The sequence below is a fragment of the Phodopus roborovskii genome, unplaced genomic scaffold (genome assembly GCF_943737965.1).
Source record: "Phodopus roborovskii unplaced genomic scaffold, PHOROB, whole genome shotgun sequence".
Taxonomy (NCBI): domain Eukaryota; kingdom Metazoa; phylum Chordata; class Mammalia; order Rodentia; family Cricetidae; genus Phodopus; species Phodopus roborovskii.
In genome coordinates, this window is record NW_026126563.1 from 20030203 (window position 1) to 20102291 (window position 72089).

The window sequence follows — 72089 nt, forward strand, 5'->3', positions numbered from 1 at the left end:
TCAAGAAATAAGAGAACTAGAAAACAGTGGTTAAAATATTAAATTATCCTTTTGCCAAATAATTGTAAAAGCTGATGTTTCTGATAATTTGAGAACCCTGATAGAATTACAATTTTAAAAGAATGCTGAGCAGAGTAATCTAACAATGTACTCGTTTCCTGTTGATCGAGCAGTCGTTCTCTTATTGTGCAATTCCAAGCGATTCTCATTGTTTTCTACAAAAGTTTATTTGTTATGAGGACATTAGTGACAATCCACAACTCAATCTTCAGAAAACAATAGATAAATCACGTTGTTGATCCCTGTCCCAAGTTAGAAATACCAGGCTGCTATGCCATCATGAGCGGTTCTTAAAAGCAGAATCCAGTCCAATAGATGAAATAGAATATCTTTGAATTAAGTGTAAATGTAACCAAACAAAAAATTTACAACAATAGCAAAAAATAAACATTCTAAACTCCTCATGGAGGTAAAAAATGAGTTGGATAAATACATGGGTGGAAGCTAGGGACAAGAGGAAAGTGTGCTAACAAAAGAAAGATAAATTCATATGTTATACTATGTTTCAAGAGGAGTATTTTATGAAAAATTGTTTTACAGGGAAATTGAATAGTATATTGCCTTTTATTATATGTCTTTTTGTTAGTAGTATAGACTTGTTTCTATCCTATAACCAGGAATAATAATGAAATAAACTATTAATAAGCTAAGTGAGTAGAGAAGATGTCAACACTGATCCAATGGGAGGAGCTAGAAGTCTCAGTGGTACATATAAACAGGATATCATAACTGGTAGAACACATATGTAGCTGTTATTTTGTCATACATAGTCATATAGTTGAAGATATTCAAAAGCATATTCCAAATGATAAAGAGACCAAATTTCCTCAAGGTGGGCCAGATTCAATTTGTCATAATCTATTAACAAAAGATTAAAAATACTAGGTAGCCTGTAGAAGCAAATGAGAATTCAAGCTTCAAATTAGGTAGGTCAACAAAATCAGTAAATTGTAATGTTGTATGCGAAGTGTGCAAAGAATATTTCAAGCCACAAGTAGTAAATATTAATGTGAAACTATTGGACATAAACTATTTTTTTTTTGATGGTCAGTGGTGGTCGATGCCTTTAATCCCAGCTCTCTGGAGGCAGAGAGGTGAATCTCTGTGAGTTCAAGGCCATCCTACTCTACAGCACAAGTTGCAGGAAATCTCCAAAGCTGCAGAAAAACCCTGCCTGAAAAAACAATAACAAAATATATTTACTGGGAAATGCACTTTAATAGAAGGTAAAAAACCTTGGTGACACATGTCTGAAATGCTAACCAACTGCCCAGAGGAAGCGACTAAATTCTATGCCCAGAAGGAAATTGTTCAGTGGATAGATTCTATAACCACTGCCTATCTGAGACTCTGTTATTCCTTAGGGTTTCTTGGGGGCTATCCCAACCCCATAATGAGTAAAAAAAAAATCTTACTAAAATTCTAATCAGGTAAATGGATAAGTAATCCTAAAACATTAAAAGCAACACAAAATGAAGAAACTGATGAATAGAATTTATAGAAGAACCTAGTAATATATTTTGGAATTATTTTATTTACTTACTTCTAATATTTAAAATATTAACTTTAAAAAACTATTAGTTCAACTACAGCTTATGTTATAAAATTAACCTTAACTAGTAATATTTATAATCAGTTTCCACATGCTCAAGGAAAATTGTTCTTTGAAGTTTAGCAACAAATGTAAATATTTTAATCTACAAGTATGTGTGACGAACAATGGGGCTTCAGAGTGTTTGATGGAGCTGCTGACAGATGGAAGAATGAAGCAGCTGTCACTGTGCCTAGAGGACATTTAGTGGCATAATAGAGAAAGATGAGAGTAGAAACATTAACTGTTACCAAGCCCTCTTCCTTTCCTTTCTGTTGGTTGTCACCATTATCCAGTTTGCAATCATGAGGACACTCTCCCTAGAGCTTTTCGTTAGAAACCTTTGGATTCCTCCCCTTTGTTCAAACTTCAGAACATCTGCCTGATCCATCACTGACCTGCTTTCTGTTTCACAGAGCACTTGGAATTATGAAGAACTTCTAGAAGCTTCTCTCCACCAGAACACTCCAGGGCACTTGAGCCAGGTGTATGATCTCTTCTTCAGTCCTTGTCAGCACTGCCCCTTCATGACTGAAGTCAGGCTCTCCTTTTGTGTCATTGTCCTACTTCCAACTACTCAAGGTCATTGCTAGAAAAATTCTGCCTCTCCCTCCCACCTCATTCACTAAATCACCTGTATCTTCCCAATCACATGTAAAGAAAAACAAGGAAAGCCCCACCTGGCTATACCCCATTTCTTCTGGTAGTTACTACATCCCAAGAATAAAGGGGTATTCTTAAAAGTTGGGTAGAACTGACATATTTTTTAGCTTTTTTTAGTCTCTGAATTGCAAGAAGCTGTTTCACCCATCACTGAAACACATCTTTCTTTCTCTTGACTTCTGTTTTTCCTTCTCCCTATCATTAATTAATGCCTTTTCTTATACAACCTCTCAATATTGCTGTACCATAGGACTTAGTGCTGGTCCTACATCATGGTTCTCAATATTCTCACTCCGATGCTGATTTCATCCAGTCTCCAACTTTAAGTCTTGGCAGGATGCTGAGACCAGCATCTCTAAATGTCTGTTACAGATCTCTCAGGAATCTAGTTTCTAACCCCATACTTAACTCTGGTACCTCAAGGTCTTGTAAAATCCATCTTTCTGCTTTCAATAAAGATCAACATCCCCTTTCCACTAGTTAAGCAACTTTTGGGTTCCTTCTTTATTTTATTCTAGATCCAATTAGTAAATTCTACCAAAGATAGCTGGGAAACATACCTGGACTTAACCTTATTCTCCTCATCTCTATCAACACTATTCAGCTTCAAGCTGCCATCATCTCTCAAGATTATGCCAAAACCCTCTTAACTGGCTTTCTTGTTGCCAATGTCCCTAACTTTAATTTGTTTTCAACCAGAAACCTTGTTATCTTTGTCATTAAATAATATAGGGCTGAATCTAACAGCACAGTTCTATAATCCCAACCCTCAAGAAACTGAGGCAGTAAGATATGGATTTTCAGGTTAACATGGGCTACATACGGAGTATCTTTCTCAATAAATCACTAAGAATTAAATAAATGTAAATAGGTTAGATTGTTAATTTATTGTACTGTTTTTCTAAAATTCTTTCAAACTTTAAAAAAAAAAAACAAAAATGCCACAGAGGTTTCTCATCTCAGTAAAACCAAATGTCAAATATCTCCAACAGTCTTCTAGATTTGAAAGGCCAAGTATTGCATGGCTATTCCAATGTGTTCAAAGAAGACATGAAAGTCCTCTCAAGAGTTTTTCCACAGCCTGTTGCTGTTTTCTGGAAGCTGAAATGTATCTTTCCAACCATATAGGCTCTACTCAACCATGTCCACCCAAAAGAAAATATGCCACCTCTTGGTCATTGAACTTTCTTTTTCTTTCTCACTATGTTTTTCTTTCTGTGATAGTTTATTGAATATAACTCAAATTGTTCCCATTTGTGTTAATTATATTTCACTAGAAAGCAAGCCTTGGTACTGGGGCTATAGCTCAGTTGGTAGATTGCTTGCCTAGCATGCAAAAGTCCCAAGTTTGATACATGGCATCTCATAAATGGAGCACAGTGGTGTATGTCTGTAACCCCAGCACTTAGATAGGTGGAGTCCGAAAGATCAGAAGTTCAAGGTTATCCTCAGGCTCATGTAAAGTCTGATGCCAGTCTGGGAAACTAGAGATTCTGTCAATGATGATGACTGTTAACATATTTGTATGATTTTCCCAACAGCATCCTAGCACCTAGAGTCAGGATAGGAAAACCTATGTGAGTGGGAAGAAATAGACAAGAGACAAAATGCTTGGCTTGTCCTTGAGCATAAAAACACAAAGTTGAATATTCACACAGAATGAAATATATCACACCATTATAGACACTTCCATAGCTACATAAAAAGTAGCCCTGGTCCTAAATGGAGTTCTAACCCTTGAGATAGATCACACAGATACTAAATAGTAGCAAAAAGGCATATTTCCTGTGTCCTTTATGACTAAGTTAGAGACAGGATTTGCCTGAAACTCCCATAAACTACTCATGTTCAAAATATCTACTCTAAAGCCACCATCACTCCAAAATAAAACTGAGCTCTGCTGTTTTCCTCAGTGATGTTATTGGCTTTGTCATACTCCCACTTGATCAAGAGACTAGAGACACAGGACTCAGCCTCTCTTCTCCCTGGACCTCCTGCCAAGCTTCCTGATCATGGCTTATGTGACCACCTCACCTCATCTTCTACTCACCATCTCCCACCAATTCTGTTAACATCAGTTTCCTAGCTGCTCTTTGGGGCACTTTTGCTTCTTGGTTGTTTGTTTCTTCTATTGTTTTTGCCTTGTCTTGGCTCTGGTCTTTATTTCTGCATCAACACAATGCTATCTCCTGCCATACTTGAGCCATGTCTCACTTTACCATGAAGAAAAAGTCCTTGACTCTTCTCTCTTCTGTCTGTGTGATGTTTGGGGGGGTGTGTCTTTTTTTTCTTTTCTTTTTGGTCCAGAGAAAAAGTCTTTGACCTTTCTTGTCCACTTATATCATTATAATCAACTGAAGAACTGTCATGATTAGATTTGTAAATCTACCTTCTGTCTCTAATTTTCCAGTCCTTTTATAGCCAGGAAATTGTAGCATCCTAGATGCTTTCTCAGCAGTCACTTTAGAGACAGAAGTGATAGTGGAAGTCACATTGGTCATCTTGTGTTTCTGAAATTATTTGTATAAAAGTAGTAAACAGAAATGATTTCAAGAACATTGATTAAATTGCCTCCATATGAGCCCAACACTTGCCTTGCTTTACACTGCAGAAAAGTTAACTTTACTTTGTTTAAGCCACTGCCCACCTGTCATTACAGACTAATACAGGTCCTAGCCATTCTACTGCGATAAATAGGATGTTTTATATAATCTAGAACAATAGAATTCCAATGCAGTTCATTGGGGGCCATAAAAAAGCCTAGGCCATACAGCAAAACCATAAAATTGTCTTGTCATAGACTGGAAACTGCCACCATCTCTGTCAAGCTCACCTTTGCTGACGCTAAGGATGAAGTCTATTCAGGGAAGCACAGGAAATGTTTTGGGATTGTAATGGAAACAGACAGACTTTTGATGAATTGAACAGTGAAATCGTGCCTCGGGCTATGAAATTGTCAGACTGCAGGCAGTGATAGCCCTGCAGACATAATAGAGTGTGCTTCAGCCAGTGTTCACTGGTAGAAGCTGCTCTCACTTAGAGGTTTGGCTTAATGAAACAATTAAATATCCAATACCACAAATATAAACAATTAAAAAAAAACCCAGGCCTAGGGTAGAGCTCTGGGGAAGAGCTGTGGTCAGCATGCATGATATAGATAGATTCCATCCCCAGCATAACAAAAAGTAAAAACTAAAGCAAAACCTTGCTGAGTCCTGTTGTAAAGGACTACCATACAGAAAGGAAAACACAAGTCCTTGAATTCTGACAGCATGATAATTTCAATGACAATATTATTCTTAAAGTTGAAGGGACAAAGTGATGAGGTTCACTTTGCTTTGCGGTTGGTTGGAAGAACCCTAAAATATCATCAGGCTTCATTAGTTTGCAGTCTGAATGAAAAGAAAACGAGTTATTGGCCAATATAGTGCTCACTCCTCCAACCTTTCCACCAGAGAGGCTGAGGAAGGTCATGGTCATCTGCAGTTATACACAAGCTCTGGGCCAACCTGGGCTGCATGAGACCCTGACAAAAAGACAAGAAAAATGTGGGGGAGGAGGAGGGGGTCTAGAAATTTAACTTTGTTGAATCAAAATATAGGTAAAAAAAGTATTTGGGACCAATCTTTGTTATTTGCAATGCTTAGAATCAGCTACATTGTAACAACAACAACAAAAAAAAAAAAAACAAAAAACAAAAAACAAAACAAAACAAAACAAAACAAAAACCCTAAGATTTTTATGTCTGTGATATGCAGTTCATTAATGTATTTAACAGGGTGGCCAAGGTGCCACCAAGCTGCCAAGGGAGCCTTTATTCTTTCTTTCTTTCTTTCTATCTATCTATCTATCTATCTATCTACCTACCTACCTACCTATTTACCTATCTATCCATCATCTATGTGTCATCTATCATCTAGCTATCATGTATCTATCATCTATATATATCATCTACCATCATCTACCTATCCATCATCTATCATCTCTATTTATCTCTATGATCTATTTATCCATCCTTCCATTCATCTATCTTCCTTCTGTTATTTATTTATTTACAAATAGGTTCTCCTTCTGCAGCACAGACTCATCCCTAACTGGAGACCCTCCTGCCTCCAGACTGCTGGGATTACAAGCACACACCACTGTTCTTTGCTTTAGTCTTTCCCAGTACCTCCGCCACTCCTGACATGGAGTCTTTGCTCTCATGCCCACTGAATGTCTTCCTGCCCAGGCATTTGTAGCACATATTAAGTATAGTAAAGGGGGGGGGGGAAAGGCTTCCTTTGGGAGAATTAATTCATTTTAGACTCCTACCCAGAAGCCTCATGTATACATACTATTTTCACTTCTCATTGGTCAGAACTTTAGACAATATCACATTTGTTTTAGGAGGTTGGTAAATAGCGGTGTTTTAGTTAGGCACGTATCCACTCAATAAAATTAGACTTAGAAATGGATATTAGGAAATAGATGCTCGATATCCTACAATCTCTGCCACCAGTGCCATGAACAGCAGCAGACATTCGCCACCAGGGACAAGTGGCTTCTTAATGCTCAACTTTGAATACAGTATACCAAAACACAAAAATTACAGTTGACATTTAATGTTAATAATTGCATTACACTTTAACAATTCTTATTTATGTTAAATAATACACATTTATGTTACGTACACACTTTAAACAGTATTAATTTTATTAACATTACACCAGACTACTGCTTTTTCATATGTTTTGTCTCACGTGTGCATATCAAAGCAGCGTGTGTGGAGGTCATAGGACAACTTGCAGGTGTCAGTCTTCTACCACGTGGGGCCCAGGCAGTGAATTTAGTTCGGAGGCTTAAAAACAAGCTCCTCAACCCAGTGTGTTCTCACTGCTCCTAAAATTTTTAAATTAACTATTAAAAACTTGTCTGTATGTGTATGTGTAAGTAATGTGTGAGTGAGTGTGTGCGTAGAAAGGTATGTGTGAATCTATGTGTGAGTCTGTATATGAGTGTGTGTGTGTGTGTGTGTGTGAGTGTATAGGAATGTGTGAGTGCGTGAGAATATAGTAAGTATGAGTGTGTATATGTGTGTGTATATATAACTCCATATGTCTCAGTGTGTGTGTGTGTGTGTGTGTGTGTGTGTGTGTGTCTATGTACACAAGTGGAGGTCAAACAACAACCTCAGGCCCTACCTTCTACCTTGTATAAGACAGGTCTTATGTTGTTTTATGTGAATTCTCCTTTCTCTGCCTTTCATCTATGCTGCAGGAATGTAGGAGTCCCACTTTTACATGGTGCCTGGAGATTTGACCTCAGGTTTTCAAGCTGGTACTTTTACCAACTGAGTCATCTTCCTAGACCTTGTTTGCGTTGGTAATTTTACACGTGGTTTCTCTGACCTAAAAAAAAAAAATCAATAATAATAAAAGTAACCTTGACAAAATGTGATTATACTTGACACAAAGGACTTGTTTTGACATTGTCCTAGTCACACCTGTGATATTTCTGTATCAGCCACATCCAATAAAATAAAACTTATGCCAATGTCAAACTGAACAAAAAAAAAAAAAAAAAAAAAACAAAGAAAGAAAGAAAGAAACTACAGTAATGACCTACTCATCAAAGAAATTCTGGGGCTGTTCAACTTTGTGATTATCTAAAATTGTATAAATTGTTGTGATAGGCTTTCTCAAAACTTACAGAATTTTGTTAAAGGTGATTTCCTTAATTTTGAGTGAGAAAAATGAATTTATTAAGTGGCAATTAAGAAGTCCCTTATTAAAATTTGAATACATTGTATGTTCTGTGTCTCTTACAGTATATGGTCTTGTTGAGGTATAGAGTCTTCAAAAAGTCAGTTGTCAACACCCAGGGGAAGGGCTGATACTTCTCAAGTGCTGAGAGATGGTTTTGAATGTGTGTCATCCACTCAGGAAGGGTAACTGTCTTGAGCCTGCTGCTCTCAGGACCTGACCTGTTCATTCCAATGGGTTAATGGCTTCGCCCACTTGCTAGTGGCGTCTCTTTCCTCTCACCTCATCGTATGCATGGAGCTTATCAAAGTTTCGTGTGTATGCGCATTTCCTGGTACTCTTCCTAAAATGCAGATTCCAATTCAGTGAGGCTGAATTGGGGTGTGAGATGCCCCTGCCCTGGCAGATGCTCATGTTTCTGGGACCACAGAGGAGTCAAAGAGCCAGATAGCAGAAGGACAAGGTGGACTATATCAGAAACCCGAGGGCCGGGTCCCAGCGCTCAGACTCCAATGTAGAAGCTTCAGGCCAGGACTCAAGAATTTGAGTACTAAGAGTTTTGCAGGTAAAGCTGCCAGGACTGGTCTCCCAGATGAGCCATGAGAGCAATGACAGCACATGAGGCAGTTCCACCCCTGGTGAAGGGGAGCAGCCATGTGTGGAATGTCTCATGGACTTCCCTTCCAAGGGAAACTCAGAGCTAGGTAAACATTCTCTAAGCCCTCTTACTATGTCTATTATGAAAGGCAAAGTCAAAGAAAGAAAACTCTTTCTGCTCTGTTTTCTTTTGCATTGGAGCCTTGGGGATCAAATCCAGCTGCCCACACACGGGGAAACAGCAACTTATCTCCGAATCACACCCCTCTAATCTTTCCAATGTTGAATTGCAATTTCTCTTACTTTTCCCGAACTTCAACAGGGGGAGATGACTATGTGAATTTCGGGTATGAAATCTAGGTAAAACCTTTCATAGCTCAACTGTAGCCTTGAAATTTATTTTTGAATCCATAGTGTCATGTTATATGGTTTAAAGTTCCTAAATATCAGAAATTAAATCCCACAGTACCAGATAGTCATTGTTGCACATTGACCACTAAAGACAAATTTAAAATATTATGTATCAAATTCTCAGGCCCAATGTTGACCAAAGGAAGGGCATGTCTGCTTTTGCTACCCCACCCCTAAGCCAATGAATGACTTGGAACACTGTAGATTGTTTATCAAAAGGTGCCGTATTCCCATTCATTAATAACTTTAGTAATGCAGACTTTAAACAATTTATCTTTACACAACATATATTATGAATGCACCAGAAACCCAAGGGCCATGCCAAGGGGTTTGCATACTGATCCTCAGACATTCATTTACATATATATTTAAAAATGGCTATTGCTATTGGTTAAAGGGATCTGAGGTAATATAGCACAGCTTTTATCTTTTATACAGATAACACCTATTCCAGAAGGTGTTTACTTTATGTATTTGCTTATTTGATTGGGCTCTACACACTGTGTGAATCTATCCATTCTTAGAAAGCTTTCTCCTTTTATACTCTTGCCATTCATCCCCATGTAGAAAGAAAAAGGCAGTGTCTGGTGGAGTACAGTGCTGCCATAGACTTACTAGAGTAGCAGATAACAGGCTAGGTCAATGCCCTGAAAGGGACTGTTCCTTGGCTGTGATCTCATTTTAGGATTTTCCACATGCCACTTTTAACTGACAAACTACAAAAGGAAAAAGAAAATTCCTCACATCTAAAACACCTGTTTCAATCTTTTTTCAGGTGACATTTCTACAAGTAAATGTATACACGGGTTTCAAATTTGATGTAATACATTTTAAAGATGGAGAATTAAAATTCAGCATATTAGGGAGAGTTTGGAGGTAGCTTGTTGAAAGGAACTGCGTCGCTTGCTCTCTCCAAAACCTCCCACAGGATTTTTCTTTTCTCATGAAAAATTTGAAGCCTAAATCAAAAACAGAAAAACTGGATTGTATGGCCCCCATAAATATTGAGATACAGAAAACATTTAATAACTATCCATTTATTACTACAATTAACTCAAATTTTGTATGAAATACAGTACTTTATTAGCAAACTAAATTTGCAGTCTGGTAGGGTTTCATAGATTTCATTCATCATACAATTAATATTTAAATTCTGATGCAAAAAAGAGAATTACTTGGAGTTGCCTAAATAAATCCAACAATAAATACAATTCCTCTGAGATAAATTTTAATAATGCCTTGAAAACATTTAAAATAGCTGAAACTGCTTAATACATATTAATTTCCCACATTTTCTAATAACTCTTCTGATACCTGGGGGGAGCCTTCTCCTGATAAATGAGAGATCCACCATGGTTATCAATTATGATGCTTAATTTAGACATAAATTTTCTCATCTATAATTCAGTAAGTATAAGAGGAAGATGAAGACAAACAATGCTTATAAGTTATTGTTAAGCTAATAATTGTAACTTCTCATAGACTATCCTATAACTACTTTGAAGAATGTAATTTACTGTGGCATTTGGTACATTTCCAAATCAGTACTATTAGATCCTAAAATATCAAAATCTATATTGTCATAGTGACATTTGCTTCCAAATTACATCACCACCTCAAATTATCTTATGACTGTAAAACTCATAGGAAATTTACAAAATCAAATCTGGCTTATTAAATCCATATTTCATTTTATTCCTGTATCCAATTTCACAATTAAAAAAACCTTTGCTAACTGAGACAAGAGGACTAATTACAAAACCTAAGTGAAATTGAAATCTATTTTGCCAACAGGCAGAAAATAATGGATAAGAAAGTCAGTTTAGTTTAAATGTAAAGTTTCCATTAGATGTAACTTGACACATATCTATAGTTTCCCACAAATGACTAATAAAATACTATTTGAATATATAGTTCTTTATAGATCAACAAAACAATATTTCATTGAAATGTTGCATCTTCATTTTTCTACTCATGTTAAAATATTTATGAATTCACAATTCCATGATATTTGGTGGATGTTGCTGCAATGGATTAAAATTTTTATTGCATATGTACCCCAAATTATTTCTGGTCCTTCAGCTTTCCTTTGAGTAATTATCAAGGTAGATTAAGTTCCAGTACGGACATTAAGTCAATGTTAACACATGGAAAGTGATGAACCCTGGGCCAGTTACAGCTTGATGTCTTTAAGGATGGTTGAAGGAAGCTTGAAGATAAAGACCAGTTGAAAGCCTTTGAAATAGTGAATCAGTATCAAGTTAAGAAGCGAATATTCTTCCCAAATACATATATATGTATGTAATGCCACATTAAGTTGGACAAACAAAAATATATCTGTAAGCCTAAGTAAGCCAGGCTATGGAGATCAGGATTCCAGTATTTTCATGGAATCCTTAATCAATCTCTGCAGCTCAAAGTGTTGTGAGCCTAATGTTGTGGCCTGTGTCATTCCAAAGAAGATCCAGGAGCCCGACACACAGCCAAATGGGCAGAGATCCAAGGACTAAGCTTTGAAGGCTCCTGGGTGAAGTTGACATTCCTCAGATGAGTGAAAAGTGTATCAAGAATCAAGCTTGTTTAGACACACGAAACGCTACACCTAGAAACACTTAAAAATCTATCTGAAGCTACTCAGGGATAGGGAAAACAATATCTTGGCATGAAAGAAAGTATTTTAGAAGCAGAATTCTCCCCACAACTCTTAAGAAAATATTAAATTTGTATATACACAATGAAGATTCACGTTTTTAGCTTCCACAATACCCAACAGCACCGTGGAGTCTTGCATAGTGTGCAAAAGAGCTTACGTTTCAAACATCACCAGTTTCAGTGGCAGTCACCGTCCAGTCCTGAGAGGGCAATGTATACATGCTCAGACAGAAAAGGAACACTGACAACTTCCTTTCTAGACAACATGGAAGTTCTGGAGACAAGGAGAATTTGGAGAGCTGGGGTTGGTAAAGCACCCTTATCTACAAATGATGTCACCTTCAATAAGTCACTACTACAAGCTGCTATCCGTTTGCATCCAGTGATGCCTCTGTATTCATTTGCATATGTCAATCTATTAATCAGACATTTATTTCTTCACACACGTCTTTGCTAATGTCCTAAATTTTGGTTCCAAGTGATCTAAAAACTCCAGCCCCTCTTCCTCCTGCCGGTCACTGCAACAGCCTACAGAGCCAGCCATGGAGCCTTTGCCTTCATAGTTATACGAACGAACATAGTCTTCACAATGCTTGTGTTCCTCATCTTGTCCACACAGATACACCTTCTGTGTGGAGAAAGAGCACAATTTATTATGGCTTTTAAGAGACACCTAAACAGACTAGCATAAAAATGATTCTTGGATTTACCTTTTACTGTTTAATTTTTAATCAGAGTGTGTCCTCTAATGGATTCCTACATATAAAAAATGCACATGATTGGTCTAGATTATATTCATTTTAAAGTAGAGCAAATAAGTAAATGGTCACAGTGAACACATTTATAAGAACTAAGGCTATGCAAATATCACAGAAATAACTAACATCTTCCCACTTGAATGAAGGAGTATTTAGTTGAAATTTACCTCAATGGCTTCTTCATATATATGGAGAAAACCAATGTAGGCTGTGGTTTTTGCTTGCATTTATACTGTTAAGTAGTTGTAAGAATCTAGTACACAAATGTTATATATAACATGTGTAACATATACGCCAATATGTAGCTATAATTATTTAACCCACTAATTTGGCTCACATTAGCCTGAGTAATCTGAAACAAACAAGGGAAACATTCCAAATCTTGAGGTAGAACCTAAGATCAAAGTTCATTAACCTATCTGGTTGATTTAGGTAGGCATGTATAGAATTCCAGTACATGGGCACAATGCTGGCAATTTATGATCTGTTTATTACACTATAGCCAGTTTTTCGCAGATGATCTTTCTAATAATATTTAGTAAAGAAGACATCAGTCTTTCAATATCCCAAAGACGTTAACATAAACTAGTCCTAAAGTCTTTTAAATCATGTTTTTTAAATTGAACTTTGAAAGAGTACTTTTCTCTGTGTTTTCTCCTGACATCAGTGTCTATGCTGGCACAAGAGATGGGAAGGTGTGTTTCAGGTGTATGAGGGGTACTTCGGGATAGTTTATTAATGATGTTGGGATTTCATGTAGTGGGCACCTGAAGCCTTAGGGACTTACCTCACCAAGCCGGGGTTGAGTGAAACTCTGCCAGTCTGTGTATGTGTATCGGCCAATGTCTGCTGCTCCCAGCATTCCTCCCTTGCTGGACTCCAAGGTGTGGTGGCCACCTCCTTTGTTAGACTCCAAAGTGTAGCCTCCTTTGACCATCTCAAAACTTTGTTGTGTTTTGATTCCTTGGCCACCAAGCGTCCCAACAGATGTGCTTGTCTCACAGATGTTGGATGTCTGTGTGGGGAGTCTAATATTTGCCTCCTAAAGATGGAGTTAGAAAATGTATCAGTGGTGCTGAAACCAACTCTTTCCTACCATAGATAAGTCACATACTGTGTTTGTAATTCACATGTAAAATCAGGATAATGCTAGGAACCATATCATGGGCATCCTGGATCAAACTCTGCCCCCCAAGAATTCAGAGATTGAGGTCATCATTCCAGGGTCACTGCAGATATAATCACATAAAGCTTCAAGGAAGCCATACCAGATTGGGTGAGCCTCTAATCTAATATGACCAGGGAGCTTACAAAAAGGGAAATTTAGATTATAAGACACACAGGAGATAATACTATGAAAATCACTTCATGTGACTACAAGGCAAGGGACAAACAGTGAATAGAGCTTAGGGCATCCCTGCACAGAGCCTTCAGAGGGCACATGGTCATGTCAATATCTTATCTCTGACATCTAGCTTTTATTGTCTGAGTCACTCAGTTTGTTACAGCACTTCTTTGAAGACCATATAAATGGACATTGAAAGAAAATATTCAGGGCACGTCCCTTTCTGGTGAAGTAGGGGTTAATAAGTATCACATTTTGCTATTATTATGGAGTAAGCAATTATGTTCACTGGATCACTATGGACTTCAGTGGGATTTTAATTCTAATTTACCGTCACTTCCTCTCCTGGTCCTTCAGTGTTTGATACAATTAGATTTTGCTGGGCTACATCGTCTGGGAAGCATTTCTTCACTGCTCTCTTAGTAGTTGTAGTCACACAGAAACATGTAAACAGAATACCTAAAAAGAAAAAAAAAAGTAAAACAATACTGTTTTGTATTCTGGTAGATATTAAAATAATTTGACAAAAAAAAAAAAAAAAGAAAATAAGAAATAATTTGAAAAGAGGATTTTTTTAACCTATCTGGACAATTTTTCAGAAATTTTCACTGTCTCATAAGTAACTTCTGAAGAAGTAAACATGGTCTCTGAAACTTACCTAAAAAGTGTTAAATCTACTACTTATTATTGCTGTTTCATGTATGATTCAGAATTCCACTTATAGATGAGGTACAAGATTTTTAAAGAGTACATGTGCCAACAATTACACATGTGCAGACAGTCACACATGTTTTCAGTATGTAGAACAGGTGTACATCTGTCTAGACTACCATAGCTGGGAAAGCTGTCCCCAGCAATCCATGTGTTAATATCTTGGTCCCTACCTCAGAGTGCTGTTGAGAGACAGTGGGATCTTCAAATGATGGGCCTTAATGAGAGGAAATTGCATATTTGGGGACATGCCTTAAACCCTAGCCTCTTCTTGCTTTCTTTTTGGTTTCCAGCTTTGCTTTGTCGTGTGCTACTTGGTCCCAGGCACAACACAACAGAGCCTGTGTGTCATGACCAAGACCTCTGAAACTGAAGTAAAGCAAACCTCTTCTCTCTGTAAGTTGTTTCCCCCAGGATTTTGTTACAATGTTGCAAAATTAACACTTAAGAACTATATAGTACTTGAATCAATACACTTTGAATAATAATACTTACACAGTAACAATGCCGAGCCAAGGACCATGGAGAGAATGGCCCATTTCCCAAGGACTACATTTGGTTTAGCATCCCTTTCCTCCTTAGAACTCATTCTACATTCGGATTGAACTGAACAGTCACATACTCTCACTGATAGCATATGTTTTGCAGAGAAACCGTGTCTGTCTTGTATTTGGATTGGCACAGAATAATAGTTATAATTGAGATTGTGTCGTTGACGAAGAATGGCACGTTTACCTAAAGGAAAAGGGATAGAGTATAAATTAAGGTGGCATTCCAACAGCAACATTGTTCCTATTGGTGTGCCTTCAAGGAATTAATTTGCAATCAAAACTATAATGGTTCATTTTTCTTTCTTAAAACACTGATTTTGATGTCTCAGAAAGTTAATAATAGGGTTGACATTATTTTACATTAAAAACAGACTGATGTCCAGGCTGGGAATGGAGGCAGAAACAGAGACAGATGTTTTGTGAGGTCAACATGGTCTACATAGTTAGTTCCAGGAGAACAAGGGCTATAGAGAGAGAGTGTGTCTCAACAGACTGGTCTATATTTAAGATGTTATTCAGATTATTTTAAAATTGACTTTTATATTTTCTTAAAAGATATTCAGAGCAAAAGTCTAATTGTACCATACATAAGGTAGATGATGAGTGATACATCAATAGATACATACATAGGTAGATAATTGATAATTGCAAGGTGTTAGATAGATAATTGATTAACAAATAGATGATATATATAGATAAATCATGGTATATGGTAGACATATAATATATGGTAGACAGATGATAGATGTTAAAGTATTATTATTTTTCCAAGATCAGTAACTTCCTTCTATGCATGTGTATTTATTATGATTAACCAAGGTGGAAGCAAAGGCCTTCAGCAATCCTGAGCCAGGATTGCTTTCAAGATTTAGAATAAACACTTACCATCCTGTGGTTCTAGAGTCCAAAGTTTGCTGGCAGAATTATCCAAAAGGAACTGAAAGGGGGGCCCATTGTCAGGCCCATCCAGGTCAACTGGTTCCAGAATAGCATAGTCTTTATCCTGCTGACAAATGGTTAGGTCTTTGTCAATCTGTGGTGCGTGGTCATTAAAATCTTCCAGAAGAACTACCAGTGTTCCTGTGCAGGACCGGCCAACTAGGATAAATAACACATAAGTCACTCCCATAGCAAAGCAAGTTGAGAATCGCTTAAGCCTATATTTAAAAAACATTTATCAGTTAATGGTTTTCTTCCTATAAGAGTCTCAGTTTGAAGCATGCTGATAAAAACAGAATGGGAGATGCTTGACACTACTTGGAAGTTTGTTGGTCAAAACCAGAATTTCAAGACGCCAAAGGCTGATTTTCCAGTTCCTGGAAATGGCAGAGCATCATGAAAAGGTGGCGCCATACATTTATCTAGTTCAACAGCTTACTTTAAATTATCTTAGGTAAATTATAAGTGTCCATGAGAGGGAAATATCAGTCACAGAGCTAATAAGTATGTAGGCCAACTAATATAAAATTCTTAGCATTTCTAGAAAAAAAATCAGAAAAGTTGGTAGTTCTCATTACTATGTTTTCCATGTCTGCAAGCTCATTCTATTACAAGTCAATCCCTGAATGAACAGAGTTCTTTAATATTAGAAAGAGTCCATGTTGTTTCTTCTCAAGTTGTGGTATGCCCATTAACGCTCAACATTGTGTGTATTACTTTTGAAATCAAATCAAATTTGATACCACTTTGATATGACAGCCACTCAATAAGTGGCTTTTTTTCTTAAAAAAAGAAAAAAGTAGGTATTTTATAAAGTGTAACCTCAACTGTTCCAAGTACCAAGTATACCTCAAAATTATAAAGTCCTCAGTAGTGAATTTCACAACTTAGATCTGGAGATTTATGGACTTCTCAATCCATAGAGGAATAGCAAATATAGATATTGGCATTATTTGGGACTCACTGGGAAAGAGTACTTGTTACTCTTTCAGAGGACCACAGTTTAAATCGTAGCATACATGTCAGGTGAAGTGGACAAGCAGGTCATTCTTTAGTGACAGGGTTCTAAGGGGGAGGACCAGAAGTTAAAGGAACCCTGGAATTAGGAGTTACTACACAAGCTATTTCATGCCAAGCAAGTTTATTAAGAAGCACGGCATCATATAAAGAGATTTTAGGGGGAGAAACAGGACACATTTAGCAGAAAGCTCATAAATCCATGCTCCATAAAGTGAACACAGAATATCTCACGAGTGTCAGAGAGCAAGCACAGAGACCTTGGAACTGATAACACAATCTTTAAGGGGAAAAGCCAAGTTCTCAGGAATTCAACTCATTTGATCTCTGAGCCCCAGCTCTAGCCTCCATCAGGCCAAGTCTGCCCCTAGGCAAGGACACAGAATGAGATTCCCTTTGTCTTTTTATCAGGGTCTCTGAGAAAGTCTTGGATCAGCTTGGCTATCAGTAATTGAGCCTCTCATAAGTGCCTGCAACTCTAGCTCCGGGGAATTCAATGCTCTCTTCCAGCTTTATAAACTCAGTGCATGCATATGCACACACACATACATAAACTTTCAAAATCTCTATTAAACATATATGTACAAAATTCTCATCTCGATGCTTCATTAGGGAAAAGTTTATCAATGGGAACAATTGAGCTAACAACCAATCTATTTAAAAAAGGAATACAAATGAGAAAGAGTAAAGACACACTTTCAGAGTAACCACACAGCATGTATGACAATTGGAATATTAACTCCATTGTATACAAAAGCTTAACATGCAGTATTAAGAATCACACAGTGACAATGGGAACAATTGAGAAACTGTCATTGCTATTCATTTGGATAACTTAAGGGACATGAGTTTGGGGTCAGGCTTCAGGGGAATACTGGTGTTCTCCTGTCCTAGGAGTAAAGTGTATAAAACAGTGTGGCCTAGACTGACTGCAGAGAAATCAGCTGACAGACAAGAATGCACTACATGAGAAATACAATGAATGAACTGGATTCCAGAAAGTCATTAGGACTTCCTAAATGATCAACTGGGAAATACCTTTGAGAATCAAAACAAAATGTTCCTAGTGTATTACTCATGAATACATACACAGAGACTAAAACTTAAAGAAACAGTGTTCTTTATATTGCCATATGATTTTCTCATTAAAATTTGTAGCATCCTCATCTTTTCTAGAGCCCATCTTGGTTATGTATAACTCTGGGTCATTGTTTGCCTAAGCTTTGCTCTTTCATACTAATCCCATCATGCCTACATCTTTCAGTACTACAAAACAAAGTTACTTATATTTTGCTCTCTGTAAATTCCTCCTCTCTAAATTAGAATTTCATTTTTCTTTCATTAAGTGCCAGTATTTCTATAATCTTTCCCTCTCTATGCTTCAAAATGAGAGTCTCTGAACTCTCTCCATGTGTAAAGACATCTAAACATTCTCTACTGCTAAACTTTTCATACCAGAGACTTTCTTCTGAGAATATAAAGTACTATAACTTTCATTATTAGTAAGACCAAATCCTCATCTCATGATCCCTAGTTTCCTTGATCTTGTGCTTAGAACTGAATACTTAACCAACATCTAAAAGTAAATGAATAGCGAGTCCTCTTTCTCATCATAATTATATATGTAAGCTATTTTAGATTTCATTTTTACTTATAGGAATAGCAAAAATTTCAAAGAAAGAATAACAAAGCACCTAGAATTTAAAAGTATATGCTAATGTTTCTCAGCTAATGCTCCCTCCCTGCCCCCGCACCCCACACTATTATTCAGTAGGGTTTTTGAGCTCATAGTGAAATAACTACATAAAAAGAATGTATGTTTGAAGTGTGGAACAAAAAGACAGAGGATATGCAGGTAGGTTAATCGGTAATGACATTCACATTTAGAGATAGTTCAGATTCTGAAACCTGGGTGTTTTTAGCTGGGAGGAGGATTCTTTAATCCTGCTGGTCCACTACCTGAAGAGGATGTGGTTTTCTTATCCAAAGGCAGCAGGACTGAGACATGAGAAAAGCCTTGCATAGGGAAAGTATACATGAGTCAGCTTGCCCCTGTGATAAACAGTAAGCAGCTGGCATCTTAATTACTTAACCTTTTGTCTCTCTTTCAGTAGATGCAACTCTTGCTTTAAAACTATAGCAAAATGGCAGGGGAGAGGGCTCAGTGGTAAAGAGCATGTATTGCTCTTTCAGAGGACGTGAGTTTAAGTCCTAATATTCTTATGCCTCACAAACACCTGTTTCTCCAGTTCTTTGGGAAGCCATCACCTATAGCTTGCATTCACATGTGCATATCTACACACACACACACACACACACACACAATTTAATATAAAAAATTGTAAAAAAAAAAAAAAAAAAACACTGTAGCCAAAATTGGGGCAAAATACCTGGGGAATCATTGTATATTATTAAACAAATTCAAGATTGGTGTAGAAATAGCCTATGTTCTGTCTGGCAGTATGTTTTACACACTCAGCTTGTGTATCAAAACACAGCAGAGACTTCGGTTAATCAGAGAGGCAAAAGAATTAGCTCTGTCTGAAAAGCCTAAGATCATTTCCCTTTATCTCTATGAAGATTTGTCTTACATAGGGGCATACATAATCAAAGTGTTATTTCTGTTTAATTTCATTTCACTTATGTCTATGATATAGATTTATATAATACATTGTATAATAGTACATGTATCCACTAGCAAACACTACTAGCACATTTTACATGCATATATTTATTTAAACTATCTAGCATGGTTCCAGTCAGGGTTCATTTCAAGAGTTGACAGTATCTGACGGAGACTGTCCATAGAGTAGGTTCTAGAACTAATCTTTTGCTATTGCTATTTAATTGAAAATAGTTTTTTCACACAATGTATTCTGATTACTGTTTCCCCTCCCCCAGATCCACCCCACTATTCCACTCTCCCAAATCCATAACATTTCTTTCTCTCTCGTTAGAAAAACAAACAGGCATATAAAAATAATTATAAGAAAATACTGCAAACCAAAATAGGAAAAAAATAAATAGAAAAAAAAAGAGCCAAAGGAAAAGCAGAAGAAACATATATAGACTCAGAACACATACATTTGCACACAAAAATCCTATAAAAATACAAAACCAAAAACCAGGTATATAATATATAAGCAAAAGACCTGTAAGATAAATGTCCTGGATAGTTTTCTGTCAACTTGACACAAGCTAGACTCAACAAAGAGGAAGCCTCAATTGAGAAAATGCTGTAAGATCCCACTGTAGGCAAGCCTGTAAGGTATTTTCTTAATTAGTGATTAATGGGGAGGATCTAGCCCATTATGAGTGGTGTCATCCCTGGGCTGGTAGTCCTGGATTCTACAAGAAAGCAGGCTGAGAAAGCCATGAGGAGCAATCCAGTAAGCATCATCCCTCACGGCCTCTGCATCAGCTCGTGCCTCCAGATTCCTGGAGGCACCATGGTTTTGATAGTGGTGTTTCATTAACCCTAACAACAACAACAAAAGCCCAGACAAAGCATTATGAGATTAAAAAGAAAAATCATCGAAAATACCAGAGTTTATTTCGTATTGGCTACCTACTGCTGAGCATGGGGCCTGTCCTTAAGTGTGGTTTGTACACACTGTGAGACTGTTAAAGAAAACTATTTATTTCCTTTTTGAGTGGTTATAGAACTACTCTCTACAATCATAAACTCCAGCAAAGGTCTGAGCCAACATTAGACTATTTCTTTAAGAGATGTTTAGAATAAGCCTACCATGAACTGGACTGTTTTAGGTGGGTTGAGCCATTTCAGCACGTTCATGGCATCATAATCCAAATGAAAGAGGAAGTAATCCAGAGATCCCTCAGCAGAAATGAGTAATCAATACTCAGAATAAGACTTTGGTCATTTACTCTCAGGTAGCTTTGCTTGAGGAGTGGACAGAGAACTAAATGGGTGATCTGAGTAAAATGAGCAATCATACCAAACACATTATTTCTGCATTGTACACTATCAGTACCTTAGTGTAAACAATGACTGAACTGAAATTTGACTTAGACACAGACAGCTCTTACCTCCATGCTTTCATAGACATACATGCTATATTCACATTTTACTTTTTTTTTAGAAAATGTCACTCACTTGCATCCATTGCCACTACTGAAATATTGTACTGGTTGTTTTTCACGAACTTTGACTCTCTGTCTAATACTTTCAGGGTTTTCAAGTCTCCAGTGCTTTCATTAATTTCAAACCAGTTATCTTCATCTCCCACCTTCTGGTACCTGGATTTTACAAAGCAAACATCAAATGAGCAAAGAGGGGACATGCTGACCATCCCTAAACATGAAATAAGTTGATGCCCCAGTAAAAGTACAGGAGCTTTCAGGAAAGCACACCACCTTATGCCTTCAGAACTGCTTGTTTCTGGGTCCATGGCTTTGTAGCCCAGGAGCTGTTGGCCAGCAGGCAGTCCATCTTTGCTCTGAATGATTTTGACAGGTGGCTGGCACTCGGGGCCCTCGTCACTGTCTTTAATTTTCACAGTGACAGTTGTGGTGCACATTGTGGGTGTTTGTCCATTGGCAGCTTTAGAGAACTGGGCTTCATTGAGGACACCAATTTGCAGAATGACCTGGCGATTGGCTTCATAGTTCAATGGCTGCATATAAATATACATTGATCAGTCAACATATTGTTATGCAAAACACTATCGATTCCACGTTTTAATAGAAATGGAATGCCATTCTTAGTTTTAAAATGTTATCCAAAGTCAGTGTTAACAAAAAGGTCAATTATTCTCTTCTTAAAATGGTTGAAATCAACTTTTGTTAAGATTCAATCACTTTCCTTTCTAATTTTGTTTTGGAAGATCCTGCCTTCATTTTTTTTTTTTTTTTTTTATTGTAACTTTGAACACTAATAGGATTGCAGCATACTTGTTTCTAATCCAAGTAAGACTTGTGAAACAAGTTTCATTTCAAGAAAAAAAAAGTGAAGGAAAGAAATACAGAAGACCAGCAAAAGAGAAGAAGAATATACAGTATAAATATATGAAATCTTATCAAAAATAACTTCTTGAGAAAGCTGTTAGATACCTCTGGGAAATTAAAGAGGAAGGACATGCAAGAGGGAAACATAGTGATTCAGAGAGTAGCCAGGGAGTGTGCACACTCAATGCCGTCCACTGAGGCAAGTGTCAGATTCAACATTTCTCTGCCATAGTTACCCTCATCTACAGAGAAATGAAGTTTGTGTCTGCTATGAGTTTCTTCCAAGAAGGAGTAAAATAATAGGCAAGAGTCTGTGTCAACCAGTGGGAAGCATTTCAGCCCCTTACTGCTGTATTGTGGTTATACACATACAGAAAGTATTGATTTTTAATTTATTTATTACACATCGCTTTCATGTATATAATATCCTTTTCCCAAAGTCTCCATCGTCTCCTCTTATCCCTTTCCCCACCACAAAATCCCTTCTTCTTTCCAAGTCTTCCTCCTGGCTTTTTTAATCTGTGGATGGAGGGGCTACTCTGCTGAAGGGTGGCTCCCCTCTCCGTGTGTCCTTTAGCTGCCCATGGCTCCTCTGAGAAGGGCTCCCAGAAGGCGGTACTTTTTATACTAATGCTGAAACACGGGCTTGAACGGCTTAAGGACTATCTCTGTGATTATTACATACCTTGACAACACACAAGACTCCTTCATTTGTATTCGGATCGGTTGTGATTTTGAAGTACCCATTTTCATTTCCTTGGAGAATTGTGTATACCGCCTTTGAGTGAGGAGTGTTGGGCAAATCTTGATCTTGTACCTTCATTCTTAGAATCTCAACGTCAATTCTGTTTTCTTCTACTTCTGTCATATACTGAGGGAGGGGGTTTAAAATGCCTTTCTCATTATACATAGAAGCTTTAACAGAGTGGATTTTATATTTAAAACTATAAAGAATGTAATATGGAGGTAATAGACATTCATAATTTGGAAAAGAATTTATGTTTCATGTCTGGCTAACGTCTTCCTTTTTAATTCTCTTTTCAAATCTCTTCTGTTCACCAAAGGTGACTCATGTCTTAACTGCCAAAGTTCTGTGAGGTGATTTTCCATCTCTCTGACCAGAAGACTGATCTCTTCTCTAACTCTATATGACATTTACATTTTGTCCCCCTCTCTAGATATATCAAACACCAGTTAAATTACACTGACTTATTAATAACAATACTTAGGTAGTGAGAATGTGTATGATGGGTTTTTTTCCTTCCCAATATTGTGGATTGAACCTGGTGTCTCAAGTGTGCAAGGCAAGGCTCTACACCTGAGCTATGACTGCAGCTCAGAATTACCAGAGTTCACAATAATCTAGTTTGTACTTACTTAGATTCACAAGCAAACATTTTAAGAGAAAATCTTTCTCTGTCTTTTTTTTTTTTTTTTGGTAGAATTTAAATCATAGGCATTACTCTTTGAAATTTAAAAAAAAAATAAGCCTAAATTATTAAAAGACTAAAAAAATAAATCATAATATGCAGGAGATGTAAAATGAATTCAATGAAAACTGAAAAGGATTGGATCTAGATTTAAAACCTACTTAACCTGGTTTATGGTCTATATGAATGAGATCTTTGACAGTGAACTGCTCATCATTGTATTCGACTTCTTATTCTCTGGCTAAAACTCTGGAGTAGACCATGAAAAAATGCAAAGTTGCTCATTAAAAATCAGAAAACAATCACTCCTTGGAAATCTCATCCTATATTACGTCTCACATAATTCACTAGCTAAGGCACAATCCAAGAGGAGCTGGGGTGGGACTTCCCTCTGACCCCAGCGGAGGGTAGAAGGCCAATTCCTATCCTTCTTCAGAACGTGTAATACACAGAACACTAGAAAGAAAGCCTCTTCTTCAGCTTATAAAAGAATTTAATTCTAAGGATCCCCAAACTGGAGCAAACATAATAACCAAGAAAACCCTGAACACATGCCACATCAGAGGGGAGGAATTCTTCAGTAGCCAAGAGCAACGCCACTTCCTACATTCCAAAACTGCAACACCTCAACTAGTCTTCTAACAGAACCCATGTTTTTCTCACTATTTAGTTTTTAAATGATTACTATTTAAACCAAAATGTCTATCCTCAAAGGGATGCCAAATTCTAGATCTTTTTTTTTTAATATGAAGGAATCTGGACAAACACACAGGTATACTCACAGAAGTTTGCGTGAAATATGGTGAGTTGTCGTTCTCATCCTCCAGTGAAATTGTGATTGTCCCTGTAGTGAATAGACCGAAGGGCTGGCCACCCATGTCTCGAACTTCCATCACTAGCTTGTAAGTGTCACATTTCTGTGAAAAAAGAAAGGAAGAAGGAGGGAGAGAGGAGGGAGGGAAGGAAGGGAAGGAAGGAGGGAGGAAGAGAAAGGGAGTTTATTGGGAAACATATCTATTTCCCCTTACCGTTATTGTAATAGTCTTTGTGCTGTGATTGTATTATAAATATGCTTTAAACCTTTTATATGTCTCTGTTCACATAATTGCATGTCCATCCCTGAATACTATCTAATAAAAACACTGTATATACAAATACCAAACAAGAAATTGAGCAAATAGTACAGCTAATTTCAATTGTCACTTTGCCTAGATTTAGAATCACCTGGAGACACACCCTTGAGTATGCCTGAAAGGATGTGTCCCGATGTGTGGCTGAGGAAGAAGATGCCATCCTGTATGCTAAGGGACGCACCGCGCTGTACCTAAGATCCCAGACTAATGTCAGGGGAAAAGGACATAGATGGCTGCAGCAGCCTGTGGTTCCTGACTAGGAATGTGACCGGCGACCTCACACCATGTCTTCATGCTGTGGTCAACTGTACTCTCAAAGCTGAGCACAAACCAAACCATCCTTCCTCGAGTTTCTCCTGCCAGCTATTTTCTCACAAAAGAAAAGGAACCACCTATCCAGAAGCCAATTTAACTTTTAACAATTTAACTTTTCCATTCATAATTGACAAAACTTAAGCAAAACCCAGATACTCTTTAGCTGATAAATGAGTAAATAGACAGGCATGTTCAGACAACGTAAGGGTAGTGTGTACTATAAAGTGATGAGCTATTGAGCCATGAAAAGACACAGGAGAAATGCAGATTACTAGAAGGCAGCCAGGTCTGAAAAGCTTCATGTTGTATGGCTTAGACTGTGACATTCTGAAAAAAGGTGAAACTATGAAGAATCCATCTCCCAATCCTTCCCCCACCTCTATATATGTATGCATAGACATAGATATAAATGATATGTGTTTACATATATCAGTGATTCCAGGAGTTACAGAGAGAGAAACATCAATAGACAATAGACCTGTAGGAATGAACCTGTGTAGCATTGGGATAGAAGCAAATGGAAATCCACTGTCTTGCTGCTCTGTTTACCAGTGACTCTAAAACTGCTTTAATAAAACATTTTGTTCATTTTTTAAATGGCATACATTATAATGAAATTACTTCTCAAAATCAGAAATGAAATAAATTAGAGCAATGTTATCAGGACCTCAGATCAGCACAAGGAGAGCAAGTCAGACCTGTCTTCACCTCGTACTATCTCAGCATCTCTGCAGAGGCAAAAGTCTCCAGAGAATGCCTGGGCATAGCCTGGGAAGAAGGCTTAGGTACTAAGCACATTGGATGCACTGTAATCATCCTCCCAGTAATTACCAGCTTAAACATAGTGACTGCTGAATTAATGCACTGGCCCATTACCTCTCTGTCCAGTAAAGGGGAGGTGGTAGTGATCACACCCGTGTCTGGATGTATGGAGAAGTGCCTCGGGTGATCTGGGATTTGTTGAAGGATTTTGTATTTCAGACGAGTGTGTAGGGTTCCTGGCTCATCGTTGTCTATGGCAGTCACTTGTCCCACTGAAGTTCCTGTTTAGAAAAAGCCAGTATTGTCAAATTTTTAAATCATAATATAATTGAACTATAAACAAAAAATATAGGCACCATTGCAATATATTGTCAACATACACACACACCACACCAGTGATGTTTACATATAATCTGAATATTATACAAACGTTCTTGTAAAATCCCCCAAACACCTCTTATTGGAACTTTAGGTAAGTGAGTATTGTGAAAATCATGGCTTGTATTTTACACACAAGAAAATAAGATCTTTGGTAACAATGTCTCTCAAATTCTTTCTCCAGTCAACAATTGGCAGTTAACATAGTTCATGGACTATTTTTTAAATAGCAGCTTCTCTCATGTAGCACAACTTAGTATAATGTCTTTTAAAGCAAAGACTGTACATGTTAATGTGCTGAATTATTCTTAGATGCATGCAGTTGTTGATAAAGGAAAGAATTAAATGCAATGCAGTGATCTGTTGTTTAGAGGATAGTCACAGACTGGACATTACACTTTTACAGTCACTTCTGAGAAGGAAGTATCATATCTGCACATGACCCAGCAGCAGAATGCAGAGGGCTGTAACTAACAACACTTCTTAAGTGTTTTAAACATCGGGCCATTTTCAGAGGCCTAGGGCACAATCTTGGCTTCATATAGTCTCTCTGAATTCTCACCCAGATCCCTTCTTCTAGAAAGCTACCAGCTGTATAATAACCCAGCAATTCTCTCTATTATATAATATTTCTATTATATCAAACTGCCAAACACTGACAACTGACAACTGAACTTAGGGAGAACTGAGTCTGACAACTGAACTTAGGGAGAACTGAGTCAAATAAAGACTACCAGGATTGTGGTCACAATATCAAAAAGGGAAAGGTATGAACTTACTTCAAATATAAGATTAAATTTAAGAAAATTTGCTCAGACCAATGTAACCCTTAATATGAAAACCAACAGAAGATAAGTATAATCCAATGTACCAAAAAAAAATGTGTTTATTGACACAGTGTCTCTCTATGTAGCCAAGGCTGGCCTTATGAAGTCCTGATTGGTCTTGAGTATACAGATATCACTGACCTCTACTTTCTGGCAAAAAAAAAATTTACCTTGCAATATTTTGAAGTACAAGTATCTTTTTATTATACCATTGTAAAATCCCAAGCCCCCAAGATGGAATGGAGGGTAAAGGGGCTTGTTGCTGAGCCTGGCAATCAGTTCAAGACCCACTGTGTAAAGAGGGAACACATCCTTGACAGCCTCATGCACACACAACACACGGACACATGTACATGCACACATTCAGACACACATATACACACATGCACACACACATACGTACATATGCACATGTTAATGCACACATACGTGTACACACATAAGTACACACACAATAAATTATAAATGGTATTTTTTTAATAAAAACTTACCAATTCGGCAATTTTCAGGCACACTAAAAACTGTCAGTTTGGTTTCAAAATATGGGGCATTGTCATTGTCATCTTCAACCTTGAACAGCAAGGGGAGAGGGTAGTCTGGGGCGTAGCCATCAGCAGTGGTTGCATATCCATACACCTGGGAGGAAGACAACACTATCAGCTGGTTCTTCCATGACAAAACATATGCAAAAGGAAGCCCAGGAGTAAGGCAAAGGGTGTTCTTTGATGATTATGGACTAACCTTCTGAAACTGTAAGCAAGCCCCAAATTAAGTGAGTTTTTATAAGTTGCCTTGATTATGCTGTATCTTCACATCACTACCATAACTAAGAAACCATCATCCCAACCATAACTATCATGGCATATCATCATTATCACCATCACCACGATCACCACTGTCATCATTATCATCACCAACATCGTCATAACCACCACTACCATCATCACATTACCATATTTAGAACATTCAAATATTATACTATTCAGCCTTCCAACAATTGCTCTCTTCTTCCCATAAGTTAGATATATATATATATATATATATATATATATATATATAATCAAAAGGCTGGTTTTAAAATGTAAGACTAGATGAAAGCATAAAATTATCTACTAGATTACCAATGTCTTTACCCATGAAACTGGAGAGCCTACAACACTTAAGACAGTAACACGGATAAATCATTTATTTAAAATATAAAACACTTTTCCTCTTTTCCTCTTTTATAAAGAAAAAGTATTCCTTATGCTTGAGCCTCCTGGATTAATTCTTCTACCTTATCACAAAGGCAGCATCTCCCTACCTGCGGCCACTCTGTCATTGCTTATGATGACTTCTGCCTGTTTACTCTTCTGTTGGAGATCATGTTTCTTACATGTTGGAAGCACTTGTAGCTTTAAATGATAGCATTTCATCCATGATACTGGACTGCATATAAGGATGCTTTTACACCCACTTGTTTGGAATCAGTGATGTTGTGTCACATGCTATATTGGTTTTAGTTTTCACTAGTAATGAGTTTAGAATCCCCCAAACAAATCCCATTTGAAATTGTTTCAAACAAAATGGTTGAAACTAGAAGAGCATCTAACACTGAAGCTTGGCCCAATCTGTCAGCGAATCTGCTGATGCTTATATAACACAGCAACTAAATATAGATACTTTCATAATTAGTCCTAATAGAAACACTTAAAAAACTGAAGTAATGGTTTTTTGTACTAACTAGAAGCTGTTATTCTATAATAAAAGCAATATAATGCATTGAAGCATTAGAATGATAATAATATTAGTCATAGTTAACTTAATTAAGGGTACAGTGGATGTGTTATTTTTATAGCCATTGCCTTTTCAATTTTTCTGGAGGAATATGTCTCCTACAGCCCTTCTGTGTTTTCCTTTATTGAAATGTCTGCCATCTTTGAGAACATTCAAACAGCCTCACCCAGGATTTGGAGTTGAAGTCTAGCCTTACAGTGAGAGTAACCAGTGTATACTGAGGAAGAAATTGGGAGAACGGAAAGCCTGAACAGGCCATCAGCCCCATGCACAAAAAGATGATGGACAGAGCTGTATATCTAGGAACAAGATCAGCATCACTCCACAGGATACTTCTAGGTGAAAAGGGAAGAGCCAGAGTTCTGTTGATTTTTTTTCAAAGGTTTAAACCTCCAACAACCACAAAGAGAAATCTTTGTTACTGTCTTTGTGGAATAATTTGGAATAGTAAAGAAATTTCCCTTCTTATAAGAAAAATTACATAGAAAGCTCTCCTTGTATTTGATAAACTGTCAAAATGCTCTGTCACAAATACCTATAAGATTAGGTAAAGTTAATGACAAAAACAAAACAAAACAGAAAACTCCCTATACTGCAATAATGGAGTGACCTGCCTGGAAAATCTTCAGAAGTCAAGATAAACAACACAGCATGGGCAGAAGACAGAACATGAGCATAGTGAGAATAAATATTGAGTTAGTCCCAAAGCTGTCACTCTCAGCTACTGGGTAAATGAAATGACTTTAAACACAGCAATTTATTTTTAAAATATCACATTTCTATAAGTTAAATAAAAGCAGACAATCAAGAAATTTCATCAAAACCCCCAGTACAAAATTCTGGAGTATGTATAGTATATGTCTGTAAAGAATTCTGCTTGTGTGTAATATTGTCAGTGTTGTATCACCCATTACAACACTCCGTGGCAGGCAGGATAACTATTAGCAGCCTAACCCTAAAATGACAGATTACTGGAGGTTTTGGTTCACCAAGATACAAAGAACAGTGATAGATACTTAAGCTGTCCAAGCCATACAATGTATCTTTTTTAAATGACTTCTTGGAAAAGAATTCAAGAGCCAGAAGTGGTTGATGACCCCAAGGAAACAGTGTCTTCTAGACACAATAGGGATAAAGCACATCTAATCTCAGAGACACTCTGACAGCAAGCCCAGAGACTGCACAGGTTCAAGCCAGAGAAAATCCCGGCACTGGGAAGGGGAAGTGGACACAAATACTAGCTCTAATGGAGAAGCTATTTGCAGATGATACCTCCAAGAAGGGAAAATACATCCCCCCACCCACACACACACACCGCAAGGGAGCATCATTTTGGTGTATAAACCACACTCCCAGGAAGATCCCATGCCCTAAAGCAGTTAGCCAACACAAAACACAGGACATTTTTTGTGTGTGTGTGTGTGGGGGGGGGCTGTTTTGTTTGCTTGTTTTTGTTTATTTTGATACTTTTGTCTTGCTGGGGGTTTTGTTCATCTTGTTTGCTTGTTTGTTTTGATCTTTATTATGTTTAGCTTAGTGTGTTTTGTTTGATTTTGTTTTTCAGAGGAAGATTAAGTTGGATGGGGAGGGAGGTAGATAGGGCCTGAGAGGGTTAGGGAGTATAAAGAATATGCTGTGTAATTTTTAAATACAAAAGAAAACAGAGAGAGAAAAGGACAAATATGTTTATGCAGACTTTTATAGTAAGCTAAAATAATTAAAATGTTATTTTAAAATATTGATATGTAATTTTAGAGCATACCAATTTAAACTTTTCCTTTGACAAAGAAATTTTCTAATCCATCCTGCTTCTAGTGATTTTATGGCTTGCATAGTGTTTACATCTTCTAGTGATATTTCACTTAGTAAATTTGATTTTTAAAAACTATATTTGACAAGTGCCATTTCTTAATGCCAATTTAGACCTGAACATAAGAGAAACAGGGTAGCTCTCCAGGTGAAATCGGTCAAAAGCCAAACTTCGAATATTGACTCCAAATTATTTTATTCATCTCCCCCCAAAAAATGTAAAACTAGCAAAGCATACAACAAGAAAGGAACTCTGGCCGCATAGTAAGAAGAAAGGAAAAACAAAAAGTTGAAAACTAGCTCCTACAGAGAGTGTTCAGTGAAGTAAACCCCACACCACACCGGCACAAGGGTCTTCTTATGTCTCAGGCACAGTGCCTTGTGGGTAACTGCTCTGCTTCTGGGGAAGATGCTGCCAAGGGAGCAAGTGGTTCCACTGTCTCTAGCAAGGGTGACTTGTGTGTGGATGGAAAGGTAAAGGTGGTTTTGGTGGGGCTGGGTGTGGGATACACACCTAGCTTTACATAGGTAAGACCCCATGTGTAATCACCAGAGTCAACAAAAGCAGGGCTGCAAATGAAAACCGTGCTGGGTTAGACATAGGTCTGCAACAGAGCTCTCGCTGGCCTCCTATGCCCAGTGCTTGCAATCCACTCCCAACACTAGTAAAACTAAAGGTGACGAGATGACAATGATGCTTGGCTTCTCTCTGCTATAGCGGCAATCAACACTCTTATGAAACGACTTATGGGCCTGGAGAGATGGCACAGTGGTTAAGAGCACTGGCTGCTCTTCCAGAGGACACAGGTTCAATTCCCGACATGGCAGCTCTCAATTGTCTGTAACTCCAGTTCTAGGGGACCTGACACCCTCACACAGACATATACAGGTAAAACATCATTGTGGATTAAATAAATAAATTTTTTTTTAAAAAAAAGAAATAGTTTTATATTATTAGAAGCAAAATATTTTGAATCGAGAGAACTGGAAGAGGCATAGGATTAGAAAGAAAGTGTCACAACCTCCAAAATTTAAGTTCAAGGACAAGTTACTGGGGAAAAGGATTTCTATTTTTGTTTCCACAGAAAATGAAAAGATGTGGATTCCTTCCAGACTAATGTGGTTTGAGCACGCCAGACCACCGCCTGAAACAGAGTACCAGGTGATCCTACATTCAAAACAGCTGGACAAAGCAGCCTTGCAGACTACAGCCAGGATTTCTGAATCTTTTTCGAATCCCCCATGATAGCACCCCGTACCAGCAGGAAGTAGTTTGGAAAGAACAACGCCCAAATTCCCAAATACTGTCTATAAATGTTTGTTTTCATTTAAATGGACTTGGTTATATAAAATAAATAAATAAAAAAAGAAAGTGTCACAACAGCCATCCTTTGCCTTCAATTATGAAATATCTGGGGTGGAAATTATGTGGTTTTAAAACACGTGCTACCCCAGTGAACTCTTTGGTGATATTCCAGGACAAACACCAGCCTCCTCTTCGTCAGTTCTTTACCAAGCACCTCTCCCCTTGACTCCTCCTTCTACTTTCCTATTTCACATTCTAAGTGTCAAGTAACGTTCAGGTCAGACTTGGGTGTGGTTGATTTATCTTTCCTTCCTTCTTCCTCCCCACAACTCTCCTTTCCCTTCCCCCATCCTATTTTTCTCTTCTCTTGCTATTTCAGTAGACTTCCACTCAATAGCCCAGGCTGGCCTGAGATTCACAATCTTCTTGTTGGTCTCCCCTCCGCCATGATGGGATGGCAGGTCCTGTCTAATGTGCCTGACTCCAAATAGGTCATTCTGTTGTAAATGCATCTTCTTGGGAGCCCTCTACAGGTGGCTTTCTGTGGCCACCAACTCCCACTCAGGTCTCAGAAGGCTGCTAAGAATTCTCTGAACTTCCTTCATAGACATTTCTCTTGAATAAATTCCACCAGCAAATAATTTGGTTATTGACCACTCTTACTTACAGTTAGGAATTGTCAGAACTTAACTAATACCCTTCAACATCATCCTCCTAAGCCAGTGGGGATGCCTCTTGTATGTCAGTTAATGATGAGAATGGCAAACAGATGTGTGGATTTGTCTTTAGGTAGAAGAATACGATGGATTGATAAATAAGTTCTAGATGCCTAGGAAGACAAAATGCTATTCAAGGGTTAAATTTCTGAGGAATGGGGGGAGGAAGGAGTAGCACCTCACTGAGCAAGGCCTAAAGTGGTTAAACCTTACCAACTTATACATACATTCAGAATCCCTTGGGTGATGGAGCCCAGCTCAAAACAATTAGCTCAGATTTCCTGGGCATTCACCCAAGTACCAGTTTTACTTATCTGTTTTTTTTTTTTTAAGCTCTCATGTGTTTTATAACATAAAAGCATAGGTGACAATAATTGCAGTATTTTATTACAGGGAACTTTGAACCTGAGGAAAATCTGTCTTGCTTCTCTAGAGCTTATAGATAAACATCTATGCTTGAAATTGTCCTTGTATTTTGACACATCCTCCCATCCTCTACCCATTTGCTTCCCTTATTATACCTCTCATTTTTTCAGCCTAGCACCAATGGAACTTTGAAGTTCATATTGAATACTAATAATAGTCTACATATTAAATAAATTATTAGACACTTAGTATTTTTTAAAAAATAATATTTAAATTATTTATACATGAATAATAAACACCTAGTGTTAAATAAATATTTCAGCAATCTTACCAAAAATTGGTCATACTGCTCACGGTCAATGCTTCGGGTACAATAGATGTCCCCAGTGTCTTTCTCTATGTAGAACAAATTGAAAGGCTCTTTGTCCACTCCTGGTCCACTGATGGAGTAAAAGATGGTATAATTCTGAGCAGCATCAGATTGAATCTACAAAAAGAAGCAACAATTTGGAGAAAGAACAGATACATCTTGATCAATATCTTAATCTAGCCTCTTGAGAATGTGTATTTTTAATCACTTTCTCTCTTTGCTTTCTTCCTTTGCCCAACATCTCCCCTTTGTTTCAAACTCTTACCTCAATTCTTCTGTGCCTGAAGCCACAGACTCTGGCCCTTACTTGATCCCCAGCGGTTTACTATCCATGGAGTTCTTGAGCCCGTGGAGCAGTGTGCCTTCACTGCTCTGTTCTGTTCCTACACACAGTGCAGGAAACCTTCCTGTGCTTTCAAATCCTTTAGCACTGAAAACTGTATGATCACAGGTATAGTAATACAACTTTCTGCATAATTAATTCTACAGATTGTCCCACAGCTGCCCTCTGCTTTTATTCCAGCTGTGTGGCAGCAAGGCAGTTCACTCACTAAACCAAAAAGTGGCCAATTTTTAGGGGATGAGTATTCATTTAAGCCAAGGTTGAGTGATGCAAAATTTGTAGACATCTGCAGATGAGGGCTTGGAAAACTAGCATAGGGTTGGAGAGATGACTCAAGGGTGCAGATGTTTGCCACTAAGGCTAACCACCTGAGTTCAAACCTTCCACATGGTAGAAGGAGAGAACCAACTGCTTCAAGGCATCTGATACACATGTGTTTCTATGGTGCATGCATGCCCCCTATCCCAAATAAATAAATGCAATATTTAAAAAACGCTTTTAAAAAAAAAAAAAAACAAGTATTTGGATGAAAAAAAAAACTCTATGAAGTCATTATATGTTCCTTGTTGTGATGAATAGATGATGCCAATACTATTGAAAACTTAAATTCATCATTCAATATATTATACACTATTTACTTATGTACTTTACCGGGAATTGGGGATATAACTTAGGACCCCGTGCATGCTTGGAAAACATACTACCACTGAGCTGCATCTCCAACCATTGAAGTTTCACCTTAGTTGTGTAGCTTGTCTTTTTGTGAGATCCCTTACAGTGGGATCAGGGCCTGTCTCTGATACTCTTGCTGGGTTTTAGAGCCCTACTCCTCATACTGGGTTGCCTTGCCCAGTCTTAATACAAGGGGAGGTGCTTAGTACTACTGCAACTTGGTATGTCTTGTTTGGTTGGCATCCGTGGGAGACTTGCCCTCTCCTCAACAGAAATGGAGGAGTGGCTGGAGGGGAACAGAAAGGAGTTCAGAAGGGGGAAGACTGGGAGGAGAGGAGGGAGGGGAAACTGCAGTTGGGATGTGAAATAAACAAACAAAATATTCAACACATACAACATTTTAATAAACATGAGATATACCTGCTGAACATGTAGTGGAAATGGGCCTAATGAGTTCTCCATCAGGGAACATGGAATAGGAGCCCATCTTCTCTTGCTGCGAATGTGCACCGAGTCTTCGGTATGTCTCTTCCTAAAAACCTACATTTGATGAGCAATGAAATACAGCTTTACTTTGCATTATTAAAACTGTGGTTTGTCCATGTACTGCAAGATGGAGAAAATAAGTAGGGATGATACATGACAATATCAGATAATCTCTAAAGAATTTGTATTGTGTTTTTCCAGCAAACACACACACACACACACACTGACTTCATACCACATCATACTCCCTAGTTCTATCTGTTTTCTAATGTAATTATTTAGCAATCAGAATTTGGTTGTTGGTTATTGATATAAACACCTCTGAGAAGCTATAGACTTCCTCTGGTTCTCGCATTTCATGAAGAATGGTACAGGTGAAATCCATGGAAACTCTGTCTATTAGTATTTACGTACCTCCACAAAAAAAAAAAAAAAAATGTGAGAAGCATTTATTCTAGCAGCTTTCCATGCAATTTGGATAAAAAGAGCAATGATAAGCATGAAGCATATTTTAAATTCAAAAACGAGTGGTCTTTGCAAACAAAAGAAGTTTGGTTCAGAAATATGTTCATAAATTAAATCAGTAGTTTTATGAGACTGAGTCATTACGCTGAGTTTAGTTAACATAGATGTGGTGTAACAATCTTCTTCTGCCTTAAATACAAGAGGCACATACCCTTCTTGGCTGGGCCACACAATCACTCTAAAGATAGGGTCCCTATAGAGTTTTCTACTATGTGAACAGGTCCCATTGATGAGTGCCACGAGCCCCCTTGGAAGGATGCCACAGGGTGGAGTGGCACTTCTTGGCCTACTTCATTGTTCTCTGAGACCTGCCCCAGGCTTGTTCTTGTTCTTCAGGTTTGCTGCTCTTCCTGCCACACCTCACATTTTACCGGAAATCATTGATATCCCCACTCTGCTCACTGGCCATGGTCTTCTTCATCAATACTAACTGTGTAAATAGTGAATATGCCACTCTCTTTACCAGTCTGGTCCTTGGTTATGAGAACGTTGAGTGCAAAAGACGAAGGAATTACTCAAGGATGACTTTAGACTTGCAGAAGCAGTGGGGGCCCTATAAGGACCTCCTGCCCTAACCTCTTTACCTTTGCTTCTCTTGCTGACAGTACAATTTCTATTTGTTTTTGCTTCGTCCTCTGACTGTCTGAGAGGAAGATGGAGAACCTCTTCTGTTCAGAAGACAAAAGCAGGTCACCGGTTGTCAAAATTGTGCCATCTTCTAGAATTCTGAAGGCTGGGTCACTGGACAGGATCAGGCTGGGAGATTTGAGGCACTCCTCCAGATTCACTGCAGTGAAGACATTACACAGCAATGTCAGGTCGAACCAGAAGGGAGCAAGTCTTACCGGAATGACAGCTGCCAGTTACCATGGCAGGAGCAGAAGGGTGGGGCACGGAACACCTGCTCTTCTAAAACACAGGGGCTGTGAAAATTAAACTAGTGGAATTTTGGTACTTCTCCCTTTCTCTCTCCTTCCCTTCCTCCCTCCCTTCCTTCCCTTCCTCCTCCCCTCCCTCCCTTCCTTCCCTCCCTTCCTTCCTTTTTGACAATACTGAAGATACAACACAGCACCTCATCCAGAAAAGTCAAGCCTCTACCAAACTGAACTACATTCCTGCCTCTCCCATGACTTTAATCATGAGTTGATTTAAGAAATAAAGCATGCTGCAGCTTTATTGGCTTTGGTATACTTCTACTTTCCCTATCTCGCACAGGTCTGTCCTTGACTTGCAGTGGTTGAGCTTCATGACAGTGTGAAAGTGATGCACATGTGCTACCAACTGACTTTGATCCTAGGGCCTTAATACTGACCTCTTCTCAAGGAAGGATATGTGGTAAAACCCTCCCTCATGATGCTGGCCAGGGTTGGGAGCCACTCCCAGTGATCTTCAAATGAGGAGAGAGTAAGGGACTATGGTTTGAAACTGTACAGTGGACCCTGTTGCTAAGATACAATGCTTGGTGGATTAGGTATGCTGGATGCATTTTCCCCCTACATTTAACTCACAATGGATTTAAGAGAATGTGGTGACTCCATCATAAACCAAGAGCTATCTGAAGGTATACAAGTATGTATGTATTTATGTTTATAGATCAAATACATAAACATGTATATACATGCATATGTATAAATGATATAATGTACTATAACATAGAAATTTATTTATACTATATAATTTATGTAGGTATACATAAATTACACATATACCATATATAAATTATACATATATGCTATAAATAAATTTCTGTTTCATAGCACATTGTAGACTTATATAGTTTTAAACAGCATTTATTGTATGATGGTGTCAATAGATTTTGAGATTAAGTTAAATTTTCTTTGGCAATAAGATAAAAGTTATGTTGCAACAGGTGAGAAACCTAGTCTGTTCTTGTGCAATGTTTCTCATTAATAATGCAAATAATCTTTACATAAACCCTTTTTGAGGTTTGATAAACTCATTGCTTAATGCATATTGATGGCTGTGGTAGTAAAAATCCACTAAAATTGTATTTGACTTTCACAAGATATCCTGTGAAAGAGACCATATACATTCCCAATAAATACTTATTCATTACTACCAGCCATAAGTGCAGAGTTTATAAGGAGCATTTCAAGTTTGAGATTTGTTTCATGATTCAGCAGCCAAGAGAGCTGACACTAAGATTCTGGCAGGTGAAAGGCTGACATGATTTAAGATTAGCTTCAGGTTTGGATGCTTGGCTTTGTCTGAAGTAAAGAGAAGTTTCTTCATTCTCTGATGTCTTCTAATTTTTCCAGCAAGAAAGATACACAACCAGATTTGATGGTTTGACTACCTTCATCCACCGTGACTGAAAAGGAGCTACTTTCCAGTCTATGGTAAGCTTTAATGCTGAGTAGCAATTACATAACTTTCATCCCAAAGTTTCAAAGAGCAGCCAAACACTAATTGCAGTAAGTTACAACTATCCAATCCCCAGGACAGATCCTCACCTTTGCCTACAGGTGTTTCGGCCTTAAGATGAGAGGGAACTTGAAGAGAAACTTTTTGACAGGCATCACAAAACAATACCAAAACCTCAAGAAAAACAAACAAACAAACAAATAACAAATTCAAATATCACATTTGGTCACTTTTTTTGTTTTTACATTGCAATTTTGTCTGGTTGATAAAATTACTATCAAGTTTAGAAACAAATAAAAATTTTAGGACACAACATTATTATCTAATTGCAACACAATGTGTTATGATCCATTGAACTTATAGAGTTTTTGTCTCCAAGGCTGTCCACAAATCTCACAGATCTTTACACTGAAAAAGTACTGAATTCTAGAATTCTATAAGCATTGATGTACTATCTTTCCAACCTTTATTTTTCTTTATTATTACTACTTGAGCTTATTGTTGATGAAGTGAAAAATATTTGGAGCATTTTTTGAGGCTCATAAAAATAATACTCAGAAGCAACCCACTGTCATTAAATCACTTTTCAGACTGTCTTGGAAAAGAAAATAAAAGCTTTCAAAAACTATCTTCAAATCACTTAGCTAAATGTTTTAAGCTAACAGAATTCTCTGAATTTTAATTATATTCAAGGCACAGCTATTGTTATAAAAATCTAGGGACACTAAAGTTATGAGCTTGAAGAATTCTATAAATTCAAAATATTTTTATTTCTTTGTGACACTTTATTTGTTCTCTTTTCCGCTTATTAAAATAATTCCATGCTGATTTTAAAATGAAAAGAAAAAATATCACTGCTGTATTTCCCAGAATCTCACAGATCAATTTGTGATCAGTTTTTCTCAAAGACCAAGTTCTAAAGTTACAGACGTGATATTTGTGTAAGGATGAACAAAATGGTTAATGTTCATTATAAGGATGCTGTAGCCTTCTAGTTTAACTTAAGTCTACTAGATGTACCATAGCGGCTTAACACAGGTTGTAAATTTGTTAGGCATATAATGTGTCAAGCTGCCATCTAATAGGTCACATCTGCATACAGCTGTAATTTAAATAACCACTTATGAAAACAAGAGACATTCTTATTCATTTGGCTTTTTAGAAGTATCATCATCCCTAATACTAAGAATTGCACTAGACTGTGCCTCAGGTCTGGGGATAAAGTTTAGGTAGATAATTGTCTACATGTATAGTATGGGAAGAGCCCATCATAATTAGAAATACATGCATATAATATACATTTATATATGCATATACCTATGTATGTATATATATATATATGTGTGTATACTTATATTTTATAGGATATATCTACATTTTCAAACCTATCCTCATTTTAGTTCCTCCCTCTCTTAAGACCCCCACCTCAGGAATATACCTTCTATAGACAGAAACAAAGGAAGTTTCCAGAACATCTAAAGTAGTTCCTCTGCCTCCAAGTTAAATTGGGGTCTAAATGACTTGGAAGGAGTTGTGACCTTTCCAGTCAGTATAGGATTCAAGGATGAAAAAGCAAAGGATGAATCAAGGGATATAGGGCTAGGTAGGGACCAGAACAAAAAGCAAGAAGAAGCTGGGTTTAACCATGTTTTACTTAACCAATGCTGACTCTGGCAGTTTCTGTGTGCTCTTTATAGATAGTCACAGGATGAGAGGTAGACTGTCAACCCTGCACTAAAAATTATTCATATGGAAAATATTTGTGAAAACCTCAAATTCTGAAAGTATAATTTACAGCTAAAGTATATTTGATAAAATAAAACATTAAATTAAAAACCAGGAGTCATAATGCAGAATTTCTGGAGGGAGATTTGAGAAACTTTCCCCATCAAAGGCAAATATAGCATCCTATAAACAATTAAAAGTGGCTACAACCCAAGTGGAAGGCATCATCATAGCAATTCCATTGACTGTCCCCTTCCTCTTGTTGAGTTGAACTGCGGCCTCACATGGATCCTTCTACCCATTTCTAAAGGCTTCATGAGTGAACTAAGAACATCTTGAGTAATTCAGACCTATACCCAGAATCCTTTTCTCTTTTTGCTGCTCTGTGGAATAGCATGTCAAATGCATGTGTTTTGTAGATACCTAGTATCTAAAGTAAATCTCAGAAACTTCTGGGCCAAATTCCAAAACCTTACTTCACCACTCCCTAGAAGAAAACACCACAGGGAAAAAAAAAAAACTAAATGAGGGATTCCCTTGAAAGACACTTCTACCCAGGCACTGGAGCTTGGAGATGAAGCTCATCTTCCCATCCTGGAAGAGCCCCTCAGCTCTTCTCTAATCTGTTCTCTCACCAGCTTCTCTTTTCCTCTGTCTATCCCCCCTGCCTTCCCTTCCTACCAAGACTCAATTTCAAGCCCTTGCTGGCAGGAGGAAGCAGGTGCTAGCTTGCCTGTTTCCCTAATCCTTTGGCTGTTACTCACCAGGAGAGAGAAAAGGAGCTGCTTAGAGAAGGTGCTCCCTGGGGCAGCGGAGGCCACAGCCATCAGAAGAGGTCCCAATGGCCAGGGATGGTGAGCAGCTAATGGGGTGGCCAGGAGTGCACAGGGAGGCCAAGCAGATGCTGCCACTTGTCAAGATGCTCTACATCCACGTTGGCACAGCTGAGGTAGCTTTGGAAGAGAGTCAGGAGACAAGAGATAAGCAACAGGAGGAGGAGCAACAGAATGGCCTTCTTCCCTGGCCAGTCTTCCTCCTCCCAGTCCAATTACCTGTGAATGTAGAGAGGTTTCCTACAAGAGGGGAGAGTGAGGAACAGAACACCCCATGCCCAGCCTCTGGCTCCTCCTCAAAGCAGCTTTCCAAATTTCTCCTGCCACTTAACACATAGTCAGAAGAAGAAGACAACACCCTCCATCCTCAGCCCTCCTCCCTTTACCCCCAGGTAGAGGCTGTGAAGTCCTCCCAGTTATTATGTCCTCCCACAGCCTCCCCTCCTTCTTGGCCTTATTAACCTGCCTTGCCCCCCGGGTGCAAACAGGAATTGGGCATAAACCCCATGGAAAAAAAATGCCTTGTTGGTTGCATTGGCAAATCAGAGGACGTATGCTTGTGCAATCACTTCCATCTGGAGTTATCTCCCCATCAAAGCATTCGGGTATAGCCTGTGCCATGAAGCACTACAGCTTTGCCGGAGAGATGACATTCCAGTTGATGCCACCAGCGGTGCATTGTGTTTACCCCCTATTATTTTCTGTCTCCTGGGAGTCAGTCCTCTAGACATCACAGGAATATCCCAAAGTATATCAGCCTCATAAAAACAAAATAATAATGGTAAAGCGTCAAAGATATAGTTTCCTTATTGTTTTCTTTTGTTACACTGGCAACTTTATTCCTGTATTGTTGTCCACTCCCACTGTGGGACAACTCCAATCTACTAGACTAATCACATTAAAATCACTACAATCCCCTAATTTGCATTGTGAGGAACATGGAAGCTGATTGAGAGCAGGGCTGTAATAATACCATGCATTCAGGCTTTGTAAACGCTAATGGCTCTTGCAACGGGGACTTTAGTATCTTGTCTTCCATTTTAATTCAAGTTGTTCGATGTCAGTTGTGTTTGATGGCAGTGATAGAAGTTGTAGAAAGATGATAAATATTGTCAGGTATTAAGTGTTAGGTAGATGGATGAAACTAAATTTACATTTTTCAGGACTATTGCTATTAATCAAGAGTCATAAGAGACATTTAAGTCAGTATTCCCAAAAGACCAACAAGGGCTCCTTTTAACAAATGATGGAATCTTGGAAAAGTAAACCTCATCCCTGTGTTCATGAACAAATGTGTAAAAGTGGGCAGGACATACAGCTTAGGCCATAGGTTTAAGACCCAGCTCTGTATAAACCAGGTGTTGTAGTGCATGCCTGTAATCTCAGCACTCAGGATGTGGAGACAGGAAGTCAGACATTCATGGTCACCTCTGGCTGCTTAGAAAGTTGAAGAGCAACCTGGGATACAGGATACCTTGTCCCAAAAAGCAAAGTGGAAAAAGTAGACAATGGGATCTACTTCTGCCTGCCACCAAAGTGCTACCTTTTGTGTTATCTCTTTATTTGCTGAGGCTACCTAAAGTTGTATGAACAGATGTACTCATTGAACAAATACTGAAAGACTCACATACCAGGCTTTGTGTTCTGCTAAGAAAGAATAGCATTCAAGCAGAAAAAGAACACTGGGAATCTCATGAAGCCAAAAGTAAGTTCACTTTTTGGAGATTGCATAAAAGTTGAAAGAATAAGGAAAAGATGTTACAACCAAAACTAAATATCTTAGCACTTAAAAACAAAATAACAGATCCTAAGTCCATGCATAATTCAGAAGCTAAGGGGGAAGAATTAATTGTATTGTGTAAATATTGCATAATCTCTCATTTACCACAACTTACAGTCAAAAAGAGAAAAGTTTAACATGTAAAGCTCACATGTTGTGTGTATTTCTTTAATCATTAGCATCAAGTACATCAAGAAGACATCTCTATATAACCTAAATGGTGTATTTTAAGGAGACAGGGCAACACATATCAATGAGATTGATTACATGTGGACAACTATAGGAAGAACTACTTAAGACAAAAATTCAAGACCTTAAAACATTTTGTTTTGTTTGTTTTAAACTACACTAAGGCATCTGTTATATGACCTCATTTATTCTAAAAGACTAGACTTGTAGGAATACTGTACTGATAAAGCTTTGCATGAGTTGAAGGAGCCAAATTCTGGAAAGGAGAAAAAAGGGGGGGCAGCAATCGTATGTGAAAAATGTGTAACTGAAGGAAAAAAGGAAGTCTGAGCTATTGAAAGCAGGCATCCCCAGGCTTTTGATTTCGGTACACTCCAAAAAACAAACAAAAACAATTCATTTTCTGCCATTTCCTCTGATGACCTTCAAAGTTGACTACCTAAAACCTATTTTTAATTGTAACATTACTGTCAGATGTTTCTCCTCTTTTAAGAAGCACATTATTAAACACTGACTTCTCACTTCCTAGAGAGAAAAGCCAGCAATTCTGGCGAACTTGGAAAGTGTCTGGGAAAAAAGGTTATTGAGTTTAGAAGTAAATTATTTGTGAAAATTACTAGGAGTGATTTCTTAAGAGTTCTTACAGGTTATTTTACACAAAGCAACCACTCCCAGTTATCATCAAAACTGTTGTCAAGCCTAAGAAAAGAAACGTCAGCAGCCATCCAAGGGCAATTTAGGGCTCTCTCCATTTAGCACACACACTTAATTCAAACTCGCTTAAGAGAAGCATAATGCATCACAACTGATTTAACTGAGTGTTTAAGTCATCCTTAACACTTACTCATTGTAAGGACCATCTCTACATAAACCCTCTGCGTGGATTTAGAATTATTTCTTGAGCTAGAGGTATTTTATGTTTGCATTGTAAGCCAAACATTTTCAGAATTTGATGTTGGAGTATTTGATAGGCTAAGATACTCATACTTCTAAATTATGCACTGTCTTGGTAAATTTCAATTAAAAAGGATACTTAAAATCTTTACTATTCATAGTTGTGCCATATAATAGCAAACCATTCATTTGAAAAGAATATTTTCCTACACAGTTTTGTTTCTATTCTCATTAATAAGGTATATGAGGTCCTTACATAACAGATACGCACAGCATAATGTATAGCATAAATATAAGATGGAAAAGTAGTGTGGTTTTCTGGAAATATTTTTAGAAGAAGCCCCATTGAAAGCATACTTCTCCACTTTACATTTGTGTTAACTATAGATTCTTTTGTGTAAATGGATTAAGAGTGATTAGCTTTAAACAAAAGAAACTACACTCATTAAAGCATACACCCTCTATGAAATAACCTCAATTAGCCACTGGCCTCCAATTATCATTATGCTATGATGCTCCTGCAATCAATCGGTAGGAGACAACCCTCCTGCACTGGCATAGGTCAGAGAACATGAGTCTAAAAAAAATTGCTGAGGTTGGGCACGCCCAGACTCCATTCTCAGAGTCCAGATTCAGGTCGGAATGGGCTCGATATGTTGCGAGTCATCAGACAGTGCTAGCGCACAATGTGTCTAGAACTGATGAATAATCATCTATTGTGTCTAAAATGCTGCTAGAACATACAGAGATAGCAAAATGAGTAGTGGAGAGAAACTGTGCATGGAGGTGATGAATACAGAACTGGCAAAGAGAAAAGGAGTCTGTATGAAAGGAAAACATACATGGAATGCATAGTCACAGGCATATACAGCCACAGAATTGCAGTGTTTCAGAAGTTCAAGGTAGACTGGGTACTCAAGAAATCAGACTGGCATCCCTTGTTAGTGAGGTAAAAGCCAAGTGATCTGTGCAGCATGCAAGTGTGAGAAAAGGCCCAGATGAACCAAAAGGGCACCAGGACAAGGAGTGACAGTGAGTGCTTAACACAGAAAGTAAGAACATAAATTCCCCAGGACCCTTATTTAAAAAAAAAAAAAAACTGTACTTTTTAACAATGCATAGATAAATAGGGAGACAAGGATTCCTAGGACTTGCTGGTTATCCAGTTTCACCAAACAGATGAGCTCCAAGCTCAGTGAAAGACCCTAATCCTCCCAAGTAGGTGAGGATCAGGTGAGAATAATACCTATCATCACTCTCTGGCTTCCACAGGCAATATACATAAGACACACACACATGTACGCGCACACACACACACACACACACACACACACACACACACACAGAGAGAGAGAGAGAGAGAGAGAGAGAGAGAGAGAGAGAGAGAGAAAGTAAGAGAAAGAAATCAGTGTTGTCTTCCTCACTGTGAATGTCGCTGAGATTAGGAAGGATAAGAGTATGCCCTTTAATGGAAACAAACATCTAGTTTGGAACTAGGTTACACAAGGAATGGAAAACTCTAGAAAGAGGGGAAGCTGGGAAGACTTAGGAACGTGGGCAAAATGAACTGAAGGGAAAACTAGACAATGTATGACCAATTTTCTCAACAGACATGTAGCATCTCCTCTCTCTGCTTCCAGACCGGCTCTATCTAGTCTTTTCAGAAGTAGACATGGCCTCTAGTCAGAGTGTAAGGAAAGAACAGATGAGGAAAAGAACTGCTATGCAATGTGAGGTGGGGAATTATAACACACAAACCCATGTGCAATGGAGAAGAGAGATAGAAACCCAGCATGGTAGGGAAGGAAAGTGATGCTGTTCAGTTCACTCTGCCACAGGAAGAAACGGTTGAGGTCATTTCAGAGGTGTGAAGCACTTAGAGGGAGGCAGAAGAAAAGCAGCCTTCAGAAAATTCTTGTACCAGTAAGTGTTTTTGAGACATTAGTTAAAACATAGAAGCAGAAAGACAGTCAAGAATTTGCACCACAGGAATCAAACATTCTGAATAAGGGATTTTTCTCTAATTGTCTCTAATTTTCCTAAAATGCTGATTGTCCAACATTAACCAGTATAACATTGATGACTCATTTCGTGTGCTTTGCAATAACCTTCTTCTGTCCCCAATAATGACCTTACACACACACACACACACACACACACACACACACACACATCACGCTTCTCTTTCCTATAGAATTAACAGAATAAACATATGTGGATCAGCAGACGGTATGGACTGATAAATGAAAAGTAACTGTGAGCACAAAGGGAAGACTACATTGAGAAAGAAAAACAAAGAATGAGAGCTCATGTTTTGTCATCCCAAAACATGTTACTTAGCTGTTTTTCTTGACTTGATCCATTTGCTTTTGTCTGTTGGCTAGGTGTGAAATACCTTCTATAGCTGGACCTGTCACCACATATTTACCTTCTTACAAGAGAAATGTATGTTTCTCGACTTGCATGCTGATTCTAGAGTGCAAATGTTTATAAACATATTTATGAATTAGGATACCATAGTGTGAGTCAGAAAACAGGAAACAGCTATTAACACAGACATATTTATTTAGGATAATCCGAGAGGGACTCACACCATGCAAGTAGTCAGAGTGCCTGTCTTTTAGATTAGAGGCCTTATTGGACTAGGGGGAGGGAAAGGAGGGCCCCTGTGTGGGTTGGCAGGAGGCTAGGGTCTTCTTTTGAAGACAAAGTTGGTTTTATGCTGTCAGTCATGTCTCAAGAATTCAAGATGCGGTGCAGAAGAGTGTGTTTTTCTCAAGGATGCATGAAGGGTTGCAGACTTCCATGCACTTGGAACCAGATGTTCTGGTTTAAGATGGCCATGCGGTTGTTGGACCAACATGCAATATTTAAACTATAACAGTGTAGAAGGAGGTCCAGTTCCCTGCCCAACTCATCTGCACTTGGCAGCAGCAGTTTGATGTCTACTTGACAGAAAAGAAGCAGCCTTGAGCAGAGTTCCATTGGGTGGATCCCTGAAAGAGGCTAGTCAGCAGAATGGAGCTCCCTGCCCTTCCCAATTACCTTTCAACAAGGATGAGGTGATCCAGAGGCAAGATGCAAAGAATACAAAGCAAACATCCTTGATTGCCTGCCATTCTGTGCATAGTGCTATCAGACCCCAAGAATGTCCCATTCATTTGAATGGAAGATGCTGATTCAGAAATGATGAGGAAGTGTCCAAAATATGAAAAAGAAAGCAATGATCCTCCCACACAAAAGTGTAAGCCCGTCCTCAAGTTTGAAGCTAAACTGGGCTACATGAGACTTTATCTCCAGAAAAAGAGGCCATGGTAGGCACTACACTTGTCCAGATTGCTGGTTCCAACAGATACTTGTACATCAGCTAGCAAACTAGAAAAGTAATTCATTGACATAATTTGAGGCACATCAAAAAATCAATAGAAAAATCTCATGAACCAGGTTCACAAAACTGGAGGTGGCCAGGGAGATTTTACCCTAAGAAAATACAATTGACAGCCTGCCACAGAGACCATCTCTCTGAGATGTACCACTAGCAATGCCACACAGAGCCTTTGACACTGCCATCCTCAAAACCAGTCTCTTAGCTTTGAGATTCAGTTATCAGTTTGTTCGGAACTATTGACTATCTACTAGTTCAGGATGCCAGAAGGTGGGAAGAGACGCCTCCCACAAAGTCCTCCAAGGAACTCCTTCTGCATGAAGGAGATGATAGTGGCTGTTTCTTATGCAGCTATTATAATCAAGCCATGTTCTAAGCACTTTACAGATACCATTTTAATCACCATATCCACTCGACATTAAGAATTACTTCTAACTGAATATAGGTTAACTAACAAATTCACAAGAGAAATGGCTTGTTATAGTTAACACCGATGGAAGTGTCAGGGCAGAGGTTCAAACTAAAGCCGCCAGCTTGAGGAACTCTTTAGAGGAAAGACTGTCAGAATTGGAACATGTAAGTAATGACAGTGCTTTGATGCAGTACTGCTAAGAGACCAGAGGAGGCAAGGAACAGAACAGGTGTTGAGTTCTTATTTTTTGTTGTTTAATCAGATAGCTTTATTTGTTTTTACATTTTTTATTTAAATTAGAAACAAGCTTTTTTTTTTTACATGCCAATCCTAGTTCCCTGACCCTCCCATCCTCCCTCATCACCCCCACCAAACCCCAGCCCATCCCCTTTCTGCTCCCCAGGGAGGGTGAGGCCTTCCATGGGGAGTCTTCAAAGTCTGTCATATCATTTGGAGCAGGGCCTAGGCCCTCCCCCATGTTTCTAGGCTGAGAGAGTATCCCTCTATGTGGAATAGGCTCCCAAAGTCCATTTGTATATTAGGGATAAATACTGATTCATTACCAGAGGCCCCATAGACTACCCAGGCCTCCTAACTAACCCCCACATTCAGGGGTCTGGGTCAGTCCTATGATGGTTTCCCAGCTATAAGACTGGGGTTCATGAGCACCCCCTTATTCAGGTCAGCTGTTTCTGTGGGTTTCTCCAGCCTGGTCTTGACCCTTAAACTTGGGTACTAGTACATGGGGGCATGGATGGAGATGTTACAGCACCAGTATAGAAGCAAAACAAGGAAGATGGTTTGGGGGCCTCTAAGTCTTGATTTCAGATTTTCTCAGACTAATATCTTCACTTCTAAATAATCTAATGTAGAATGCAGTGAATATGGTTAATCTTTGCAGCAAGTACTGTATGAAAACAAAATTTCCTCTAGATTGAGACCATAAAAACAGAAGCTCCAATACTGTCTGTTTGGGTAATTATGTCTGGAGTTACTCAATAACCCAATTGACATGAAGAGATGGTGAATTGATATTTGGGGTTTCTTGGTCATGTTCAACAGAAACCAAGGGTCAGAGGTGAGAGAGTAGGTGAACTAGACTAAAATCATCACCATCACCACAAACAGAGCTTTAATTATAATACCAACATGTATTGTTTGACTTCTGTGCATCAGACATACTTTTAAATTCTTTACACGCGTTATCTCAATTCATGCTCATAACAAGTCCATGAAATGGGTCCTGTTATTATCACATTTTATAGACAAGTAAATTGAGACCCATAGAATTTAAGCAACCCCCTCGTAGTCAGAGAGCTAGTAAGTGGTGACATGAATCTGAACCTACTGATACCAGCTAGGGTGCTGTAACTGGAATGCAATTTTGGAATCGGGGCTGGGGAGGTGGTTCAGTGACTCTGTGCATTTGCCAAGCATGAGGACTTGAGTCCAAAACCCCAGAAGCCATCCTTTAAAACTGGCAATGTTTGTCTGTAACCTTAGCATTTGAGAGGGGAAACAGGCAGAACACATGTTATCCTGCCTGGTTCCATGTGGTGATGGAGATCAAAACACTAGGCAATAACTGCCAACTGACCTACATCCCCAGGTAAGTTTTCCAGTCTAAGGGGCATCTTTACAATTCTCCCCAGTCTAAGCAGTACAATGCAGTAATTTAGCTCCAAGTTTCTAACTCCATCGATGCTTGCATGAACAGTTGGCTTCTTCGGACATTTTAGTATTCCAATTCAATAATAAGCTATGATGCCATCCAATGATTTTATAAAAACTAGCAAATGTTCATAATCTTCTGCATAAAGAAAATATGCATTTTACATTTAGGTCATTTTTATGTTTATTCTATTTTATACTGAGTATTTATAAACACACACACACACACACACACACACACACACACACACACACATATATATATATATATATATATATAAAATTGTGTTACACAGATCAGGCAAGGGAAAGTTTAAAGATGTCTCTTAGACTAGAAAACTTCCCTGGGAATGTAGGTCAGGAGAGAGTTAGCCTAGCATCTTGATCCCCATTGCCATATATGTGTGTGTGTGTGTGTGTGTGTGTGTGTGTGTGTACACACATATATGTGTGTGTATACATTAATATATATACATATATATATATATGAAACTTAATTGTGTGTGTGTATATGTGCGAGAGAGAAAGAGAGATTGAACTGGAGTTGAACTGGAAATATTTTTATTTTTTAGTATAGTAATTTTTACAAATTTCTTTTCCTTTTCATTTCTTTTGAAGCCATTTTGAATCTCTTTTCCTACCTGAAAACTGATTACATTTACTTGGGTCAAAGGTCTATCATAAAGCAGAAAAATCTGATGCAGAGTTAATGTACTTCAAGATCAAGTACCAATATCACGAGAATATATTTAAGAACTGTAAAAGAGACAAGAGGGAATATTGAGATTGACTAAGCGTGTGTGCAGTAATCAGACCTATAGTCATTTGAGTATAGATATTTAAATAAATAAAGTATAAAGTTATGTTTACCAAAGGTTTCTCTGAAATGCCTGTATAGAGCCCTCTATTGTTTGCTGATTTGTTGTTCAGCAAAGTGATGTCTTCAATGTCAGCTGCAAATAGTAAGATTTTTTTTTCTGCATTCCTTTTTAATTCCTTCCACTTTTCTGTCTCATCTTATGTTTGGTCTTTCTCACCTCTCACAATACTGTTAATCGACAGTGAAATGAAGTCTGTCTTTCTTGTTCTTATTTTACACTGAATGTCCATGCCTCTTCACCTCTAAGTATTTCCTCACTGGACATGTTCTAAGTTTTTTAATGACATCATGACCCAGGAACAGTCAAAAGCCTGGAAAAGAGAAAACCATGGGCTTCATGATGATGATGGCCTTGGCCACTAGTCATACTCCCTGCATAGGCTCCCTGTACACACACACACACACACACACACACACACACACACACACATATATATATGGTTCCAACTTGAAGCCCACCCCACTCAAGGGTAGCTTCCTTGCCCTCAGATACAAATAGGTCATGTCTTTCCCCCATCCCCAAGGTCAGCAAAGGCTTATGGTGCCGAGAATATCATGCTGCCTCTGACATTTGGGAATGCCTCTTCACCTGATTCTGTCATTCTGGGTCTCCTGAGCTGTGAGATCTTGAACTAGAGAATTAATGTGACTTTGCCTCTGTTTTCTTATCCATCTCAAGCATAATAATAGTCTCCGCATTGTGTTTCTTGTGGAATACAGGATACTATGTGTAAATTATATGGTTAGTGTGTGACTTGAAGTAAATGGCCACTACATGTGGTTGACTAAGCAGGGAAGAAGGGAAGTGGCCTTCCCATCTGCAGGACCACCAGGAAACAGCTTTCCATTCTTCCCCTATCTTTCCTTAACCTGTTCTATGCCTCCTTGATTTTTAGTACCCAGAGTTTCAGAGCCAATCTCCATGTGTCCATGTGTGTGACAGGGTGTGGTCAAGGACACAGTCTTCCATAGTCTGGGCCCTTCAGTGACCACAAAACTATCCCACGGGGAAAAGGGGGATATATATAATTTATATTTAACACTGTAGTAGTTTGAATGAGAAATGTCCATTGGCTCATGTGTTTGAATACTTGGTCCCTGTCCCTATTTGGTGGCACTGTTTGGGGAGGTTATGGTACTTTTAGAGCATGGAGTTTTGTTGGAGGATGAATCTCTGGGGTTGGGCTTTTGGAGTTTGGCTCCATCTCATTTCTAGGTTTCTGTTTCCTGTTTGCAGCTGAGATGTGGTCTCTAACCTTCCTGCTCCTGTGACTGCCTGCCATGCCTCCCTACCATGATCCACTCTTATTTCTCTGAAACTGTAAACAAACAAACACTTTTGTCTACAAGTTACTTTTGGTCACTGAGTGTTATCACATCAATAGTAAAGGAACTAATACAGGTACTTTCATGCATGTATTTATTGTGTTTATGTTATTTTACCCCACTGAATTTTTTCTTCCCCCCCAAATCCTGCTGAAGCCCTGCTTTTCAACAAGTCTCCCTCTTACTTAATTTTGATCATTTTTGGTTTATTACTTGCTTGCTTGTTTTGTGACCTACTGAGTTTAATTAAAATTGCTTATATGAGCATGGATGGGGCTCATTTACTTGAGCAAGAGCAACTTACTAGTGGCTACAATACTGAATAAACTGCTTATTCTTCCCCAGCAGCAATAGATGGGGTAGGAGTGGCCTACCAATCACTACCCACAGAGGGTGGAGCATTATAAACCCCTCCCCCATCCATGATGGACTGTTGACTGGCCCCATCTTGTTCAAGCCTTGTGCTGACAACTACAGTTGTTGTGAGTTCACGAGTTCAACACCCGTACCATAGCCAAAGACAGCATTCCACAACATTCCTCCTCAACCCCCCCCCCCGGCTCTTAAAATCTTTCCACTCCCTCTTCTGTGACATATTCTGAGCTTTGGAGGGGTGATGTAGATGTCCTGTTTAAAGATGAGCACTCAACAGTCACTTACTCTCAGCACTTGGACCACTTACAAGTCTCAGCATTAGCCATCTCCCATTAGAAACAGAAACTTCTCTGGTCAAGGTTGACATCAGCCCTAATTTATGGTCATAAACAAATATTTATGAGGCATTTTGACAACATGTCCATTTAACAAAACAATAGTAGTAAGCTCCCCTAGGGCCTATACTCTGCTGAGCCAAGGGCTTTGGATGGGACTTAGAGCACCAGATATGAATTGTAAGTGAGAAGCATGCCTCACATCCAATCAGAAAGAGGCTGGTTAAGCTTGTGCCATTCACCACTATTGTACCTATGAGCACCTCCAGCCTGGTATGTAGGTCTGCCACCGGGTAAGTTCATTGATGACTTTTCCCTACTAGATTGCATGACATCCCCCAGTACTATGAAAGCCCTGCAGCATGGAGGAAGCTTCCAGTTCAGTGATACTTTTACTTCTCTATGTACCACAACAACAGTGTGTGCTGTCTTCAGAAATAGAGTCTCACCACCTGTTTGGGGGAGAATGAGGTAATATGCAGTTTTAGCTGAAGTAATGTGGTGAGAGAGCTACCTGTGCCTTTGTTTCCTTATTTATTTCTCCTCTTGTTTCTTCAACTCCTCCTTTTACATCACCAATAAACTTATCAAGGCATTCCCCCAAACAAAGGAATTCACTCTTAAAGTTTAACATGAAAAATGCAGAGCAATCTAAGTGCAAATAAGAATGAATCACCACCACCACAGAGGCTGTGGGAGACAGTGAAATAAATATGAAATTACTCACCTGTGGAGCTGATAAAATGTTATTAGTGGTAAGAAAATGTACTCCTCTTTAGATACTTAAAAAAAGTATGCTGGGTATGGTGGCTCAAGCCTTTGATCCCAGCAAGCAAGAGATGAAGGCAAGAGAAACATCTCAAGTTCAAAGCTAATTTATTCTTCATGGTGAGTTCCAAGCCAGCCAGAGCTATGTAACAGCACATGAATGGATAAATGAATGAATAAATGAAACACAATGTTATCAGGAGTAGCTACCAAATTGTGTGAAATAGGAATCTTCTGAATTCACTTTTCTATGTGGATAAAAAAGGCTCAGCTTCACATATAAATACCGTTCGTGCTATCACAGTTCTCCCTCAATTTCTTTAACCTCATTACCATGCATTTTTATCATTGCTTTAATCTTTGAGATTGTATTTTAATTACATTTCCTGTTTCCTCCCGTGAAGCCCTCCCATGTATCCCTCCCTGCTCTCTTTCAAAGTCATGTTTAGTCAATTGGTATTGCATGGACACATATATTTGTATATGCATATATATTTCTAAATATAGCCTGTTAAGTCCTTACAATGTCACTTGTATGTACATTTTCCTGCTGACCATTTGGCACTGAACAACCAATTTTCCTCAGGTGCCTAGAGTTCTTTTTGGAGTTGGGACCTTGTGGTCTTTCCCTTGGGTTTAATGGTGTCTCCATTCAGCTCACATTTGAGTGGTCATGTCAGTGACACACTTTTACAAGCATAGCCTCTGATGTTACTAGAAGACATAATGTTACAGGAAAACCCCTGGCCCACTCTTCCAGTGTTCCCATGGGCATGTTTTGTAAGTGTACCCTTTGGGACTGGACTCACAACTCTGTATTGATTGGTTGTGGTTTCCTGTGGTGCGTTTATAGCTATCTCTCTGTAAAGAAGCCAGTGCTTTCTAAAGATTAAAGAAGAGAACACTCTTCACTTGCCTAAATCCAAGAGTGAAATTATTTACATCAAATGGTTAGGGCCAGATAAATGGCCCAGTGCTCTAAACACAAGGAATAATATGTAACACTTACATGGTTTTAATAGGTTTTTCTTCCACTGTCCTGGGTGTTTTACACCTGTTAATTTATTCACCCCTCACAAGTTTTGGAACTGTGAGAAGTGACAATATTAGCAGCCATAGGGTAGATGCTATTATTATCCCATCTTAAAGACAACAAACCTGGGACATAGTGACTCTTAGAGGATACCCAGTCAGTTGATGATAGAGGAGCCTTTGAATCCAGGCAGTCTGACTTAGCCACTGGACTAAACTTCCTTCCCTTTAATAAAAGAAGGAATTATTCCAAGAATATCCTAAAATACTTGAAATTTCACTCTGGGAAACGGGCTTTTGTAAAATCACAATAGGTAGCATTCTAAAGAGACAAAGATAAAGAGGGTCTATCCTGAAGGGTTGAAGAGTGGGTGCATGTGGCAGAGCTGAAGAAATCAGGTGAAATAACAAGCAATTAAGACTTTATAGCCCTGTTTTCATGTTTTCCAACACCATAGATGGAGTGATGAGAAAAGGCAGACACTGCTACCTTTATGGCATTGCACTTGGCTCCCTAGCCAGGTTCTAGTGGGTGATGATTTGAAGCATTTCTCTGAGTAGCATCTAGATTAAGCATGTTAGGAAACAACCAGTTGCTCTCAGTAAACCAGAAATTCCTGATCTCAAACCAGACAAGAAGAGCCATCCTGAGATGGGAAAGGGCAAGATCAAGGAAACTTCATGTTTAGCAAGCAGCTCAAGAAGCTTTTGCAACCCTTCTGTAGGCCAGTTCAGTTGTGGCTGAAAGGGTCTCTTCACGGAAGTTCTCTAGCTCTTCGTACCAGGTTACAATCATTTACCTTCCCCCACCCCCAACCATTTCAGGACAGAACCCAGAGGCTGACTCTTGCTAGGCCAATACCCTACCACTGAGCTAAATCCCCAACACCTCAGGTTACAACCATAAACAAGGGGCTTATGGGCCATTTCCCCTTTGATGTGGAAAATAGGCTGGAAAATCCAGTCTCTGGAAAATCCTACTGATAAGAACTGAAATTATCCAGAAAAAGGATTGGTATAACTAACCACACCCCACCGAACCTATATACAGAGAGCCTAACAGTATAAAAAGTACATTTGACTTCTGTTATGTTGCCTTCTGTATTTCGAGGTTGTCTAAAGTGTCTTCTTCAGCATAAAGAATACTAATGCAAGCATTTCACTGCACAGCCTTCTGACCAAGTAATTAACTTAAAATGTACTTTGCAATTTGAAATACTTTTCTCACACAAAACCATTAAAAAAAAATCCATGGTATAAGTATCTGTTGCTAAGTTAAGTGGTATGTAGGAATTCTGTTATGTATCATGTTAACAAACCCTTTCAGAGCATCCAGAATACAATGGAATCCAAGAAGTTTTTCTCAAGTCCATAAACTAATAGGATTAAAGAAAATAGACTACTTTAACTAATCAATTCATTCTATCACCATGGATTTTATAACTGAAATATATAAAATTACGTGTATAATAAAGCCAACACATGAGAAAATTAGAATTTCTCAGTTTAACACATGAGAAAATTAGAAATTCTTATAGGCTTATGAGTTTTAAAGGGTTCTGGAACATAAATGCAATCAAATCTGGAGTCCTTTGGGAAATGCTGACAAATTTGGAGTCTTGTTTTTGATGCAGGCCTCATCCAATATGTGTCATTGAACAAGCCTCAGCCTGTGTCAGAGCTTATCCCGTGTCAGAACCGATTCATCCCATCTTTGCGGATAGAACAAGTTTCAGGTTCTTGTTAAGTCATCTTCACAAAAAGTAATCCTCACTCTGGATTGAAAAAACACTTACTGAGTACAATGAGCACCTTTAGGAGAAACCTGAGCCAATGGGGGTTTGGAGTCATTCTCTCGATGTTAACAAGACAGCATCTCAGGGTTTATTTGTTATAATGGTACTTGACACTATCAATCATCTCTCACCAGGGATCTCAAAGGGATTCTATAGTCATTTTGCCCTTTCCTGAGATTTGAATGCAAAGCAATCCCAGGTGACTCAAAAAAGTTTAAATAACGCTCCCAGCATATCCAGCCTTGAGAGTAAGGGAATGTACCATCTAAGGAAGGAAGCCCCACCCTATGAGCAGAAGACACTAGGACTGAGCTACATCTTTACTTCTGTTCTGGTATTGTTAGACAAATGATTTCTTTCTTGGAAATTTTTACAGGGCCCTAGTGAATTTGCATGAAAATGCATCCCTTAGAAAACTGGGGAAAGTTCTTGAACAGAAGTTCCTCACACTATGCAGAGACATGTTATGAGAGTTGGGACTGGGATACAATGACTCTCCAGTCTCTAAGCTAGAATGCTCTTAGCAAGAACTCCATGATGCCCTTAAATGATGGTGACCAGAAGTCCAGGTATGCACAGATAGTGTTAGTATATACTTTTTGTTGACACATAATTCTGATATTGGGCTTTGTCATTCCCCAAACTGTTCTAGATTGGGGACAAGTTTACAGATTAATATAAGTGTGGAGTTCCCCATCTAAAGACCCATCTTTAAAGACAAGAACTAACAATCAACAGGGTATGATGGGCAATTAGCAGCTGTGCTCACCCTGTCTAAGCATCCAGTAAGGAATGCAGAGGATGTCACCTACTGCACAATGTTCTGCAGGAGTTCAGTATAGCAATACGGATACATCCATCTCCTCAACCCTCAAGAAGCCTGAAGCCTGAAAAATGTCTATTCATTTATTTTGCCCCTTTGATCATACTCAAGAAAAATTCTAGAATGAGTTGTTCCAAATAAATGTAGTCAAAGCTTACCTTCTCAATTTCTTACTGACGTGAGGGCTTTCCCACAATTTCTGGGTGCTTCAAAGACCCCAGTAGTCCTCCTCACTACTGGCCTGGTTGAATGAATATCCTTGCATCTGCAGACAGCGGGCACTTAACCAGAGAGGGTAAAACTACCTGTTCAGATGTATCTCGGTTAAACACAATGAACATTCTCACTGAACAGCCTACAAAGAAATGAGGAGCCTCAGAAGACAGAGACTTCCTTGCCACTCTTCAAGTTAAATACTGCCAAATTGATCATTTAATCAGCATATTTAATCTCAATCTTTATTTTAATTTTCATTGTAATATATTTATTCATTCTTGGAAATTTTTATACATACATACAATGTGGTTTCATCATTTCACAACCTCTCCCCTAACTCCCCCTGGGTCCACATCCTACTCTCTAGACCCCTCTCAACTTCATGTCCTCTTTTCTTGTTTCTCTACTAGCCCAGTAAGTTCAATTAGTACTGCACATATTTGAATGGGTGTGGAGCCATCCACTGAAGCATAGTCCATCTACAAGAGCCACACCCTTAAAGAAAACTGACTCTCCCTTCCTTAGCAGCCTTCAATTGTCAAAAATGCCTCAGCAAGTGTGGGATTTGTGAACCCCTCCCTCATCAGTTACCAGAATATTATTATATAGGAAGTTTCCATTTCAAGAGGTACCCAGCACCAGGTATCTGGTCTACCTGTTCCTTTTCTAAACTTCTAGTTAAAAATCAGTGAAAGGTATAAATAAGCCTTATTTATTTATTAACCATTGCCTGTGTTCATTTTAGCCATACCACAATCCCTCTGTCAAACACTATGTGTGCTCAGTATTTGGTGATTACAAATGCAAACACATTCCTGTAGATTTTCCCATGCCAGTCACAAGCAGAAATTGGCATTGCAGTCAGCAGCACCCGTGACCATACAACATATTATTCATATCTTCATATGATGCAAGAAATGGGGCCTCAGCAAACTCACAACAAAATGTATTGAGTATATGAAATGACTCAAACTTTTGGATTACAGACACAGGAACTGAAAAAGACTGTGTCAACCAGACTAATCCAAATAAAAACATACACATCATGTCTCAGCATCACCATGGTCATTGAAGGTTTCACTTGACCAATTACCAAAATCTACACTTGTGCTACAACAGCTGTCAAAACCTGAGGCATATTTGGGCATTTTTTACCATCTGAGAGTTAGAAAATATTTGTTCTATGGGATAGGGATATAGTTCAAGTGGTAGAGTGATTATTGGGCATGCACAAAACCCTGGGTTCAAGCCCCAGCAAGGAGTAAAGCTTTATGTCACATACTTGTAATCTCAACCCTCAAGAGGCAAAGGCAAGAGGATATGGAGTTCAAGGTCCCCCTTGGATCAATAGTTAGGCCAGCCTGGACTACATGACACCCTGTCTCAAAAGAAAATGCTTAATATGGTTACATCAAATGTAATTATATCCCAAATTACTGGCATTTTGAACTTAAATTACAGCTCTATTAGTTTATTCTATTAAAATTATAGCTCAAGTTGTACAAAATGTAACTACAAATTACAGTACAGTGACATCACTGGTACCTATTCTCCTCTTGACTGAATCCATACTAGCAAAGATGCCATTGATGCTATGTGGCCATCCTCTTGCTTTCTTGTTTTTTCAGAGAATATCCAACAATTAGAAATTTCTGTGGGTATTGCCAATAACAAAATTTCCAGAACCATCTCTCCCTCTTCCTAGCATTATGTGAGAAAAGTAGACTTTGGGTTATCCCTGAGTAGGATGTGAGATATAAGGCATTTTGAATAAGCAAGTTACAGAAACACAGTCCATACTTCTAGAGTTGAAAAGAAAAACTTTACTGCATCACAGAACACAGAATTAGGAAAGAGAAGGAAAGGCCATAGGATAACAGGATAAGGACTCCATCATTGTCTGGAAACTATCAAGTCTCTTTGTCTCTCTGTTTGCTTCTAGTCACTCCTATAACAGGTTAATTTGTGCCTACACACACATAGAAATGAATATTCTTTTCTTTTTCTCTTAAAGTAGTTGCTAATTAATTTTTTATTTTATTTTTTATTTTACATATCCATCCCAGTTCCCTCTCCCTCCCTTTTTTCCTCCTTCCCTCTTTCTCTCTCTCCCCCCTCCACATGCACCCCAACCACCTTCCCCTCCCATCTGCCCCCCCTACTCCACATGTAGGGTGATGCCATCCAGGAGAGGTTATCTAAATCTGTCAAGTCATTTGAAGTAGAGACTAGGACTTCTCTCCTGTCTCTAGGTTAAGGCAGTATCCCTCCATGGGGGATGTGCCCGCAAGGTCCTTTTGTCCACCAGGAAGACATTCTGATTCCACTGTCTGAGGTCCCTTAGACTGCTCAGGCCTTCTAGCTTGAGACCCATGTTCAGAGCCCCAGCTATCAGTCTGGGGGGGGCCATTTGCTCCTCCTTGTTCAGGTCAGCTGTCTCTATGTGTTTCTGTAGCCTGGTCTTGTCCTTTCCCTCTGCATCTGGATTCTAGTTCAGCTCAGTGTTTAGTTGTGGGTGTCTGCTTCTGTTTCCAACAGGTACTGGATGAGAGCTCCATGATGGTGGATAAGTTAGTCGTTGATTTCATTATCAAGGAAGGGCATTTATGGTAGCCTTTACTTCTCAAATTGTTAGTTGGAGTCAGTCTTGTAGGTCTCTGGACATTTCTTTAGATTCAGTTTTCTCTTCAAACCTATAATGGCTCCCTCTTTTATGTTCTCTCTCCTCTCTCTCTCTCTCTCTCTCTCTCTCTCTCTCTCTCTCTCTCTCTCTCTCTCTTTCTCCCCTATCTTCTATTCCTCCCCTGACTCAATCTTCTTAGTTCCATGTGCTTTCCTCTCCTCCCCTTCTCTTTCTCCTAGTTCCCTCTCCACTCTCTGCCCCCCCCACTCCCCATGTGCTTTGGAGAACTTGTCCCTTCCCCCTTCTGTGAGGGACTTTATATGAATCTCTTAGAATCCATCTTGTATCCTAGTTCCTCTGGCGGTGTGAATTATAGGCTGGTGATCCTTTGCTCTAGGTCTAAAATCCATATATGAAATGAATATTCTTAAACTGATATTTAAATCAATCTTAAGAAGTCTTCAGATTTTTTGAGCCACTCACAACTTGATGAGAATATTATAATTAAAATATCCTAAAACCATGGAGGTAAAAAGAAGGAGAATTGGTCAGCAAGGGAAGGACAGTGATGCCCAGGTTAAGGAGAGAACACACTCACCATCATTAATGAGTATCCCTGGGGGTCCAGGTTTTCTTCTGTGGACTCACTGGGATGTCACAAGGTGACATAGGGGCTGTGCTGGTGAGTTGGCTCTGAAGGTAAGAGTGTCTGCTATATACACATGAGAACAAGAGCCTGGCTCCTACCACCCATGTAAAAAGCCTGGTGCACTCGGGAGGCAGAACAGGTGGATCTCTATGAGTTTGAGGCCAGCCTAGTCTACAGAGCAAGTTCTAGGACAGCCAGAACTACACACAGAGAAACACTGTCTGGAAAAACACAAACAAATAAACAAACAAAATCCTGGAATGCCTACATGTTCCTGTAACCCCAGTGATTGGGGGGGGGTGGCAGTGGGGTTGCAGAAACAGGAGGTTACCTGGAACTTGGAGGACATCATCCTAGCACTAGGGTCTTTGAGAAAGAGTCAGACAACAGGATATCCCACATCTTCCTCTAGCCTCCATGTGCATGTTCATGACTACCATGTATGCATACAACATATCCATATGCCACACTCACACATCAAAGTGAAGCAATCACAAATATCTTTCTTGGTGTTTTTATTATGGAGCTCACCGAACTAAAGGTCAAGGACACAATTAAGTGAAGAAAAGAAGTGGCCTTAGAACATTGAGATTCACAAAATCGTATATGAAATATTCTCTGTGGTTTACTCTTGGCCTCTGATCCTGCCTGGCACAAGGCTATTGGCAACATTTGATCAACCCCAAGTGCTGCGGTCTCTGTCCTTTTACATTATTATTAGATATAAAACATTATGAGATCCTTATAACCCTAAAAGTAAAAGAATAGCCTTCAATGGTTCCTTTGGATATTCATTTGAATTTAATCAAAACATTAGGTCACTATTTCTAATATCCTAGCAGCCATTTTGTACAGGGTATCAGCTGTAAATAACTACATAAGCCAATATAGCCAAGATAGGTATGGTGGCACAGCCTAAGGTCATGGCATTAGGGAGACAGAAGCATGAGAGTCACTAGGTTGAGGTCCACCTGGACTACATAAAGAGGCCTTGTACACCCATAAATATTTTTATGACACAAGCCTTTTAATATCAGAAGTTCATGGGTTTCCTTATATATTCTATAATGAAGTTGTGACAGTAGAAAACCTGGAAATCAGAATCTTGAAATTCAAACTGTTTCTGCCAGTATAACTACGACTTCATTCTCTGTGTAACTGGATATGCTAGCTCTTTCAGCTGGATACTTTAGTCTATTTCCTATCCAACCATCCTAGAAAGCAAACGAGTGTCTGTTTCAACATCCAGTTTTCTCAAATACTAGTCTAGACACATACATCAAATTTGTTTAATATTTTAATGGTTAGTAGATCTGTGCTGGTAGTTTGTTTTGGTAATTACTTTTTAAATGTCTTAATAATTGTCATGAACAGTAATGATAGGAGAGCATGACTTTAACCCCAAATTCCTAATCTTTTAGCAAATTTGAACTGACAAAAATTTGTTAAACACTTCACGCAACCTTAAAATAACTCTGTTATTAAAAATCAGAAAATAAGTATAGAGGTTCAAGTTTTGTTCTGACTGTTGCATAGTGGACTAAAGTGCCATCCTAGATGGTAGGAATGGACTTTATGCTCTCACCTATAAACAAGATTTTGAGATGAGTTTCAAAGTTCCTTTAAGTAAAACTTGGTGGCACACACCTGTAATCCCATCTCAGCACTTGGAGGTGGATGTATGAGGATCAAGAGTTCAAGGTCACCCTCTACCACATATCTAGTATAAGGTCAGCCTGGGCTACATGGAAAATCTATCTCAAAAAAGTAAATTATTAAGTTTTCTTAATTATGTAGATATATACTAGATAATCCTACAAAATGAGATGTTAAAAAGAAATATAGGGACTAGAGAGATGGTTCAGTGGTTAGGAGCACTGGCTGCTCTTCTGTTCTTCCAGAGGACCTGGGTTCAAATCCCAGCATCCACATGGCAGCTCACAACTCTCTGTAACTCCAGTTCCAACGGATCTGACACCTTCACACAGACACAAATGCAGGCAAAACACCAATGCACATAAAATAAATAAACAAATCTTTAAAAAAAAAAGAAATACAAGCAAAAAAATTTTTTGTAATTTTCATCAAAAGCAATTGGACCATATAAACAGATATGTATTACTGAACATTTTCTAACAAATTAAAGACCCACAAATAAAAATGGCTAGTTTTTCAATCACACACACAGACACACACACACACACACACACCCTGCTGAGTCTATGTGCAAAGTCAGCCTTTACTCAAGTTATGACTTAACCCCTGCTCTGATCAGTGCTTTAAGTTTCCTTGTCAATCCACAAGGAACATGGTGACATGTCTAGAAAGTAGTTTACAGAGTGCTGAGGTATGGCAAAGCATGGCGAACAGGGTGGGTGGAGTGAACCTTTTTTCTTACTGAGATGTCCCACCCGTCTGATGAGGACGCTGTGACTCACTGTGGTTGGCACATGTTCAACTGAAACACATCTTGCTTTTCCCCCATTGGTCTGTTACATATCATCCTGAGAAAAGATAAAATTCACAAGCTGTAGATGAAGATAGCCCTCCCCAGGAGCATCATTCCAGAAGTATATTAGAAGCCCCTAGACCAGTGTTTCTCAAATTATGGGTCATGACCCTTTGGAAAGGGATCGAACTTTCACAGGGGTTGCCTAAGATCATTTGTATATCAGATATTTACATTAAAATTTATAGAAGTAGAAAAAGTACACTTTTGAAGTAGCAACAAAAATAACTTAACGGTTGGGGATCACCACACACAAGGTACTGCTGTGTTTAAGAGTTACAGCATTAGGAAGGTTGAACATCACTGCCCTAGTCCCTCATACTGGTCAGATTGTCTTCATAGGAGAAAAACAGGTTAAAAATGTTCATATTGTTCTCCTGTTTTACTTATTTTTAAAGTGTGTGTGTGTGTGTGTGTGTTGTACATAATCTTTTGATCCATTGGAAATGACTGTAAATAAATTAGAAATCCCTTATCAAACTTTTGAAATTGTCTTTGTTTTAATGTCTTTTGCCATCTGGATGATTCATGGAAATACTGTATTCCCATTCCTATCCTATTTAATATTATTGAACCTACAATGAAAAAACAGTGAGAAATGGCTAAGAGCCTTATTTGGGATTAACTAGCTTCACATAAGAAAACTCTACAAGTATTGCTAGCATGTGATGCTTGAGTAAGAATCAGTTACCTGCATTCGGGCCATTGAAAAGAATTAGATTAGTTACTGCAAATCCAACTTTTAACCTTAGCAATAAGTTGACAATCACAATAGCAAGATAATGGTACTGACAATGTCTCTTCCTACCCAGGGATCCTGCCCTGCAGATCAAGATTCCTTCTCCTGACTTAAGATCGACCTCAGGACCACCACTCCCTCTGTCCTTTGGGTTTTACTCTTCAAATGCAACTGTCTTCCTGTCCTGATGTGTTCAGAAACCTGACAGCAACTTTTGACTTGTATCAAGCAAATAAACCTTGATTCTCTTCCAAGATTCCTTCTAACTTCTGAGCTCCTCTTAGCAGTGACTGACTTCATTATGAAGCTCACAAAGAGGTGGCAGCTCCAGAATTCCCATGTCACAGAACAGGACACTCTTACCTAATAAAAAAAATATTCTTTGGGGAAACTCAAATCCACATTTCTGCAGGGAACCAATAATCTTGTCCCAACATGAACATGTATTTTTATATTGCAAGAAAAGATTATATAAACCTTTCAAAATCAAAACATTTGTACTATATGAAAGCTAAAGCATCTGGCATTTCATAAATTACAAGATTTTGGTGTGACATGAATATTTATGTGGGGAATCCTCTTTGTCCCTCTAGCCTGCAGTTAGCATTCATTTTTCTAGAGGGGAAAGCTGTATTCAAGCTGTCCTTGTCACTTGGAAGTCTCTTCCGGGTGCCCTGCTGGCAATGGTTTCTGGGCACCCATCCATGTGAAATTCTCAACCCTGCCATCCAAGCCCACAGTTACTCCTTGTTAAGACTTGTCTCATTAGCCCTCTAAGTTCAGACCAAACCCAGGCGAAAGTCTTGATTACAGCCTGGGATATTCAGGAAAAACTTGATCTGCATTTGCAACGTAGCTGAGTGGTGGTGGTTTCATCATAGTTAAGTGTGGGATTTCACATGCGTGCCTTCCTAGAGATTGCTATCCATATCAAACCTTCCTTCCATGTCCGCGCTGCAGTATGTGCTCCACCATGAAAGCCTGCATGCTACTTTGTCAGCTTCAGGAAGCTAAGTTGACAGCTCTGCTGACAGTATCTTTAAACCTATGACTTAGCGGATAAACGTCTCTTTGTTGAATCCAGGGAACACACCTCTCAGTATAAGGCCGGCCATGATTAAAATGCAAAATTCAAAACAAGCAAAGCTATGTTGAAACTACTGCATCTGTGACTCTCACTGCAGAAGAGATGGCTGGGCCTTCCCCGGTCTGGGGACTCGGAGCGTGAGCAGTAAGCAGCTCTCAAGGGAAGGGAGGTGGACAGATACACAGAGACATACACATACATTATAAATGAAGACTGGAAAAGGAAATGTGGATTTTATATCATCTGTTTTTGGTCTGGTTTTAAGCTTGAAGAGTTCTCCAGTTGGTGAATAGCCTGGTCATTAATCATCTTCCTGAGCTGCATTTTCAAAACTCAACAAGGAAGAGGGATGTTACATCTTTGGGAGAGCAAGCAGTACCCAGATTCTCCCCCACTAAATGGCAAGGCTGAGGGGACCAGTGACCAATATTGAGCCTATTTTAAGGGAGTAGAGGTGCAATTGGGGAAGTGTGTGTGTGTGTGTGTGTGTTTACTTTTAACTGGAAAATAAAAACTGAATACAGTTATCACCTCTAACATGATGTTTCCCATATCCATGTGTTGCAGAATGGCCAAATCATGTTGCTTAAAGTGAATGGCCTCACGTCTTCATTACTTGGGGTGGAGTAAAGACTAGGCCTTCAAAATCAGTTCTCCTAACAATTTGGACATAGTCAATATGCTATTATTCCCAGTAGTGAATGTGGTGTGAAACAGCTCCCTCAAAATTCCTCATTCCAATTGAAATTGCGTATCCTTTAACCAACATTTGCTAAGCCAAAGCACAGTCTCTGGTGGCCACCTCTTTCCTCGGTTTCTGGGAGGACCTACTTCTCTCACAAGCCTCTCTGATGGACACTGCCATTCGTACTGTAGACAGATACATTCCTTCTTTGGGGAAGCAGATAGCCCTACTGCATGGAAGGGTCAGCAGGGGCCCCAGATGCAGCCTTCAGCTGACATGAATGCAATTACTCTATCCTTGACATGCTGGTGCCAGAAGTGTGGCTTTGCAGCTGTCCGAACTCCCTTTGTGTCTACAACAGCTGCTTTACCCCTAGGCACGGCAGAGTCTCTTCTTGTTAATGAAAAATAAGCAGAAGAGAAATAAATGTGCATGTTCCTTCAACACAGTCCCTCAATACACACATACTGTGTCGTATCTGAAACGCCAATAGTCTCCAAGGCGTTTGAAATGAAACCAAGCACTGGGCCTCAGGCACTGCATATGCATTCAGATATACAGGGCAAACAAAGAGTCCGCTGAATTAAGACTTAAGAGCTAGCCATAGTTTCTCCGTCTTCAAAGTAAATTCCTTTATTTCTTAAGTTGTATTGCTTTTAAAAGAGAAGACTTCAATCAAGCAGTCTACTTCTAGAATGCTACTCTCATAAGCTATGAAAAGGAGCCATCTACTGCCACATTTGATATTGCTCATAATTCATTAGCTGTCACCGACATTCGGAACTTGCAAAAACAATAATCATCCCCAAATAAGAAATGTAGAAATAAGTATACACATGTTCTTAATGTTAGTACTAATTACAAATTTGCTGGAAAGCTCTGCTCATAAATTCCATCTTCTTCCTCAGTCATTGACCTCACAAATAACAAAGTACACTTGACGGTATCGTCACTCATTCAGCAGGTATTTACGGTGAGCTTGCTCTGCTGCGTGGGAGAACTGTGTTGGCCCCTGGGGATTTGATGGCAACAAGAGAGCTATAATCCCTGCCCTGGGGAACATGGGATAAGGTGAGTTGTCTCATAAAGGAGGACACACAGGTAAACATGCAGAGTGTGTGAGGATGGCTTTGGCCGGGAACAAGGAGTACACTGAAGGAAAGCACTAGGGACCTCAGAGCCTCACTTTGCTGGGTGGGGAAGGCAGGTGGTGGGAATGACCTTCAGGGACCGAATGAGGATGAAGTGACTCCGAAGAGGGAGGTGGTTCCAAACTAGAACACAGCAGGAGCGAGGGTCTGTAGATGAAGGGTGATGGTGCATGTCAGAAACTAAGAAAAGCTCCATCTGCCTTGATCGGGAGTTTGAGGTAAAGATACGGAACCGAAGACGAAGCAAGCTGCACAGAGCTCAGCCAGCCAAGCTTACAAACTGAGCTAGATCCTGCAATTAGTGGGTCCCTGGTGGCAGTGTAACGGAGACAAGGAAGGCATTTAGGAGCCATTGGTGGGACTCGCAACCTTTCATCACATCTGGCCCATATTGATGTGCACAGTCAAGCATTGCACAACTGAATTAAGGCCAAAATAAATAAATAAATAAATAAATAAATAAATAAATAAATAAATAAATAACAATGTTTTGAATAAGTTCACAGATGTATGTTGAACTACTTTCACAGCTACCCTGGGCAGCTTGAAGGCAGCTGGCTAGGGTAAACTTATAGGCATCTTTCTGAGCTTGGCCTCTTATTCTGATGACAGACCACTGTGGTTGCCACAGCCTTTTACAGGGAGAAAGGAATAGGACATTTCGTAACAACTGTTTGTTTTTCACAGCCATCCCTGACTTCAGTGACTTTTCCTCCCTTTCAGAAACCCTTCCTGAAGACCCCCCCAACCCCTTCATTCCCTTCCAACCCCCCCCCCCCACACACACACAGAGTTGCTCATCTTCCTTCTGTCCCACAGCTCTTTGCTAAGGTGCTCTGACTGGAGAATATTTGGGGAACTTCACAGATACATGGTCAAGAGTGACTAAATTTCTCTCAAGCCACGGTGACTATCTCTGACTGTGCTTTGGTTATATTTCACGCCATTTGCCCTGTTTAATTTTTAAACTTTATGTAATTTTGACACGTACTCCATCCCATCAGCATGTGAGTGTTTTATGTCAGTTAAGTCCTATTTAAAAAATAAAATCATACCATTTTGGTGGAGGTGAAGAACTTCTCATTCTGTCTTGTGTAAAGAAGCGTTAGAGTGAGCACACGCTGTCGGTCTGACCCAATCTGCACTGGGCTCCCACCCTTCATAGAGATAGAGCAATGGGTGGGACACATGAATCGCAGTGCAGCTGCATGTTACCTTAGAACCCTCATAAGCAATGGAATCTCTGTATCCTTGTTCACTTATTTCCTCTGTGAACTCACAGTGATACTCAATAGCTTTGGAAGGAGTAAAAGATAATGGCGGGAGACAGATAAATAACACCAATAGTATAGTATAGTATAGTAATAGTAGCTATAGGCCATTATTATTTATCATTAATATTATCTATGATGCTGGCTACCTTACACACTGCACCGAGTCCCTGTGCCATGTCTTTGAGGGAGAGCAAGCTAAGCTCTGAAGAGGCTAAGCAATTTCCTAAAGCCCCAACAGCCAAGAGACAGGGCTGGGATTTGAACCCATCCTTTGTTCACACCAAAGCCATGCATTTAGTAGTAGCATTGTTCCCTTCCTTCCTGTTCTTCCCTACCAAGCACAGTGAGCAATAGGCTCCAACAATGTTCCTATCAAAGCACACATTGTTTAAATCAGAAAAATCTAAACCCACATTTACATATGTATGGCACATTCCATTTCATTAACAGCACATCTTTGTCATATAATTAATTCCAGAAACAATCCTGTCCTGCCCTGATGGTTTCGGTGATGTGTAATGTGCTTGTACTTGCTTAAGTGAAACATGTTGCTGTGCACCACTCAGCAGCGTGGGGCTGTCCAGCTGCTTTCTGGAATGAGGAGCTGAGTGACTAAAATCAGTGCCGAAAGGAAGCAGGGCCCTTTTAATGGAGCAACTATGTAAAGGAAGACGCATGCCATTTCCACCAACTGCAAATGATTTATTGGCTGAGCCACACCCCACCAGGCCCAGCAATTTCCAATTTGTCCCTTCCCAGCCCTGCCTGGCCCATGCCCCACCCTCTGGCCACCTGCCCTTCCCAGGAGCCACCCTCTTTCTAAGGTGAATGGCTTCTTCAGCTCACAGCTCTCATACCACACCCTGTCTACTGTACCGGCTAGCTCAGCAGCCGCTGCACCCCGCCCCTGCCCTGTGTCTTGAAGGAGTCTCCCCTTACCTGACTTCCCTTGCTCCTCTACAGAAATTCCTACCCGTTCCTCAACCCAGTAGCTTGCATTTCCCTTTAGATTCCATGTCTCCCTGCAGAATTACTTTCAAATGAGCAAAACAGATGAAATAAGCAGATATCCAAAACCCTTTTTCAAACACAAATCCCTTGATGCTAATCACCCTTCAGTGGACTGCTAGACTCTTGTTAGTCAGACCAGATCCCTGGGGCACAAGGAGCCACCCCATGTAAATATTCCATTATGCCTATCCTATTGTGGGTCATTGTTAATCATTGATGGGTAATTAGAACAGGCCTTTCTTTACAGTGGTCATAACAATTTTGATTTCCATTCACGGGCCTGGAAGCCTGTGTAATAGGTGCCTCCCATGCATTAGCTCTCAATCCACATCACAAGGCTCCTTGAGGGGATGTGTACTAATCTCTGTGTGTGAGCATACAAGTAATGCAGGGAGAAATTAAAATGTGTTTGCTGTCATATGGATTTAAGTGTCCAGTACAGGTTATGAATAGCATCTCATTAAATGTAAAGCTTGCCAGTGCCTCTTGGTACCATCAAACTCCTTCCAACTCCCACCACTGGTGTATTCTGTATGCCACAGGCTAAATACTTTATGGCCATTGAAGTTTAACCTTTGCCATCATGTTCTTCAAATGACTCCTTGCTAGAATTCTTTAGAGAGGTTCTAAGCATATAAAATGTTCTTTGTCCGTGTCTGGTTTTCATCTTCTGAAGTTTTCATTGTCTTCCTCTGAGGCATCACAAGGACCATCTGATGGGTCAGACTGTTTCTCTTGTCACCTTAAATCCATCTTCACATCACCCTTCACATGGCTTCGGATCCTCAGGATTATCTTTCTACTGTTGACTAAGTCATGGGAACAAGTTACTCAGATATTCAAAAGGAACATCCTTTTGGGGACAGAAGATAGCTCAGCTGGAAAAGGGGCTGGCTTGTGACATGCCCAGGAACCTGTGGTGGATTCCTAAGGCCAACGTGATAAACAGCAACAACAGACTTTCAAGTTATCACCTGACTTCCACAAGCACCCTATGGCGTGCACACACACACACACACACACACACACACACACACACCCATGCACACTCACATGAAACAAATCAATAAACAATGTAATTTTAAAAACCTTTATAAAGTGAGACTTGCTTTCAATGTGTTCATATTGAGTTGCAATACCTTAGGAAAAAGTGAAGTTTGGAGGACGACAGAGGTTTAGAGAACAAACCGATCCCAATAAATACATTTCGGGTCAAACTGAAATGTTTAGGAGCACTAATTGCAAAAGCAGGGGTGCTGGGCTCAAAGTAAGGCTCCTTGCAAAAGGAGAGAACTATTGGGGTTGCAATAGTGTCAGAGAGATGGTCGGAAGAACCCACTCTCCTGGAGACACTGCACTCCTGGGAATGGCATAGCCTAAGACAGCAAGGGAAGAACTTACCCGAGGATGCCCTTGGCTCTGGTTCTGAGTGAACAGGTGTCTACAACACAATGTTTTGTTTGTTTCTTTTGTTTAGTTTTAAGAGAGGTAAGAGTTTCCTTTTCTCGTCTGGATATGCAGCTCAAACCCAACTTATCAGCCTTTATGGTCTTTTTTTTCAGAGTTCACTGTTTGCCTCTGTTTTGAGACAGAGCCCCTCGATGGGGTCCACACTGGCCTTGGACTTGCAATCCTCTGCATCCTGAGTACCGTGATTACAGACACGTGCCACCACGCCCTTCTCACTTCATCCTTAGTCTTGAAACAAATCTTGGGCCTTTGTTTCCCAAGGCGATGCAAAACACAGTTAAGTTAGCAGGTACTTTAAGAATCTAAGAAATGTCTCATATTCTTAAAAGAGTATTTGTAAACACTAAATCCCAGATTGTTTATGAGAAGAGAATGGTGCCATGTTCCCTGCAGCAGACAATCCATCCATTTAGAGTCCATCCCTTTAGAATCCCTGTTGTACTTGATTTCTGTGATTCTCTGTGTCTTATCCCTTTGTCCCATCTCCAGTTCTGGCACCTCCAGCCTCTCCCTGGCCACATTAACAATTATTAACTGGTAGGAGGCAGCATGTCAGTTCCAGATCTTGCCCTTTTAGTACCCACACTTTAAACTGAAATTATATGCTTGTACTCCAGGTGCATGCTAGGCTATCAAATAGACATAGAGAAAGTCCATTTATGACCAAGGTAGCCTCAAATGAATATATGCTAATGATGGCTCTGAAAATTCGGTTGCTTTATCCCCTCCCATTGTCTGTGTATGCCATTCAAATAACTGAGGAAGTATGCCATGGGACTTTCACAATAAAGTTGATTATAGCTATAAATTGCCTTCATTATTCCTTGGAAAGTCAGGCGATGTAAACGAACAGCTAAGCCATGTAAGTATGAAAATTATCCCACAGAGGGACAGTCGCTGGGCTTTTTCTTAGGCAAGGACAGTGTGTGTCCAGTATATAGTCTATGAGCTTTAGCATACCCTCATGCATTCTTGGAGAACAAACAACCAGATGCTTCATAAGATGATGAAGAAAGGTGGACAGTAGTTGTCTGCGAGGAAGAAAGGAAGGATTAATTTAGACAAAATGTTAAGTAGGTTGTTGAGAAATAAACATTAGCATTTAGTGAACGTTAGAATGTACATTGTTTTCAACCTGCCTGGGACCAGCACCTTGAGATGTCATTTCAATTTGTAATTTGCTGTTGTCCGTAAGAAGGGCTCTCTGAGAAAGGACTCTCCTGTGTTTTCACCCTGGATACATTTAAACATCCAAAAGAATAAGAATGTTTCAAGCAAGTCCACCAGAGACACATAGGAAGTCAGTATTGCCCACCCGTAGCTGCACGAGAAACTTGCCCCAAATCGTATAGCCCCTAGTCTTGCCATTCTTTGTCTTTTATACATAATAACCATACCCTGATTGACATCGTTCAGTTAGCAAGAACAGTTAAATGAGAAGCAAAACTACTGAAGCCAAAAACAAGGTTAGCAAATTTAGAGACATTCCTGGATCCCGGAAATGAGGTCTTTGTTCTTGTCTTGGCAGATGCTGGGGTCTATATGTGGCAGTTTAAGCTCAGAATGGTGTCAGTTATGTTAAGGCCTGGTAGCCTGTTACATAAACAACCTTAAGTTGTATTTATCACTTATCTATAAATATTCTTAGTTGTAAGAATCACACCAATTCCAAATTCTGAGTACAGCATTATAAACAAGATATATATGTATATATATATGTGTGTGTGTGTGTGTGTGTGTGTGTGTATTTAATTTTGTTTTTTGTTTTGTTTTGTTTTTAGCTTATACTTGGTAAGAATTAATCTTTGGGATATGGAACTCTAAGCCTTTTGAGAAATATATCATCACATTATCCAACATAAAAATAATTGTGGAGAATAATTGTTCTATATCTCTAGATTTCCTGATACTTCCCTCCCATCCTTATCCCCATGAGTCACTGATTGGGCCTTCGGTTCAGTAATTTTCTTTTATAAAATGTGATGTATGGTATATGATTTGGAGGGTGGCTTCTTTCACTTAGCAAATCTTTTTGAAATGTAAACGTGCTGCTTATATCTATTCATTCTGTTGCTTTTACATTTTTATTTATTTTAAAAGTATGGTTATGTCTGTGTATGTGTCTACATGAGTACTTACACCTGTACGTGCAGTTCCCTTCAGAATCCAGAAGAAGATTTTGCATCCCCTGAAGCTATAGTTACCCGTGGTTAAACACTACCTAATAGAGCTACTGGAAAGTGAAGTAGGGTTCAATACAAGAACAGGAAGTGCTCTTGATCCCTGAGCCATCTCCCCATTCTATTCCTTATTATTATCAATTAGTAGTCCATTGTGTGCCACGTGTCTTTATCCACTTATCAAATTTTATAGCTATGAAGGAAAGTACTATGGATATTTGCATATCTTTTGTATAAATGTAATGCTTATTTCTTTTGGGTGATTGCTCAGAGAGAGGTTTCCAGGGTTATATCATAAGAAGCAGCTTCATGCTACAGGGTCGGTGAAACTGTCTTGTAAAATGGCTGTGTCATTTTGACTTCTCATTGATAATAAATAAGAAATCTGGCTTCAGTATGCATTGATGAAGAAACCTATTATTGGGGTACAGAAAACCTATTAATTATCCCTTGACCTGTCTTCTCATTGGATGATTCTTCCTTCAGGTACATCAAGTCTTCGAATAAGCATCTGAGTATTCAAATTTTTACAGTGCTTTTCATTTCTGTTTTAACTGTACACTGCATTGCAGCATTGTCTCTACTGACATAGTCAGTCTGCTCTTATTTGTTGTTTATCTTTTCCTCTACAGCCTTAGTGTGTTCATCAGTCTTTTCCTGAGAGG

General features: G+C 39.0%; 1 protein-coding gene across 1 annotated transcript; it reads right to left on the reverse strand.

Annotated features, from left to right (window-relative positions):
* Positions 1-12100: 12100 nt before the first annotated feature.
* Dsc1 (desmocollin 1) lies at positions 12101-40360 on the reverse strand. The gene is made up of 16 exons (XM_051202023.1): positions 40096-40360; positions 37696-37780; positions 35806-36008; positions 34631-34750; positions 33157-33312; positions 27344-27488; positions 25762-25928; positions 24220-24354; positions 22693-22878; positions 21417-21676; positions 21157-21299; positions 15969-16181; positions 15028-15267; positions 14153-14280; positions 13264-13518; positions 12101-12346 (listed from the first exon to the last, which is right to left on the reverse strand). The coding sequence occupies exons 1-16, from the start codon at positions 40156-40158 to the stop codon at positions 12149-12151; spliced, it is 2697 nt and encodes an 898-aa protein (XP_051057980.1). The 5' UTR covers positions 40159-40360; the 3' UTR covers positions 12101-12148.
* Between the last annotated feature and the right edge of the window lie 31729 nt (positions 40361-72089).

Coding starts and splice junctions, on each gene's coding strand:
- Dsc1 (XM_051202023.1), bottom strand. CDS start 40,158: ATGGCTGTGGCCTCCGCTGCCCCAGGGAGCACCTTCTCTAAGCAGCTC. Junction 21,677..22,692: donor GAGTCTTGTGTGTTGTCAAG/GTATGTAATAAT, acceptor ATTTATATGCAG/CCATTGAACTATGAAGCCAA. Junction 12,347..13,263: donor CTCAACCCCGGCTTGGTGAG/GTAAGTCCCTAA, acceptor TTCTCCACACAG/AAGGTGTATCTGTGTGGACA.